This window comes from Astyanax mexicanus, chromosome 4 (genome assembly GCF_023375975.1).
Source record: "Astyanax mexicanus isolate ESR-SI-001 chromosome 4, AstMex3_surface, whole genome shotgun sequence".
Taxonomy (NCBI): Eukaryota; Metazoa; Chordata; class Actinopteri; order Characiformes; family Acestrorhamphidae; genus Astyanax; species Astyanax mexicanus.
Genome location: NC_064411.1, coordinates 1,143,007 through 1,215,095, shown reverse-complemented (window position 1 = coordinate 1,215,095; position 72,089 = coordinate 1,143,007). Strand labels below are relative to the sequence as shown.

The 72,089-nt window shown below is 34.9% G+C and overlaps 7 protein-coding genes across 7 annotated transcripts in view; 3 read left to right on the top strand and 4 right to left on the bottom strand.

Moving 5' to 3' along the window:
- Positions 1-15,973: 15,973 nt before the first annotated feature.
- LOC103046750 (SLAM family member 9) lies at positions 15,974-22,610 on the bottom strand. The gene is made up of 4 exons (XM_022665556.2): positions 20,527-22,610; positions 18,834-19,130; positions 17,240-17,503; positions 15,974-17,037 (listed from the first exon to the last, which is right to left on the bottom strand). Exons 1-4 carry the CDS (start codon positions 20,579-20,581, stop codon positions 16,892-16,894), a joined length of 762 nt encoding a protein of 253 aa, XP_022521277.2. The 5' UTR covers positions 20,582-22,610; the 3' UTR covers positions 15,974-16,891.
- A 5,585-nt stretch (positions 22,611-28,195) lies between these two features.
- Positions 28,196-28,866, top strand: LOC125801553 (tripartite motif-containing protein 16-like; the record flags this gene model as incomplete). The annotated part of the gene is made up of 1 exon (XM_049478389.1): positions 28,196-28,866. A coding segment is annotated over one exon (624 nt), but the record flags the coding sequence as incomplete, so codon positions are not given.
- Positions 28,867-31,308: 2,442 nt separating this feature from the next.
- On the bottom strand, positions 31,309-39,053 carry LOC125801289 (zinc finger protein OZF-like). Its single transcript, XM_049477758.1, has 2 exons — positions 38,950-39,053; positions 31,309-35,291 (listed from the first exon to the last, which is right to left on the bottom strand). Exon 2 carries the CDS (start codon positions 35,131-35,133, stop codon positions 34,027-34,029), a length of 1,107 nt encoding a protein of 368 aa, XP_049333715.1. The 5' UTR covers positions 35,134-35,291; positions 38,950-39,053; the 3' UTR covers positions 31,309-34,026.
- A 733-nt stretch (positions 39,054-39,786) lies between these two features.
- Positions 39,787-43,722, top strand: LOC125780415 (zinc finger protein 239-like). Its single transcript, XM_022665531.2, has 2 exons — positions 39,787-40,014; positions 41,683-43,722. Exon 2 carries the CDS (start codon positions 41,830-41,832, stop codon positions 42,859-42,861), a length of 1,032 nt encoding a protein of 343 aa, XP_022521252.2. The 5' UTR covers positions 39,787-40,014; positions 41,683-41,829; the 3' UTR covers positions 42,862-43,722.
- Positions 43,723-45,925: 2,203 nt separating this feature from the next.
- Positions 45,926-54,117, bottom strand: LOC125801559 (zinc finger protein 850-like). The gene is made up of 3 exons (XM_049478393.1): positions 53,983-54,117; positions 51,642-53,102; positions 45,926-47,576 (listed from the first exon to the last, which is right to left on the bottom strand). Exons 2-3 carry the CDS (start codon positions 52,973-52,975, stop codon positions 46,673-46,675), a joined length of 2,238 nt encoding a protein of 745 aa, XP_049334350.1. The 5' UTR covers positions 52,976-53,102; positions 53,983-54,117; the 3' UTR covers positions 45,926-46,672.
- A 3,472-nt stretch (positions 54,118-57,589) lies between these two features.
- On the bottom strand, positions 57,590-59,534 carry LOC125801163 (zinc finger protein 271-like). The gene has a single exon (XM_049477395.1). The coding sequence runs from the start codon at positions 59,478-59,480 to the stop codon at positions 57,921-57,923; it is 1,560 nt and encodes a 519-aa protein (XP_049333352.1). The 5' UTR covers positions 59,481-59,534; the 3' UTR covers positions 57,590-57,920.
- Positions 59,535-68,032: 8,498 nt separating this feature from the next.
- The window catches only part of gpr35b (G-protein coupled receptor 35 b), a 7,037-nt gene continuing 2,980 nt past the window's right edge, over positions 68,033-72,089 (top strand). The window contains exon 1 of the mRNA XM_007240871.3: positions 68,033-69,163. The gene's annotated coding sequence lies outside the window, so the exon portion shown is untranslated. The remainder of the gene's footprint in view (positions 69,164-72,089) is intronic.

Sequence of the window (72,089 nt, the reverse complement as noted above, 5' to 3'; positions counted from 1 at the left end):
GTATCTCCAGCTGAACAGAACCACCCACCGCTCTGAACACATCACTGGATCCTGCAGAGAGAAATAATAAGAGAAATATGAGAAACGCTGATGTAGAACAGATTTACAATATTAAAAACTTTATATCATTTTAATTATTACATTAAAACCTAAACATATCTGAAGCTTCATTTAAATTTTATTTCTGGAGGTTTGGAGCTGTGAGATTGTGTAAATACGAAAACAGATGAACTATGGGAGTTGTAGTGAGTGTCTGATAATAGTGGGTGCAGGTGAATTATGGGAGTTGTAGTGAGGGGCTGATAATAGTGAGTGCAGGTGAATTATGGGAGTTGTAGTGAGGGTCTGATAATAGTGGGTGCAGGTGAATTATGGGAGTTGTAGTGAGGGTCTGATAATAGTGGGTGCAGGTGAATTATGGGAGTTGTAGTGAGAGCTGATAATAGTGGGTGCAGGTGAATTATGGGAGTTGTAGTGAGGGGCTGATAATAATAGTGGGTGCAGGTGAATTATGGGAGTTGTAGTGAGGGGCTGATAATAATAGTGGGTGCAGGTGAATTATGGGAGTTGTAGTGAGGGCTGATAATAATAGTGGGTGCAGGTGAATTATGGGAGTTGTAGTGAGGGGCTGATAATAATAGTGGGTGCAGGTGAATTATGGGAGTTGTAGTGAGGGGCTGATAATAATAGTGGGTGCAGGTGAATTATGGGAGTTGTAGTGAGGGCTGATAATAATAGTGGGTGCAGGTGAATTATGGGAGTTGTAGTGAGGGCTGATAATAGTGGGTGCAGGTAAATTATGGGAGTTGTAGTGTTGTAGGGAGGTCTGATAATAGTGGGTGCAGGTGAATTATGGGAGTTGTAGTGAGAGCTGATAATAGTGAGTGCAGGTGAATTATGGGAGTTGTAGTGTAGTGAGCGCTGATAATAATAGTGGGTGCAGGTAAATTATGGGAGTTGTAGTGTTGTAGGGAGGTCTGATAATAGTGGGTGCAGGTGAATTATGGGAGTTGTATTAAGGGCTGATAATAGTGGGTGCAGGTGAATTATGGGAGTTGTAGTGAGGGCTGATAATAGTGGGTGCAGGTGAATTATGGGAGTTGTAGTCGTGAGGTCTGATAATAGTGGTTGCAGGTGAATTATGGGAGTTGTAGTCGTGAGGGCTGATAATAGTGGGTGCAGGTGAATTATGGGAGTTGTAGTCGTGAGGGCTGATAATAGTGGGTGCAGGTGAATTATGGGAGTTGTAGTCGTGAGGGCTGATAATAGTGGGTGCAGGTGAATTATGGGAGTTGTAGTCGTGAGGGCTGATAATAGTGGGTGCAGGTGAATTATGGGAATGTGAGTGCTTGATAAAGGTAGACTGATTTTAATATATTATTTTTAAATCAGATATGTGAATTAAATGAATGAATCAATAAATGAAGCAGCTCTGGTAGAAATCACATCTCGTTGCTGCTTAAATAATGACTATATGCAATTCATAAATAAAATATAGTAAAAGAAAATTCATTATTGAACTTCATTAATTTTCTTTCAACTTAAACTTGTAATTAAGTTAAATAATAATCTGAAACTAAACTTTTGCTTTATTTATAAAATGTTATTTATAGATACTGTAATATAATGCTAATTGATTTATTTTAGTGTTTTGTGTTTATAATCATTTTAAGAGAAATTTCAGTCTGAACAATAAATAAGATTCTATTGAAGATTGATAAAGCAAGAGAGAGTCTTTTCTCCTAAATTATTTTTCTAAGCTGATTATTTTTGCTATAAAACTCTAATATTGGATTGAAACTCAATCTAAATGGTCTATTCTTGAACTGCAGGAGTCACTAATTTGAATGAGAATGACAGAAGACTTGCACAGGTTTAAAAACATTTAATTAACTCAAAAACAATCCGCACTCACAAAGTTAATAAACGGTTGCTCTAAAATCTTATAGCCTGCCTTGATGCCCAGGGTCCCGAGTTTAAGAGTTCTAGTCGTAGAACTACACGAGCTGCCACCATAACAGAAAAAAAAACAGAACGGCGTGGAAAAGGACGTAAAAACAAGACAAAACAAAAAAAAAAAACATTAATCCTTTGATATTTTGCATTGAAACGTAGGTCTTAAATTACTCAAACTCAGTTTTAGACTTACAGTGCAAAATAGCTCTATATTTTAGACTTTATTAGGCCTAAAATTGAAAATGTGTAATTTTAGACTTTTTAAGACCCTGCGGACGCCCTGATAACTGATCAGATCCAGTATGTATTTATCCTCTATAATGATGAAGTTTAGAGAAGGTTTTACCTGTGATGGAGATCAGAGTGGAGAGAGTGAAGATCAGCTGCAGCTTCGTCTCCATTGCAGGGCGTTTTAGAAACTTCCTATTTCACTTAAACAGGAAGTTTTTATTAAGCTCGTTCTGAAACTCCTCCCTGCCTTAAACTTGTTTTTAGATTTTTTAATGTACACAAAAAAAAAAACATTCTCACATCTCACATTGGAGGATTTTCCAGCATAAAAGTCCTGTTTAAGATCATTCACAGCATCGCAATCAGACTTTAACTAGATCCTCCAAAACCTTCATTTACTTTATTAATATATCCAGAGACAGTGAACTTTTTGTTTGTGTGCTTTGGGTCATTGTCCTGCTGCAGAACCCAAGTATTCCTGAGCTTGAGGATCACGAACAGCAAAGCAGCCACAGACCATCACAACACTACCACCACCATGTTTAACTTCTGAAATTATGTGTTTTATAGTTTTACACCAGATGTAACAGATGGACACACACCTTCCAAAAAGCTCCACTTTTGTCTCGTCAGTCCTGTAAAGAATATTTACCTAAATTTATCCTGGAGATCATCAAGATGTTAGTTGGTAAAAATGTGAGGCGGGTCATTGTGTTCTTCTGTTTTTGGTCAGCAGTGTTTTTTATCTTGGAATTCTCCCATAGAGACCATTTTCACCCAAAGTCTCTTATTATTCTTATTATTGAATCATTAATTAACTCTGATCTTAACCGAGGCTTTAGTGAGATCCTGCAGTTCTTTAGATTAAATGTTGTTCTGGGTTCTTTTTTATGGATCTCCTGGATGAGTTCTTCATGCCCTTTTGGAGTAATTTTGTTCGGTCGGCCGGTCACTCCTGGGAAGGTTCACCAGTGTTCCATTAGTGTTTTCTCCATTAGTGAATAATAGTGAATCACTGTGGTTCTCTGGAGTCTCAAAGCTTTAGAAATATTTTTTTTTCTCATCTGTTGTTGAGTTTCTTCAGATGGTGGATTTGATAATAATTATAATAATAATGTGCTGCTTTTTGTTGAGATCTTTTATCTGCTTCATGTTGTCAGACAGCTTCTATTATATAAGTGATTTCTTTGTTCTGCAGGTCATTCTGCTTTTTATATTTACTCAGGTTATATTTGTCTGATATTAAAAGTGTGTTTGATAATCTGAAAAATGTAAGTATGACAAATAAGCAAAAATAAGTTTTTACTCGTTTGATGGACTATAAACCTAATTTAATCCTAATTGAATCATTTTAAGATACTATTTTAATGCTGTGCGACAGTTTGAGTTTGGATTGTGGTTTTTGTTTCTCTGTTCTGTTCTGCACAGTTTCCGCTTAGCTGTGGCGTCACCAACTCCGCTTTTACCACATTCACACAGTAAATGGACCAGAGGTTAAAGCAGGTTTTTAATGGTAGAGTTTTACATTTTATCACCTTTTAACTGGCCTCTTCAGTCCAACACACTATAAAAAAAGAACAATAGAGCTGATTTTATAAAAAATATAATACCTAATATTTGTAGTTTTTGCAGAACAGTAAGGACACCCCATTAAAACCTTTTAAATCTTTTATTGAAATCTGAAATCTTAAATATCTGTTGCCTTTTTGGTGTCACTAACTAACTCATTTTAAACTTTAAATATCTAACCACTTTTACCTTGTTATGTATTATAATTATTTTGTCTTTTTATTTATTTAATTTTATGTTTTATTTAATTTATTTTATTAATTTCATCCTTTTATTTGTTTTGTTACTGCCTTTACTTTTGTCCTTTTACATTTTTATTTCCTTTTTTTTATAAATGTTTTACTTATCATTATTATTTATTTTAGTTCCATCATTTACTTTTTTTTACTTTATTTATTGTGTTTATTTTAGTCCTTTATTTTTTTTAAACTGTGTTTATATTTCTTAATTCTACGTATTTATTTCTTTTTTTGTTGCTCTACATTTTAGCCTGTTTGCATTTCCTTTTATTTTTATTTATTTAATTTTTTCCTAATTAAATCTTACATTGTTCGCTTGTTTTTATAATTTAAACTATAGTTTCAATCCCTTTAATTTTATGTAAATGCTCGGCTACATTGAAAATGAGGGTTACCCTCAAGGCATCCACCAATAGAGGTTGATTGGTTGATTGATTGATTGATTGATATTTCAACTTTGTGGAAAGAGAGTAAAAGAAGAGGGGATGCTAAAGAATGGTAAACATGAACCCGTTTCATAATTTGTTTTTCAGCCATTAGGTTCTAAATGAGATAATGTTTTTTTATTAAACGATAAAATGTCTAATCTCCAGTATCTGTGTGTTTCTTTATTATATTATAAATTGAATATTTATCTATATGATTTACAAATCGTTTCATTCTCTATTTCTAGTCATTAATTTACATTTTACACAGTGTTAAAACACGTTTTTGGAATGATGGATGTAAGTTTAAAGGTTCTGGTGATTAATCAACCCTTCAGATTTCATCACAACACAAATAAAAATCACTTACAATAATAAAAAAGTTTATTTAAGATTCAAAAACTTTAACAAATATCCTCTGAAGACGCAGAATTAAAATGCAGAGATAATGATAATATTTAATATTATGGGAAGTTTTGAAATGATGATCAAAAGCTATTTTATTCTGTTCTATTTTATTATTTACACATGAAAACACTTTAAATTTACCCCACGTTAGTTTGTGCCTCAGTCTCCCCAACAGTAACCGGTATAATTACAGCCAGTAATTCTAAATACAGTAACAGTGTAAAATAATATAAGATAATAAGAGATTATATACAATAAAACATCATATTCTATATGGTTATATGAATAGTAAAAAAAAGCTGTAATAAACACTATGGGTCGTATTTTAACGATTTATAGGTGAGACATCAAACGTGCACCATGTACAGCTTGATTTAGGGCGTGTCTTTGTGTCTTTGCTATCATAACGTCGGGAAAAGTACACCTTGCGCATCTAGTTCTAGTTCTCTTCACTAATTAACCATGAAATAAACCAATCAACAAGTCACTTGCTCATCATTCCCTTTAATAGCCAGATGAGCTCTGACTTTGGCGTATTGCTATTGTAACAATACAGCGCTTCTGCACTTTTCACACATTAACACATGTTAACACATGTAACACGTCAATTACCTATATTTTGTGTTGAGGTAAGATAATGTTTAATTTTATTTTCTATTCTGGAACACGGTACGGTAGTGCAATACACTGCTAAGATAGCGATGAACGTCTGACTGTTGGTGTCTGTCTAGGTTGTATTCAGTCAGTGGAGCTCCTGTGTTTTCTGTTACCAAGATAAACAAGCAAAACTCCAGAAATGTACCTGAACACACCTCATTTCATAACCAGAACACCACGCCCATCAGTGTAGATATATTCAGAAGCACAGTTGCTATTTAAATGTAGCAGGTAGAAGGCAAGAAAATAGACTGTTGGCAGGGTGTAAGATAGCAATGAGCATCACTATGCGCCTTGTGCATTATCAGAATATAATATAAAGTATGTGAACCCTTTGGGATTATACTTGTATGTCTGCATAAATTGGTCATTAAATGTGTTCTGATCTTTATCTATGTCACAACAATAGACAAACACAGTCTGCTTAAACTAAAACCACACAAAAATATAATTATTATTCACAGTGCAGGGTGGAAAAAGTATGTAAACCCCTCAGGTAATGACTTTTCTAAGAGCTAATTGGAGGCAGGATGTGATGAGATGTGATTGGATGTGTTGGTTAAAGCTGTCCTTCTCAATAAAAAAAAGAATTGTTGACTTGCATGAAGCTGGAAAGGGTTATAAAAGATCTCTAAAAGCCTTGATGTTCATGTGTCCACGGTAAGACAGACGCTCTACAAATAAAGAAAGTTCAGCACTGTTGCTGCTACACTCCCTAGGTGTGGTAAAGTCCTGTAAAGGTGACTGTAAGAGCACAGCACATGCAGAATGAGGTGAATCAATGAGGTGAGGAAGAATCCTAGAGTGTCAGCTGAAGACTGAATACAGAAATCTCTGGCACATGCTTTTAACATTTTAGTCGACAAATCTACAATAAGGAAAACGTGAAACAAGAATGGAGTTGATGGGAGGACAAGGGAGGAAGCCACTGCTGTCCAAAAAAACATTGTTGCAGGTTTGAAACCAAAATTGAGTTGTCTGGAAGGAAAACACACAACGCTATGTGTGGAGAAAGAAAAAAGGCACAGCACACCATCATCAAAACCTCTCAATTCCAACTGTGAAACATGGTGGAGGGGGCATCATGGTTTTGCGCTGTTTTGTTTTGCTGCTTCAGGGTCTGGACAGATTTTGCCGTCATCAACGGAAAAATGAATTCCCAAGTTTACCAAGTTTACATTTTGCAGGAAAACTTAAAACTTAAGATCATCTGAACATCCAACTGAAGCTCAATAGAGGATGGATGATGCAACAGAACAACAACCCAAAACATAGAATTAAATCAACAACCGAACGACTTCAACAGAAGAAAATAAATAAATACTCCTTCTGGAGAGTCCTGACCTCCTGAACCCAACTGAGATGCTGCAGCATCATGACCTCAAGAGAGAGATTCACACCAGATATCCCATAATATTATAGCTGAACTGAAACAGTTTAGTGAAGAGGAATGATCCAGAATTCCTCCTGACCGTTCTGCAGGTCTGATCTGCAGCTACAGGAAACCATTGGTTGAGGATTTTGCTGATAAAGGAGGATCAACCAGTTATTAAATCCAAAGATTCATATACTTTTATTTACTCTCACTGTGAATATTAACATGCTGTGTTCAATAAAACCATGCAAACATTGTGGTTATTTTAATCAGACTGTGTTTGTCTATTGTTGTGACGTAGATGAGATTAGAACACATTTAATCACCAATTTATGCAGAAATACAAGTATAATCCCAAAGAGTTCACATACTTTTTTGACTTGTATAACTTTAGGATGGTTTGTTGCATCTCTCTCGAAGGTGAACGGTGATGACTGCAGACAGCAGGATGATCAGAATGATGGAATACAGTCCAGTCTTCACTAAACACACAGATACACCAGCAGATTCACCACGTGCTTCTGAAACACACATAATAAACCCAGTGTTATAGAATAAATAATGTATATTTAAGTGTGTGTGTGTGTGTGTATGTACCTATATCAGCACAGAGGGGTCTAAATATTTCCATCTCCAGCTTATCCTGCTTCCAGCTGAATGGGTTGCTATGGTTACAGATGAAGGAATGGCCCTTGATTATTTTATTTTCGATTATTTTAAATATTAGGTGATAACTGATCATTTTTGTCAAATGTATATAATTCAGACATTGCATGCATATTTTTTTCTAACAATAGTAAATGTAATGTGGAGTAATATGTTTAGATTGTAAAATCACCTTTATTATGATTATTTATGATTAAAAGTAATTTCCACAAATGTTGTTCTAGGAAACTATAGGGTGGGCTTGGGTTCATATTGGCAAATGTGTCCCCCCCAATATCAAGCCGGCTCCTACGCCCTTGGGTTAGCGCTAGTACATTCCACCCAAAGATGCTACACTGAGGATGCTTGAGTGTTTTATTAAGTCAAGCACACATAGCTTGTTTTAACACAGTAAACACGCAGGCTACAGGCAAATAATACTCACCTCTGAACGGTGAAAGAGATAGCTCTTAATGCGGTTAGCGGCTAATGCTAATACTAATACTGCTCCAGCAGTGCTAGCTGGGGTTAATAGCAGGCTACAGGCAAATAATACTCACCTCTGAACGGCGAAAGAGATAGCTCTTAGTGCGGTTAGCGGCTAATGCTAATGCTGCTTCAGCAGTGCTAGATGGGGTTAGTAGCAGGCTACAGGCCAATAATGCTCACTTATGAACAGTGAACAGTAAAAGAGCTAGCACTTAGCACGGTTAGTGGCTAATGCTAATGCTGCTGGAGAACTAAACTGAATCTCCTGTATAACTCTGTACTTCAGTGGAATGTCTTTACTGCTCCTTAATACCTGACTGGTAGAATTCATACATAAGGAGCACCAGATTATAAGGAGCTCTGATGATTTTTAGTAAAATTAAAGGATTATAAATGCACCATATAGTGAGATAATTGGGTAATACAGTATTCAGATTTTGATGTGGCGGCATCCTGGTTTTCCGCTGCATTTTAATTTGGGTTTTGCAACCAAATGAACATAAATACAGTAAATTCCAGTCCTGAATAAAGACAATAAACCTTTTACTGATGCAGGATGACTGTCTGTGTTTTACTGCAGTCAGCATTTAAGGTGGAAAAGAAATCTGAAAGAGATTATGGGGAAAAATCGAAATCAAGTTCGGCTCCTGGTTCAATTTTTTTTTAATTCCCATTTGGGTTTGGAACATTAAAATAAACTCAGAAAATACAAGCCATTAGTTGTTTTTGGTATTATAATCAAAAATGAAAAAAAAAAAATCAAAAGTATGAATGATACAGGGATTGTTTCTCTTCACTCTGACTGACTTTATTTAATACTTACCCCACACAGAGAGATTATACTGAGCAACAGTTGTATCTGTTTCACTGCTCAATATCGCTTCATACAGTCCACTATCAGTCTTCTGTAGATTCTTCAGGGTCAGACTGCAGGTTTTATTATTAATCTCTGCTCTGTCTTTAAAGGGGTCGTACTTAATCGTTTTACCGCTAGGATAATATTTTATAACATTCTTATTATTGTGTTTCCAGATAAAGGAAGAAAATGTCTGTTCTTTAATCTGAACGTCCAGCTGTACAGAACTTCCAACCGGCACAGACACATCACTGGATCCTGCAGAGAAAGGAGATAAAACATTATTTAGATAAAATATTAGCAGTCTATTAGAAACACCATATAAACCACATGAAAAACACTATAGCAACCGAATAACTCATCCCTCAGACTTTAAAACATTCCCACAATTCCAATTCCTGAATGTTTAGACAGAAGAGAGCACTTCAGTTTTTCTGATTTTGCTATTTATAGATTTATGTTTGAGTAAAATGAACATTGTTGTTTTATTCTATAAACTACAGACAACATTTCTCCCAAATTCCAAATAAAAATATTCTCATTTAGAGCATTTATTTACAGAAAATGAGAAATGACTGAAATAACAAAAAAAATGCAGAGCTTTCAGACCTCAAATAATACAAAGAAAACAAGTTCATATCCATAAAGTTTTAAGAGTTCAGAAATAATCAATATTTGGTGGAAAAATCCTGAAGGTTTTTAATCACAGTTTTAATTTCATGCATCTTGGCATCATGTTCTCCTCCACCAGTCTTACACACTGCTTTTGGATAACTTTATGCTGCTTTACTCCTGGTGTAAAAATTCAAGCAGTTCAGTTTGGTGGTTTGATCATCCATCTTCCTCTTGATTATATTCCAGAGGTTTTTAATTTGGTCAAATCAAAGAAACTCATCATTTTTGATCATCATCAAGTTCTCTAATTTTTTCAGAGCTGTATTTATACAAAACACTAGTCTAACTAATGTTTTCAATGATAATCAAAAATTAAACTGCATTCATTTAACCACTGCAGCTAATATAAAGTTACTGTTTCACACTGTAGTGAACAGAACTGTAACTATATATATATATATAGTTAATAATTTGATTATGCCTCAAATTAAACGTTTATCTTTGATTTTTCTGGTTGTGATTTATTCTCTTTTGAACTTTATTTTCTCTTTTATAGTGAACAGGAAGTACAGCAGAGATAAAAATCTGCATATTGATGAACAAGCAAGTTTAGATTAAATTAGGGATCTAAATTACAGTAAATTCTAAAATAAAAAATCCCTGGTATCACAGGTGGTTCTTTTGAAATTTTTAAGTACAATTCTTGAGATCTTTTCTGGTTGTGACTCTTTTATAGTAAACAGGAAGTACTCAGTACAGCAGAGACAAAAATCAGCATATTGACGAACAAGCAAGTTCTAATAAACAATGTATTCCTATTTAACAAAACAGAAAGCTGTTTATTGATCTACAATCATCATTAATATATTTAATTATTATTCAGTTCATTAGGAACTTTATATGAGTCATATGTAAAAGCCCTGCTGTGTTAAAATGTGTTTTATCACTGAACTCAAACCCACAGCAGTCTCCTCCACTGCATCTCTGTATCTATAACTGAAATGATGTAGACGATGCTGAATGTAGACGTGAATAAAGATGAAGAGCAGAGAGTTTTTACCTGTGAAGGAGAAGAAGAGAGAGAGAGAGAAGATCAGCAGGAACTCCATCAGCGTTACAGACTGTATGATACACCCTCACTCTGTGCAGGAGGAGCTTATTAAAGCTTCTTCTTCCTCATCTCACAACACTTCTGATCACTTTTATTTAAATAACTGCACGTCTACTAGAGACAACAGTGAAACACACGATTACTGTTTAATAGCTGAATTAAACACAGCAAGGAAAGAGTTGTGCACTTTTTCAGGCAATCATATCAGATCATATTTCACTTTATTTAATGCAGAAAATCAACAGAATGTGTCATTTACCATAAATATGGTGTAGCTTCATGATTCTGTAGCTAAGCTGACTGATCACCGTATTTTTCACACTAAAAATCACACTTAAAATCCTTCAATTATCCCAAAAAGCATCAGTGCATCTTATAATCACCAGTCAGGTATTAAGAAGCAGTAAATTCACTCTGGTGAAGTACAGAGTTATACAGGGTGATTTTCCAGTGAAGTTTCTCCAGCATTAGCATTAGCCGCTAACTGCGCTAAGCGCATTTGCCGTGTTTTTTTAAATTTTTTTATTTAGCCTATATTTAACCAGGTCGGTCCCATTGAGACACAATGATCTCTTTTTCAAGGGAAGCCTGGCCAAGACAGCAGCCTAAAACATCAGTTTCAACATCTAAAACAGACAGTTCACAGTTAAGCCATAAAACAAAGAATCAAACAATAAGGAATCAAACAGTAATGTACAATATACAGTCTGGATGGGTCAATATGGTTGAATAACAGGACCTTCACACAAAACATGAACAAAAACAATAAGAGGCTGATTCCAGGTTTCTTACAAAATTTCTAAATGTTCTAAGGGAAATAAGTTTTTTCAGTTTCAGAGTACTCTGCAATGAATTCCAGGCAGCAGGTGCAGAATGCATAAAGGAGCGTTTGCCGAATTCAGTGCGAACTTTGGGAACATTGAGGAGATAGCAATCATTTGAGCGTAAAGAATAAGTACTCTGGACTCTCGATATGTAACCACTTAAATATTGAGGGAGTTGCCCCAGGATGGCTTTATAAATAAAAATGTGCCAATGTGAGAGACGACGTACAGCCAGTGAGGGCCATTCGACCCTGCCATATAATGTGCAGTGGTGGGTGAGAGCTTTACAACCTGTGATGAACCTCAAGGCACTATGATACACAGAGTCCAACGATTGCAGACATGTTGCAGGGGCATGCATATAAATAAAATCCCCATAATCCAATACTGGAAGAAAAGTAGCAGAAACTAACTTTTTCTTGGCAGCAAATGAGAAGCATGTCCTATGACGATAAAAAAAGTGTAATTTCAGCTTTAATTTCTTGACTAGATTTTCTATATGAGATCTAAAGGAAAGTCTGTGATCAATCAAGATACCCAGATACTTATAACAAGGCACCAACTCAATTGCAGTCCCTTGTAGGGAAAACACACTAGGAGAGGGCTCAGGTATCTTCCTGCCATTTGAGAAAATCATCACTTTGGTTTTAGAAGCATTCAGAACAAGTTTTAGGTCTGTAAGCTGGTGTTCCACAAGGTTAAAGGCGGTCTGTAAATAGCCAATGGCTTTGGCAAGAGTGGAACCACAACAGTAAATAACTGTATCGTCTGCATAGAAATGGAATTTTGCATCAGGAACGTTTCTACCAAGTACGTCTACATAAATAGTGAATAAAATTGGTCCTAAAACAGATCCCTGGGGCACACCAGAATTTACATTTAGCATTTTAGAGGAGATACCTTCAAAATGTGTACACTGCATTCTGTCTGACAAATAATTAGCAAACCATCCAACAGCATGATTAGACAGACCAATATTCGACAATCGCTCTTTCAGAATGGAATGATCAACAGTATCAAAGGCCCTAGAAAGGTCAACAAAGAGAGCTGTGCAGAATTTATTATTGTCCAATGAGTCTATTAAATCATTTATAACTTTTAGGGAGGCTGTAATAGTACTATGTTGTTTCCTGAAGCTATTAAGCTGTTAAACAAGCTATGTGGGATAAACTGCTAGCTGATAGCTCCCTGGGTTACCTGAGAACACTCAGGGTTCCTCTGTGTAGCGCTATCAGAGGTTTTTATAGTCTGTCTGATTCCAGTCATTTTGTCTCTAAAATAGGCAGCAAATTCATTGCACTTATCAACCGACAGAAATTGTGGGTAATTAAGTAATTTTGGGAGGTTTTATTAGTCGATCAGTTGTCGTAAATAAAGTGCGTGAGTCGTTAAGGTCTGCCTGGCTTTTTGATCTCTGGGTTATAGATTTGGATGGAGGCTTTGTCTGTATATATCATAGTGAATCTGGAGGCCAGGATTTCCTCCATGTACGTTCTGCTTTTCTGCATTTTCTGCATCTTTCACAATGACAGGGCTGATGGATGGTGAGATTCTTGCTATTGACTATATAACTAAGTCTGCATTGTCACTGTTGTTCTTTCTACTGTTTTTAAAGTATGTACTTAAATCAACTTAATTTATAACCATTTATAAACTCCTTAATAAACCATTTATAAACCCTTTATAAAGGAGTCTTATTTGTACGTGGTTCTGAATTTTATAATATTAGAAACTGTCAAATTGCACTATGGGCTGAATTCCCAGAGCATTATATCAGACTGTTAAAATCCTGAAAAAGAACAAATATTACTGTGGATTTTTCTCACTTTTAAACGTATGTTCAGTACTTATCTTCCTGAAACAGAACTGCAGGCCATGTTCTGCAGGAGTTTGTGGTCTTTTTTCTCAGCGCATGAATGTCTGTACTTTAATGTATGCTAACTGGTTACTTTAGCTTAGCTGATGCTAACCGGCTACTCTATTTGACTGACGCTAACTGGCTACTTTAGCTCTGATTGGCTAATGCCAACTGGCTATTTTATTTTATTATTGCTTTTTGATTATTGTTCCTTGCTCTTATTATATTTGTGCTGCACTAGAATGAGCATTTACATAACTTAGTATACATAACAAGCACTATTTCACTTACAGTTTAAAAATGTATTGAAGTATATATATATATATATATATATATATACACACACATATGTATATAGTTTTTGCTCAACTACGCTAACCGACAACTTAAGCTCGGCTAATGCTAACCGGCTACTTTGGTTTGACTAACGCTAACTGGCTACTTTAGCTCAGAATGGCTAATGCTAACTGGCTTTTTATTTGATTTTATATTTTATACTCTTATTGCTTTTTGATTATTGTTCCTTGCTCTTATTATAATTATGCTGCACTTGCATAAGCATTTACATAACTAAACATACATAACAAGCACTAATTCACTTACAGTTTAAAAATGTATTAAATATATATATATATATATATATATATATATATATCTTTAGCTCAGCTAATGCTAACTGACTACTTTAGCTCTGCTAACGCTACCTGGCTGCTTTATATCAGCTCAGCTAATGCTAACAGGCTACTTTAGGTCGACTAACACTAACTGGCTGCTTTAGATCAGCTCAGCTAATGCTAACAGGCTACTTTAGCTCGGGTAACGCTAACTGGCTGCTTTAGATCAGCTCAGCTAACGCTAACAGGCTACTTTAGCTCGGCTAACGCTAACTGGCTGCTTTAGATCAGCTCAACTAACGCTAACAGGCTACTTTAGCTCGACTAACGCTAACACGTTCTGCAGCAGTTTGTGGTCTTTTTTCTCAGCGCATGTATGTCTGTATTTTAGTGTATATCTTTATACGTTTTAACTGTGTATTTATTTAAATTCTCTATAGTAGTTTTTAGTGGAGGATTAGAGAGTAAGATCTTGGACAGTGTAACTGATGAAGGGTTTTAGAAGGTTTAATATGTATTAAATGTTATTAAATGTTGTTAAATGTTGTTAATGGTCTTCGTCACTTTCACAGGTCTGTTGGTCTATTTGTGTTTTTTCACTTCCTCTTGGTCTGTCTGTTGTTTCACTTCCTGTTTCTCTGTCTTTTCATATATATATATATATGTTTACAGAAAAACTCAGTACCGGATATTTATTTCTGTTTCTTTATTTCCCAGACCACTGGAACAATAGATAATCTAGACTGTTTACACTGGAAAGAGCTACTATTTATACTAAGATAAAATTGTTGTACTTTTTATGTGTCAGTATTTTACTTTTATTCTCTGTTTGTTTTAAATAAACTGTAAAAGACAGGGTTCATACAGGTTTTAACCAAAAAACTTCCATGACTTTTCCATTGTTTTTCCACACCTTCAAGGCAAATTTTCATGACAATACGCTTGTTAAAACATGAAACAGTGCTGAACCTTTCCAGGAGTGTCTGGCAGATCAACCAAAATTACCCCAAGAGCGCAGTGAAGACTCATCTAAGAGGTCACAAAATACCCCACAACATCCAAAGAACTGCAGGCCTTACTTCTCTAAGTTAAGGTCAGTTGAGCCGATTCAGGGCGTCAATGTGTCTTTGCTATCGTAACGACGGGAAAAGTACTTAATAAAACAGTAAAATAATAAAATGTCTGTCAAAACCTAAGAGCTCCATCATGTAGGACTAAATTACTGAACAAACTCTGGTGTATTTGCTAGCTCAAAATAGCTTTTCTCTGTCGATAGATAAAAAAAAAAAACTAAGATTTGTAGAGCAAATTCCATGACTTTTCCAAAACTTTCTGGGTATTTTTATTTTTCCAAAACTTATCCAGGCCTGGAAATTGCTATATTAAAATTCCATGACTTTTCCAGGTTTTTCATGACCGTACAAACCCTGAAAAGAGATTTCACTCTTTTTTTCTTTCTTTCTCTGCACAATTTCCAAACATAAAGCTGCTTTAAAAATGCAATGTAGAAGCAATCAGTTCAAAGTAATAAACTATTTGAATAATGTAATTTTAGATCACTGGACAGAGACAATATAGACCTTAATAAAGCTAAAAAATATATATTAATTTAAATTCAGCACTTTTCTGTAAAAAAACAACAACTAATAATTAGCAACAAAGCTAAATGAAATATCAGCTATCAGCCACTTGTGCTCTCTAAATATCTCAATCATCTATTAAAAAAAACAATATCGATCGATCACTACTTAAAATTCCATACTGTCTTTATTTCTCTCAGGATTTTATAAACAACACAGTAAAACTCCTCCTATCATGATTACTGAAGTCCTCTATAACGAACTGAGCTGATCTGTCGTTTTATTGATTCGCCAGGTCATTTAATACAGTTGATCACAATATTATAATTAGTCGTCTGTAGCTTTTCTGATCAGGCCGATATGTTGCAGAATAACCCGTCTGATAGTCCCACAAGGTTCATTCCTGAGCCCTTTATTATTCACCTTTTACTGCATATAAATATCCTTCTTATAGAATATAACAAATATAACTTTACACTTTTATTATGATAATACGTAGAGAAGGTATGACATATTAAACATCCCATTTGTGTATACTTTATTTTTTTTCTAATATATCAAATACAGGCAAATGTGCAGAAGTGAACTGTGCGCTTATTCTCAATAAAATTAAAATCTCATGTAAAGTTGTATAGATATAAATAACAAATAACAGCACTGAGACACCAGGAGGCAACGTTTTAAAATAAAGAAATTTTTATACTACTAACAGTTTTTGCAATGTCACATGTTACTTTACAACATGTGTAATAATGCCCTGCTAAGTGCAGTTCAGCCACTGACCTAGTCTTAGAGTCTCTGTAAAACACCAAATCCACCGGAGATCCTATTTAAACCTACAGTTACTTACACACAGAGGTGTGCAGAGTCCAGGTCTAGAAAGTAAAACTAGTTTAACTAGTGTAAACAGAACTGTTCTAAATATACACCTACCTATCTCAATTGTACTTGGCTGGTGGTGTTTTCCTCCATAGACTAATTCTAACCATTTGTTTCTTAGCTCTGAATTACTGGGTAAAGTATAAAACACTGATGTGTTATTCGCACAAATAACACAGGAATGAACTGCATGCTGTTCCTAGCGCTGTTAGTTATCTCCTATCTGAAGAGACGGCATCACTACCCGGCTTCAGCTCTGCCTGTGGGCGGTCCCGATCCGAGGTGGGCGGGGCCATGAATACTAATTCACAGGTTGATGTAGACACGGTGCTTTTCCTGATCGACTCGTTTTTCTAAATATTTTCTTTTACTAGCTGCTGCAGAGAATGAGGAAGAGTTTGAGGAAGAGTTTCATCATGTGCAGCATCATAAACACCTCAGAGAGAACCACTGTATTTCACAAAGAACAAGAACAAGAGGATTTTAGCAGAAGGAGACCCCTGTTCCTTACTAGTGTCGCATAATGCGTCTTATAGTTACAGTGTGAAAAATACGTTAATTTAATTTGATGGTTTGTTGCGTCTCTCTCGGAGGTGAACGGTGATGACTGCAGACAGCAGGATGATCAGAGTGATGGAATACAGTCCAGTCTTCACTAAACACACAGATACACCAGCAGATTCACCAGCAGGGGGCGACACTGCATCTAAAACACACAGAATAAAGTACTTCAGAACAGCTTTCAAAACTCAGTTTTCTTCTCTTTGCTAAATAAACAAAACCTCCTGATTTATACTTTATTTGTTGTGCTTAAGGTAATAACAGTCAATGACATCTGTCATTGTGATATTAAATAAATATCACAGTAAAATCTGTTACTGGTTTAAATAGATTTGATGAAAGTTTACCTTCAGAAGGACAGAGATATCTAAATATTTCCAGCTCCACCGTGGTCTTCTTCCAGCTGATTGGGTTGCTATGGTTACAGACGATGCTGCTGTCCAGGACTGACAGGGAAAGGGCGACGCCTCCAGGTGATGTCACTTCCTTCTCCTCACAGGTTGTATTATAACAGCTGGAGCCGATGGAGAGGTCGTGACCTCTGCAGGTGAGGGTGACGTTACAGGAGTCAGGGTTCTGCTGGAAAGTCAGGAGTGGAGACTTCACTGGATCTGAGATACATATAAAATACATTTTAGAGATAGAAAACATATAAATATCATCATAATTCGCTAATTAATACATTCATACACACCCTATATGTATACTCTATATGTATAAAATATATACATAAATATATATATGTATAAAAGAAAATGTAAAGAAGTACAGTTCCCTCCAAAAGTGTTGGAACAGTAAGGTCAATCCATTTATTTCTGCTGTAGACTAAAAACATTTAGGTTTGATATTAAAATATTAATAAGAGACAAAAGATCAACATTTCAGCTTCAGTTCAGTTCAGAAGATTCAACACCTTCTGTCTGAACCCCCCGTTTTTCTTATGAGTAAAAGTATTGGATCATGTGACTTTCGGGTGTGTTTTGTTGCCCAGGTGTGTCCTGATACATTAATTAATTATTCAATCAATAAACAGCGCTGAATGTCTGAACGCTCAGATTCAGATTTGGGTTTTATCTGTTCAGACTGAGCTTGTATAGTTAGCAGAGAGCTGTGAGAGTGTAAGAGATAAGATGGAAAATCAATCAGATCCATTAGATCACAAATATTGTTCATATCTAGAATAACAGTATGGAATATCCTGAAGAAGAAAGTCGTCACTGGTGTACTAAATAAATAACAGATGCTGAACAGGTAGATCAAGGAAAACCACAGCAGTTGATGAAACAGAACCAGGCAATCAATTCACATTTACTGGTGTTCACATCCCTTGGAAAAGCTTTTAAAATCTGAACACATCTACATTATTAACTGCTGCAGACACATGTGGCTAAAACCACCAAACAACACGTTTTTCTTCTCCTCCACCTCCGAAACAAGAGCTTCAAGATTTCACTTCTTTGCGGTGCGTTCCTCTGTTATCCCACTCAGGATAAATGGGGGAATCGCATATTTTAAAAAATATTCACTGAGTGATTTGCATGGACCTTTTATGGGTAAATGTGGGCGGTACGGAGGAATGCGATACTTATTTATTTTAAATCTGCTCTACAACCTCAGTTACAACAAAATTGAGACTCTAAAAATGTTAACACATATTAATGCATGTAAATAAAAACAGAATTAAATGATTTGTAAATCTCATTAACCCCTTATTTTGGTCACAATAGAACACAGAACACATTTAGGGCTTAATAGCAGTTTTTGGAACTGAATCTGTAATTTTCTTTGCAAAAAAAATCATTAAAATATTATAAATTTTTTATGATCAGTTCTGTCTTTTTAAAAACACTGTACTGTGCTGCACTGTACACAGTTAAATAAAGAATAGAGAAGAAAGTGGAGAATCATTTACTGACTGAAATTCTATAATAGCCAACTTACCAAACACTGACAGTGTGAATCCCTTAATATATCTGGAGAAACGAAGGAATATTATCACTTCATACAGTCCACTATCATTCTTCTGTAGATTCTTCAGGGTCAGACTGTAGGTTTCCTTATCAAACTCCACTCTGTCTCTATAATTAGGAGACAGGTCAATATCATTATTTTTTTTATTATAATATAGAACATTTTTACTTCTGTTAAATATCCAGGAAAGAGTTTTAAACTCTGCTCCAGGGTTCTGCATCTCCAGCTGAACAGATTCACCCACCGCTCCGAACACATCACTGGATCCTGCAGAGAGAAATAATATGAGAAACTGTGAGAAACTGAGAAAATGAGAAAAGGTTTCTTTTAAATTCACAGGAGTTCTGGAGTTATGAGAATGTGTAAATAGCTAATCATAAATGTATAAAAATACATTTAATCATTAGTTTCACAAATGTAAAAATATTTTAATACATTTTTATTGCGTGGAGAGTAATCCGAATTTTTGATGACTTTGGGAAGAAAACGAAACATAAATATTACTGTGACCTCTAACCTCACATTCATAAATTATTCACCACCCAGGACCGATTCTGGGCTGGTCTGGGGGAGGAGCTCTTCATCACTGGTTTGTTTTCACACACAAGAACTCAATCTGAATCATGGATCGATAAAACAATTCTAATAAACTGTGTGATTATTATATAGTGAGATTAGCGCTTCTGGACGCCATCGCCGCCTCATAAACTGCCGCTCTTCAGTTTTTATTAATTTTTAATCTGTTTTATTAACTAGTAATAGTGGAGTAAGAACTGAATTACACTCCGTATTAAATGTAGGATCGTTTTGTATGATTATGGGATGGATGATTGGTTTCTGTTCTTGTTTATGGTTATTATTTTTTTGGGGGACCTCCTTTTTCTTCATTTAAGCTTTTAATGTTTATTGTTTCATTGTTTAATCCTCTCCTTTGCTCATTAGCTCAAGTTTGTTGATTTGCTAAAAACAACAGTGTGGGATAACTATTTGCTCACCCCCAGACTGTTCTGCCCGAGTCTGACCCGACCAGACCCATAAACAGTTTTTGTGACCCCAAACCCGATTTAATCAAACATTTTTTTAACAAGTAAAGCCTTAAAACTAAGCTTTTTAAAACAATTTTGGGCTTTTGAATGAGAGAAATCTGTTCAGAATGATGTTAATTAACATTGCAACACTGAAGAAGCGCAGACCTATTATTTAACAACAATCTTTATTAAGAACCGATCTCCCCGTCTACTCTAATACTCTTTTATTTTAATTTTAAACATTAAGCCACATTGTTGAACACATAAAACAGCAATAAGGCTATTCGCTGCACACTCATTAAACCAAAACAGACCAAGAACAATAACAATTTACAATACAGTATAATTTATACAATATAATCTAATATAATTAATAATGTTAAGAATATAAAACACTTTCTGAACAAACATGTTACATTTATTTTAAGCAAATAGTCTTAGTTCAGAACACATAAAACAGCTATAATAAGTGTAACCTCTGGGAGATTAAGCTGTGAGGTGTTATCTTGTGAGTGCGCTTAAACGGTGAACAGATAATATAATATATTTACAGTAAACTAAAATTGGTCTGTGGTTCAATATAAACATTTTCAGCTTAATTTACAGTATTTTGTTCAATAAAATAAAGGTTTTACCTGTGATGGAGATCAGAGTGGAGAGAGTGAAGATCAGCTGCAGCTTCGTCTCCATTGTAGGGAGTTTTAGGAACTTCCTATTTTACTTAAACAGGAAGTTTTTAAAGCTCATTCTGAAACTCCTCCCTGCTTTAAACTGTGTGTAACGTCTTATATACTGAACTTCTTACAGAGGTTTCATTGGAAACGTGACAATTTTCTACATTTAGAAGAAGTAATTTTATAAATCAGATTTTTAAGGGTTTTATTATTACTTATTTACTTATTTGTGTATTTTTATATTTATTAATGTATTTATCAGTATGCATGCAGTAGGATATCACACACTTGTTCAGAGGTTTTATTTATTTTTTTGTCAATATTAAAGCATTAACGCATGCGATTTACCCCCAAGTTGACCCCAACGTCCGTTGCCGTAATCTACCCCGCCCTCGCCCAAAACACTGATTTGTTTTCTGAAGCTGTTCGCTTGTGGTGTGAACGTGATCTGGTCTCGTTCTGGCCGAGCTATCACATACAGATCTTAATTGAGCTAAATTGAGTTAAACTGCTGATAAGGAGCAGTTTAATCTGATAAACTGATGGAGAAATACTGTCTCTGCTGCTGCTCCATGCTCTTTACACACTATGGACCCTATCGTACACCCTGCGCCCTTAAAACCCTGCGCCCTTAAAATAGCAATGGACTTCTAGAATATATTAACGGTGGTCTGGAAATTACGTGAGTTCAGGTACATTTCATTTTTGAATATCGTGAACAATATTATAACCTAAAAATATGGTGCCCTATCACCCACCCCTAATTATCACAGGGTTCTTTTTTTTTTTTTACTGTTTTTATCAAAAGAAAAATTCACACTGTTCTCATTTTCTCCATTATATATCTAGTAGAGACTGTAGATTATATCTGTTCAGTATCATTTATTTTACTTTAATCCTGGATATATGGAGATATTTGAAGTGCATTATTATTATTAGTATCATGATATTCTGGATCATTGACTTCTGATACAAATCTGATCAAATTCTTGTATTTTTTTAATATCTCAGGTAAGGGTGTGACGTAAATCGTAGGCAATGATAAAATAAAATTTTCATTTTGTTGCAGTAGTGTATTCTTAAAAAAAAAACAAATCATCAATTTATATCGCCAAGAGTATCGTTATCGCGAAAATAGCGTGAAATATCGTGATATTATTTTAGGGCCATATCGCCCACCCCTAATTTCAACAGATGCTTATTCTCACTCAAATGCTGGAGTTTTTAAAATGAAAAATGAAAAGAGAAAAGCACTTTGACTAAACAAAAATTAATTTTATTTCACTTCGCTATTATTTAACTGGTGCTGCCCATCAATAAATATAAAACTAAAACATTCAAAATACACAGAAATATAAAGCTATATTATTATTATTATAAGTACTAATGTTTCTTGGAGAGAGTATGGCTTCTTATGGATTGTAATCTGCCTTGTAAAATCTAAATAATGGAAACAAGAAGCACGATGACTGTGGATTATCTACTGATATCAAATAGAAGAGGTTTTTAAAATGTATTTGTTAAACTAAGGACTTAAAATTAGGGACTTTATTAAACTTGTACTACTGTGTACTTTTTTTTTACAGTACTTGGGAAAATGTGAATATACTGCTGCGAATTGTAAATATTAAACTAAGCCAGTAAAATAATTACACAGAATATATTTGAAATATATTATATACATATCAGATGACAATGTTTGGCAATCACACTAATATTGTATTCAGTAACAATAAAATGTGTAGTGTGTAAGTAATTGTACATTTTTATATCAATAATTCAGACTTTAGTTCATTTAAAAACCCCATTAGACTATTAGACAACCGTATGTGACTCATAATCCAAATTCATGTAAAGAAATAAAACATTACAAAACAGGTAAACAGAGTTTTGTATTCTCACTCACTCATTCCTAAATCACTGCAGTGTCTGTGTTCCACCAGCAGATGGCCTCCAAGCTCCACCAAAAAACATCTCCTCCAGAAATCTGATCAGGAGCAGATAACGGCAGCTGCTGAATAAAATCATCTCAACAAACAAACAAAAAAAAGTTAATGTAAGAATTTAATGTTTGAGTGTATATATATATATATATATATATATATATATATATATATATATATATATATATATATATATATATATATATATATATATATATGAGCAGTGTTTTAGCACAGATTCGCGAGGTCTTGTTCGTTCGTAACTTTTCCGAACGTTATTATATCTTTATCTTGTCTTTGCTGGATTTTGACCTTTTGCATTCGTTTTGACTTTGATTTTTTTTTTTGCCTGTACCTTCTTGGATTTGTTTCCTGTGTTTTTGTTAATAAATCATACCTGCACTTGGATCTTGGCTGTTCTGGTCCGGTCTTTACAAGGGGCTTGAATAGTGAATAGTTCTTACTAATTTACTAATTCCCATTTTCAAAAAAAAAAAATGTAAACAAACTTTAATGTGTGGTCCCAGTTTCCTTTCTCTCTCGGCCAATCGCGTTAAGGATATTCAAAAAACGTCACCTCCTGCCTTAGACAAACACTAAAACTTTATTCTTACAAAAAATCCTACATTAATAAAACATTATTTTAGTATCTGTAACAATGTTGTAAATCAGTGCGTAAGAAACTGTGTTGAGTGCGCACCGCATTTCCGCAGCGTGAGGCTATTTTTCTAGATTTTTTATCTTGTACACTAAGTTACTTAGGGAGCCTAATGAAGAAACACCATGTCTCCTATATACATAAATACACATTATTACACACATTATCAGCCACCAATATCAGGTTAAGAGCTGTTATTATTAAAATAAAAGCTTAAGTGAATATATTTTCCAGTTAATATAGAGTATTTTAATCTGAATATAAAATAGGGGACCTTTTTAATTCAGCAGGTCTTGTCTCTGGGGGGCACCGAAGTAAACAAAACTTTAATTTCCTGATAAAACATTTTCTTTCAAAGTCAAACGAGCGCTGGACTTTAATCTACACAGATTTCTCTACTTAAACGGATTATTTGGGTGAGTAAAGCTCTTACATTTATTTACAGTAAGCTTAGATTTCCACAATTTTGACTGAAATGGCTGAAAATAGAGGCCGCTATGCTAGCTAGCTAGCGCTTAGCTACCTAGTTACAAGCCATAGCAACCGCTCACATAGCCGAGCTCTAACACCAGTGTGGCTAAATACACTAATTACAATATAAAAAACACACACAGGGGACAGTACGAACACCTACCTGCTGTTTTACTGCTGTTTTTAGCCTCTTTAACTCTACATGCTAATCGCTAAATTAGCTTCAGTCACCTAGCTTAGCTAGCTAGCTCAGAGCAGGTAGAAAACAAGCTGCCACTCTAACTTACCTGTGTCTGGTGAACCGTGTTGTGTAGCAAAACTTTTATATTATATTATATTAAATATATATATATATATATATATATATATATATATATATATATATATATATATATATATATATATATATCGTAGCAAGGAACACATTTTTTACAAAACATAATAATAATTTGCAACAGATTTAATTTATTTTCAACTTCCAGTTATAAAGTCCTATCATTTTTTTGGGGGGGGGGGGGGGGGATTCTCTGAAAATTAAAAAAAGTTAATCCTGTGAATGCTCTGTAAGTTCATATAAATTCGCAATTTCTGAACAATATCAACACAGTTTTTGACATATTATTTTATAATTTACATATATTAGACACACTGGACCAAAACAAAAAGACCATGTCATGTCAACCACCCTTATATAAAATGCAGAACATCTCAAAGACACTAGATGGAGGCAGTGCTCCTTTCTCCCAGCATTATTATCACAGTGTACACATGTGGAGTAAAGTCACATCAGAGAACATGAAATACCAACTTTTGTTGGTATTTTTGTACTTTTTTATTTTTTTAAAAATGTGTATTTAAGAGGTAAATTAAATGATTTAGTGATTTTTGTTAGTTTGTTTCTAAATTGTTTATTATTATTATTATTATTATTATTTGTTTAATTGTCATTTACCTTTATGTAACCCTTAAATAAATAATGACAGTGAGCTCAGGCTGTTTAATGCAGTCATGGAAAACAGAATCATCATGAAAAAATCTTGAAAACGTTATAAAATGTGGGTCAGAGCATGCGCAGTGCGGGGAGGAGCACTTTTGGACGGGTAGCAGAACTCGGCAGAACACCGGTCTGAAAACTGGGGGTTTTACAGCTATGTGGGAGAAATTTGACTCATGAATATTCAAACATTCCATTCGGCCCTGTGATATGATTGGCTGACAATAGCTCCGCCCACACACACACTCACTCGCACACACATACACTACAAACAAACACTACACACTACATACAAACACACTAGATACAATCAGTACACACAAACACTACACACACCCAATACACACCCAAATACACATACACTACATACACCCAATACAAACACACTACATAAACACACATACACTGCATACAAACACTACACAAACTAAACATAACACTACACACACACACATTAAATATAACACTACACACACTAAATATAAACACTGCACACACACACACTAAATATAAACACTGCACACACACACACTAAATATAACACTACACACACTAAATATAACACTATACACACTAAATATAACACTATACACACTAAATATAACACTATACACACACTAAATATAACACTATACACACACTAAATATAACACTATACACACACTAAATATAACACTACACACACTAAATATAACACTATACACACACTAAATATAACACTATACACACACTAAATATAACACTATACACACACTAAATATAACACTATACACACTAAATATAACACTATACACACTAAATATAACACTATACACACTAAATATAACACTATACACACTAAATATAACACTACACACACTAAATATAACACTATACACACACTAAATATAACACTATACACACACTAAATATAACACTATACACACACTAAATATAACACTATACACACACTAAATATAACACTATACACACACTAAATATAACACTATACACACACTAAATATAACACTATACACACTAAATATAACACTATACACACTAAATATAACACTACACACACTAAATATAACACTATACACACACTAAATATAACACTATACACACACTAAATATAACACTATACACACACTAAATATAACACTATACACACTAAATATAACACTATACACACTAAATATAACACTATACACACACTAAATATAACACTATACACACACTAAATATAACACTATACACACACTAAATATAACACTACACACACTAAATATAACACTATACACACACTAAATATAACACTATACACACTAAATATAACACTATACACACACTAAATATAACACTATACACACACTAAATATAACACTATACACACTAAATATAACACTATACACACTAAATATAACACTATACACACACTAAATATAACACTATACACACACTAAATATAACACTATACACACACTAAATATAACACTATACACACACTAAATATAACACTATACACACACTAAATATAACACTATACACACACTAAATATAACACTATACACACACTAAATATAACACTATACACACACTAAATATAACACTACACACACTAAATATAACACTATACACACACTAAATATAACACTATACACACACTAAATATAACACTATACACACACTAAATATAACACTATACACACTAAATATAACACTATACACACTAAATATAACACTATACACACACTAAATATAACACTATACACACACTAAATATAACACTATACACACACTAAATATAACACTACACACACACTAAATATAACACCACACACTAAATATAACACTACACACACTAAATATAACACTATACACACACTAAATATAACACTATACACACACTAAATATAACACTATACACACACTAAATATAACACTATACACACACTAAATATAACACTACACACACACTAAATATAACACTATACACACTAAATATAACACTACACACACTAAATATAACACTATACACACACTAAATATAACACTATACACACACTAAATATAACACTACACACACTAAATATAACACTATACACACACTAAATATAACACTATACACACACTAAATATAACACTATACACACACTAAATATAACACTATACACACACTAAATATAACACTATACACACACTAAATATAACACTACACACACACTAAATATAACACCACACACTAAATATAACACTACACACACTAAATATAACACTATACACACACTAAATATAACACTATACACACACTAAATATAACACTATACACACACTAAATATAACACTATACACACACTAAATATAACACTATACACACACTAAATATAACACCACACACTAAATATAACACTACACACACTAAATATAACACTATACACACACTAAATATAACACTATACACACACTAAATATAACACTACACACACTAAATATAACACTATACACACACTAAATATAACACTATACACACTAAATATAACACTATACACACACTAAATATAACACTACACACACTAAATATAACACTATACACACACTAAATATAACACTACACACACACTAAATATAACACTACACACACTAAATATAACACTATACACACACTAAATATAACACTACACACACTAAATATAACACTACACACACTAAATATAACACTATACACACACTAAATATAACACTACACACACTAAATATAACAACACACCCACACTAAATATAACACTACACACACTAAATATAACACTATACACACACTAAATATAACACTACACACACTAAATATAACACTACACACACTAAATATAACACTAAATATAACACTACACACACTAAATATAACACTATACACACACTAAATATAACACTACACACACTAAATATAACACTACACACACTAAATATAACACTAAATATAACACTACACACACTAAATATAACAACACACCCACACTAAATATAACACTACACACACTAAATATAACACTATACACACACTAAATATAACACTACACACACTAAATATAACACTACACACACTAAATATAACACTAAATATAACACTACACACACTAAATATAACAACACACCCACACTAAATATAACACTACACACACTAAATATAACACTATACACACACTAAATATTACACTACACACACTAAATATAACACTACACACACTAAATATAACACTACACACACACTAAATATAACACTACACACACTAAATATAACACTATACACACACTAAATATAACACTATACACACACTAAATATAACACTACACACACACTAAATATAACACTATACACACACTAAATATAACACTACACACACTAAATATAACACTATACACACACTAAATATAACACTATACACACTAAATATAACACTATACACACACTAAATATAACACTACACACACACTAAATATAACACTATACACACACTAAATATAACACTACACACACTAAATATAACACTACACACACACTAAATATAACAACACACCCACACTAAATATAACACTATACACACTAAATACACTCTGTGTGTGTTGTTGTGTTCAGACGGCTGTGATTTCACTCTGGATCTGAACACAGCGCAGCGTCGTCTCTCTCTGAGTGAGGAGAACAGGAGGGTGGAGAGGAGAGTGGAGCTGCAGTCGTATCCTGATCATCCAGAGAGATTTAATGTGTGGCCGCAGGTTCTGAGTAGAGAGAGTGTTACTGGTGTTACTGGACGCTGTTACTGGGAGGCTGAGTGGAGCGGGGGATATGGAGCTGATGTAGCTCTGAGTTATAAAACCATCAGCAGGAAAGGAGGAGGATTAGACTGTGTGTTTGGAGGGAATATAAATTCCTGGAGTCTGAGCTGCTCTGATATCAGATACTCTGTTCTTCACAATAATAACAGAACTGATCTCTCCACTCCTCCCTCCGACTGTAGGAGAGTAGGAGTGTATGTGGACTGTCCCTCCGGCACTCTGTCCTTCTACAGAGTCTCCTCTCATACACACACACACTCACACACACCCTCACCCTCTCTCACACACTTACACACATTCTACACCACCTTCACTCAGCCCCTCTATGCAGGGTTTTGGGTTGGTCCTGGCTCCTCAGTGCATCTGTGTAAGATAGAATAACCCTGTGTGTAACAGTGATTCTGTGTGTGTGTGTGTGTGTGTGTGGGAGGTAGAATGTGTGTATAAATATACGTATGTAAATATTTTATATTTTATAGATATTTTTAATATATAAAATATTTTATATATATAAATATTTTATATATATAGAAGATTTTGATTTTTTTCCCAGAACCTTTATTTTAGTTACTGTTCTCTTTATTCACTGTTATCACTTATTCTTGTTTTATTTTATTGTAAAATAAGTTCATATTAATAAAGCTAAATAAATGAAGAAAGGTGAAGAGGAGTCTGATGTTTTTTTGTGTGTTTGGTTTGTGTGGTCAGATTACGGTGGAAGTTGGAGTCGAGCTTGGTGGTGTAATTAACATTTCTGTTTTTTGGTCTTTTGCTTGTTGTAGTTTCTTGTCTTGTCTCATCTTGTCTTGTCTTGTCCATGACAGCGTCTGTCCCTCAACAAAGCTGCAGTACAGTCCACTGAAGTCCTGCGTCATTCTGTAGTCCTTGTACGGCTTCCGTGTCTAAGCGTTTTTTTCTCTGTGAGGAGAGTGAATGAGTTTTTTTAAAAACTGTCCTCTATCACATTCTGTAGTAAATAAATGTTTAGAACCCTGTACGTTTTATTCTCTGTACATTTACCTCTTAAACATCACTGGATCCTCTGAATTATGAGATCATTAAAGAGTCGAAATGAGAAAAAATAGCTTACATTTTGTTTCTCTAAAAATTACAGAAGTTAGCTTTAAGCTAATGCTACAGCGCAGCTGCAGAGATCGGCAGGGGACTCTTTTCGGCGCGACACCAGCAAACACCGGCGTAGTTTACAGCATATTTCCTCATTGAGGAGAGCGGAAAGTGTTACAGCAGGAAATCAATAACCCAGCAGCACAGAATTACCCTAGAACCAGCTTTAAACGCTATAACACGTTTTACCATTTACTCTCTTTATTATGCAGTGAAATAAATTAGAGATGTTTGTTACTTCTGGCTCGTTGTTACGATTTGTCGATTTGTGTACGTTAAATATTTTAGACTCTATGGCTCTTTATCTAGCTGGGTTAGCTCTGTGGTTCTGGAGTAACTCTGTCCTAGTTTTCCTGCTGTATCACTCAGCGAGGGCAGATAGTTAATTGATTAGTTAGTTGTTAGTTGATTATTTAGATCAGATGTGCTGTAATTAGTCTAAATTAATGACCGTAATTAAATACTAAACACAGCGGGGAAGCGCTGCTTCTGAACTAAGAACCACTGAGCAGCTAAAGCTAATTTTCTTTTATTGTCTAACGTTTTAAAGCTCTAACACAGGCTACACTGCTCAACATCACCAGACTGAAAGTGTTTTCACCTGTTTAAATACTTCAATGATCCCCTGTGAAGAAGAAGAATAATAATCCAAAACGTGATCTGGCCGGAGTTTACTGGTGTTGTGCAGAATCGAGTCTGGTGTCATTTCCAGCCGCTGTGCTGTGACGTCAGTTAAGCATTAGCTTAAAGCTAGCATTTTTTAAATTACTACCCTTAAACGATCCCGAAATTCAGAGGATCTAGTGATATTTAGGAGGTAAATGTACACAGAATAAAACGTACAGGGTTCTGAACATATTTATTTACCACAGAATGCGACAGAGACCAGTTTTTGAAAAGCCCATTCAAATTCCCCATTCACTTAAACCGATTAGACACGGAACCCCAAATATGTGCATAAACAACATGGCGCCGACTACAAAATAACAACACAGCTTCAGTGGTCTATTACAAAGCTCCTCTCCATGAAGCTCAGCTTCATCCGGGTTATGTAGAGCCCCGCCCCCTCCCCCGCTATATCACATTATACCCCATCACCGCTAGAGGGAGCCCGCGAGGGAATCCTCAATGCATGGAGCTGAATGGCGCTAAACAGCTAAAACTCTCATTTAAAACACTGTATAACTACTTCTCTTGGGTTTTCCCTTAATTTTACAAAGTAGAACAAAGTATTTCACTAAAATAGGAAAGAAAACGTACCCCTATATTTGCATTTTCTAAAACTAATGTTTTTTATTCAGTAGATTCACTAGCATTACTGCTACTGATGCTGGAGTTACACACAGAGAGCTCATTTAAAACAATTAAAACAAAAAAAAATGAGTTCAATTTTCAGTATAAAAAATATAGAACAGTTGTTCCATATGAAGTACAGTAAAAAAAAAATAATTCTGTTAGTAAACATTCCAAAATGTAAAAATATATAATAAATAAATACTGCATTAATACATTTAAAGTCCGTTATTTAATGGTTGACATTTCAATAACAGTGTAATTATGTTACTTAGTAACTTTACTGTTATTTAAATTTTGTAAAATCTCAATAAGTAGATTTAATAAGTAAATTTGTATATTACAGCCTACATCTTTTTTTAATGGAAAGGAGAATAAGTTTACCATCTTTTACATCATGACATGCAGTGTTTTAATAACTTACTGATCCATGCATTCAGCAAGAAGATGCATTTTTTTCAGGAAGCTCTTTATTAGAAAGTTTACTATTCCCTTTCAGTACTGAAATGAGCTCAGACAGTGAAATCAGCTATATCCCGAAAAAAATCCTAAAACCCAGCCAAGGTGGATAAAACTGCTATCAACCTACATGGTGGTAATCCCTCTAACCTGAACATCTAATTAACATAACCACTCCCATTAGACAGCCCTATAGAGGCCAAAGCACTCATAAACACTCCCCCTATAGAGGCCAGAAACACTCCCACACCCCCACAATACAGTCCAGCCAAAATTGGGGAATAAATGCTTGTGAACATAACAGTGTTTAAATAAATAATAAAAAAGTGTAAAGCAGCCCTAACATTTAACTAAACAGTGAAATTGAAGCTTATAGCTGCGTTCCAATATGAAGGCAGCTGCCTAGGTAGTCGTAGCCTTCAAAGACGGCTCTCTCGTTCAGCAGCATTTTAACCAATAAGGGATCTTATGAAGCAGCTCCTTCTGGACACGTTCTGTTCTCGTGGGCTCTGTTCACACAACCAAGTTATTAACCACTTATCTCAGGGTAAATCTCAAAGCATGATGGGATTGCCTTCGCTGAAAAAGGCGACATCTCTCCCTGCCTTCAAATGGCAGGTTTAATACTAACTGCTGTTCAGCACTATGTTGTTGTTTTTTTTACTTATTTTACAGCTGCTTTGATAACCAAGATATCAGTGTACCCTTACATAATAAAAGAGGATTATGAGAAATTTTAATCTGAGCTCCTGAAAGTCACCCATTCTTTAAACTCCACTAGGTAGGATTGAGATTTTGTGCTCGTGGGCTCCCCCTACAGTTGCAGAGTGTAATAAATGTATACAGCACTGTCCCCTGGCTACTTTTTCCATCAGAAAGTAAAAAGCACACGAAAATAATTACAACCATCATCAATTTGTCTCTTTTAGCATGAAATGTTTACTTTAGTGTAATCACGACTGAAACAAGACATTTCTTCTGTGTCTAGAACTGATAAAACAGCGTGTTTTAAACAGAGTAGCACTGTTAGCCCTCACCACCAAACAAGCATAGCATGAAATAATATTAAAACTAAAACACAGTATCAGTAAAATCAGCTTTTACAAGTCCCAAACTACAATGTAGATTTCGGTTTGGGGCGATTTACTGCAAGCTAAGCTTACAAACAGCCATATTTTACACTTAACATGATATATTTACACATTTAACCCGATCGCTAATGCTAATCGCTAATGCTAATCGCTGCTAGCTTCCGCCTGCTAGCCTTTAACAGCTTTAGCAGTTAAAACAAACACTTTAACTCAACTTATACATCACATATTTACACTCTGGTTGTTTTAATAACCTTTTAACTCTCTTATTAACGTTTTACGCTCATTACAGAACAGAAATACCCACTGATTTACTTATAATCTGTATTTATCTGGTTCTATCTGAACTCACCAGAGCTTCTCAGCACAAAACACGTATCTTTTGAGCGAATCTTTTTAGTGAACTGATTCTAATGATTTAACCCCCTTAAAAATTGTACAGAGGATTCTTGTCATTTAAATCTGTGAATTTAAATGACAAGAATCCTCTGTTTTTTAACTGTACAATTTTTAAGGGGGTTACATGTTAATTTATGGGATAAAAAAGTGTAAAAACACACTCGCTGACGTATAAACACAGTCTTTGGTGTAGAAATACACATTTTGCAAGAATAATGTTCTTATTACATTCATTCTATCTAAAACAAAGGCGTACAGTACAGGCCAAACGTTTAGACACACCTTCTCTTTTTTAATGTGTTTTCTTTATTTTCATGACTACATTGTAGATTCTCACTGAAGCATCAAATCTATGAATGAACACATGTGGAGTTTTAAGTACTTAATAAAAAATGAGCTGAACCTCCACAGTCACCGGACCTGAACCCAATCCAGATGGTTTGGGGTGAGCTGGAGCACAGAGTGAAGAAGACAAAGGAGCAACAAGTGCTGATAAACACCTCTGGGAACTCCTTCTCCTTCAAGACTGTTGGAAAAACATTTCAGGTGGCCACCTCTTGAAGCTCATTGAGAGAATGATGCCAAGAGTGTGCAAAGCAGTAATCAGAGCACAGGGTGGCTATTTAAAATATATATATATATATATAATTTTTTTTTAGTTATTTCACCTCTTTTTGTTAAGTACAAAACTCAACATTCATAGTTTTTATGCCTTCAGTGAGAATCTACAATTTAAATAGTCATAAAAAAAAGAAAATGCATTGAAAAAGTGAACTTTTAGCCTGTACTGTATGTACAGTTTTAATTTAAAGCCTTTGATAAATTCCATGGTCTTTGGGCCTTTCGCGGAGACTCCAATCTTTTTATTGGTTGCGCTTATATTGGTTCATTTATCAATATCAACTGTGACCTGGCTAACTGCTTGTCCCAAAGTAAAGGTATCCGTGGATCACAGGCTCAGAAACCTACAATATGTTCTAAAAAAACATTTAATTTTTAATGTTAACCTGCAAAAAATGACAAATTAATGAATCCCTTTGAACAACATTAAACAGAGTTACACAATGCACCTTTGCATTCATAACACGAATAAGGTTCAACATATCAGAATTATGAAATATATGTTCTTAATTTATGGAGTTGGTAGTACCACGTATACACTGTTCACTATGATGACTGTTGAATAAAACACTTCCCAAAGTCTGAGCAGTAATATGGTTTCTATTTTGTGTGAATGCGCTGGTGTTTTTTTAGATTACTCTGTAGAGTAAAACACTTCCCACACTCTGAGCAGTGATACGGTTTCTCTCCTGTGTGAATGCGCTGATGCAGATTTAGATTACTCTGTTGAGTAAAACATTTCCCACAGTCTGAGCAGTAATATGGTTTAACTCCTGTGTGAATGCGCTGGTGTTTTTTGAGATCACTCTGTTTAATAAAACTCTTCCCACAGTCTGAGCAGTGATACGGTTTCTCTCCTGTGTGAACACGCTGGTGTTGTTTGAGATGACTCTGTTGAGTAAAACATTTCCCACACTCTGAGCAGTAATATGGTTTAACTCCAGTGTGAACGCTCTGATGCAGTTTGAGACTGCTCTGCCGACTAAAACTCATTCCACAGTCTGAGCAGTGATACGGTTTCTCTCCTGTGTGAATGCGCTGATGCAGTTTGAGAGTACTTTGTAGATTAAAACTCTTCCCACACTCTAAGCAGTTATATGGTTTAACTCCAGTGTGCACTCGCTGGTGATTTAGGAGATTACCCTGTTGAGCAAAAGTCTTCCCACAGTCTGAGCAGTGATACGGTTTCTCTCCTGTGTGAATGCGCTGATGATTTTGGAGATTACCCTGTTGAGCAAAACTCTTCCCACAGTCTGAGCAGTGATACGGTTTTACTCCTGTGTGAATGAGCTGGTGTTTTTTGAGACTACTCTGTGCAGTAAAACTCTTCCCACACTCTGAGCAGTGATACGGTTTCTCTCCTGTGTGAACGCGCTGGTGTTTTTTGAGATCACTCTGTTGAGCAAAACTCTTTCCACAGTCTGAGCAGTTAAACGGTTTCACTCCTGTGTGAACGCGCTGGTGTCTTTTAAAATTATTTTGTAGATTAAAACTCATCCCACAGTCTGAGCAGTGATACGGTTTCTCTCCTGTGTGAATGCGCTGATGCAGTTTGAAATGACTCGGTCGACTAAAACTCTTCCCACAGTCTGAGCACTGATGCGGTTTCTTTCCTGTGTGAACGCGCTGGTGATTTTTAAGATCACTCTGTTTTGTAAATCCCTTGACAGGGTGCTGATGTTTCTCCATGCCGGGATTTGAATTCATTTGTCTGTTGAATGTAGCAAACGATTTCTGCGTGTTCTGGAGATTCTTCAGGACGGCTTCTGCTTCACCTCTTTCAGCAGTTTAACATTGCTCGTTGTTAAATATCCTGGTTGTTGGTGATACATTTCAGGAGAAAACCTGGATTTTTTTTTTTATTACTGGAAAAAAAAAAAGATATGGGTCAATGACGTATAAGGATTTTGAACATGCCAATTTAAAAATATAAAAAAATAAAAAGTATCTGTTGCAATTGTTCAAAAATTTTAAATGTTGTGAACACAAACTCATATTAAAATTTTAGATTGAGTGATTTTAGTGTATTTTTATTTATAAGAATTGGCCTTGGTCTTACAAAATGTCATGTGGTGCGACTGTGATTAATGTTAAAATTAATACATTTCCTTAATATACTTTATTTTTCTTTTACAAATTCCCACTAATATAAAGTGCCTATAAATAAAGTATTTGCATTATTTTTTGGTTTTGTAAATAATGATCTCAATTTAGTTTTTTTAGTGTCACAATCACTGGCTTTAATGGAGTTTATAGGGTAATTTTTCCTGTAAATCCTATAAAACTGTTAAAATGTTTTCTAAAATAACATAAACTTCAGCATACAGTATCAATACTTAATATTTCAGCAACAGAAAATGGGTACTTTATTTTAAATTAAATACAGTTACTGTTATTATAGGTTGCACCACATGATGAGTGGTCGCTCCAAATTACATGAAGTATCATATCATTACTATTTAACTATTTATAGAGATCAATAAACAATAAATTCAACAAAATAAATAAATACAAAAATACAATTCCATACCAAACCAGAATTGTTTTCTATTTTTTCCCCAATTTGTTCCTAATTTACATGACCAATTACCCAACTTACTCATTCAGATTTCCCCTATTACTAGTGATGCCCCAACACCAGGAGGATGAAGACTAGCACACGCCTCCTCCGACACATGTGAAGTCAGACTCCGCCTCTTTTTGAACTTTTTGAATTTTTTGAGTAGCATCACAGCGCTAACACTCGGAGAAAAACACAGTGACTTGGTTCCTGATACATCAGCTCACAGACGCAGCCTTGTGCTGATCTACATCACCCTAGGAGTGATGAGGGGAAAAGAGCCCCATCTACTGTACCCACCCAGAGAGAGCCAGACCAGTTTTGCTCCCTCATGGCTTCAGCAGCTGATGGCAAGCTGCATGACTGGGATTCAAACTGGCAATCTCCTGATCATAATGGCAGCGTTTAAGAAAGTTGGAGAAAGTTTTCTAAAAGTTACTGGATGTTCTCAATTGTTACAATATTTTTTTTTTGCTTGTTTCCGGTTGCACTTTAACCACTAAGGGGAAATTTAAGTAAAAACAAAACAAAAAAATGTTAAAATGTTTTTAACCATTTCGTTATCATCTGTAGTTTAATGTTTTGTCAAAATCGATTTTGGGGACATATTGCCCAGCTCTACACCTCCTTATACCTAATTTGTGCAGCATCTGAAGACAAAACCTGGTGAATCTTTAAGGTGCCTCTAACAGTAGTTAATTTGACTGAAATCATTGCATCATGTTTCTGAACGTAATAGTTGACCCTGATTTTTTGGCCAGCATCTAATCTCATCTCAAGTCTAATTGCTGCGGGATTAGAATTATGACGAGCGTTTTTTTTTACTTTGCTTGACAGCGGCATCTGGTAAAATAGATTTACAGTTGTAAAGAAATACATATATTTTTTTTTATATATACATTTACTTTTTTTTTTTGCATTTTTCTAATTATATTTTACAAAGATTTGACATTTTATGTAATTTTGGCTCAAAATGACAAAAATTGCATTAAAATATTTTCCAAAAAAATACTAAAATATAGTAAAAGCACAAAAAATGATAATCAAGTCCATTTATCTAACATGGAAAACACTCTGCAATGGTCGCACCACATGACATTTGGTCGCACCACATGATGTTTTTAAGTTCAGTCAGAATTTACAGGCAGAGGATTGGCCACCTTAACAAAATAAGCTAACTTCCCACAAAAGGTCACAATGAAATTTATAATCAAAATATTTATTTTTAGAAATAACTTAACTCAATATTTTTTTAAGTCATACCACATGATATCCAAATGTGGCCACTACATACCAGCTGTTAAAAAAGTTATTTTTTTATCAAATTTAAAAGAGAGTTATAAACTTGCTTGCAGCTTCCACAGGTCCCTGGCAAACAGGTAAATGGTGCAACTTCCTATATTTAAATTGGTTTTAACATAAAGGTCCCAAAGTAGTAGTTTCTTGATGGTCGCACCACATGATATTCTATAAAATGGAGATTATCGGACAAATTTTGCTTGTATATTACGATGGAAATAAATTTACAAATGCTTTGCAATTTTGTACAGGACTAAAAAACACTTTGAAAATCATGCCAAAAAGGGCAAAAATAAATAAATAAATAATAATTTAGGTTAGGAGTAATTTCAAAGAAGTTAAAAAAATTAAGTAAATATAGGTTACAGTGCTCTCATTTTATCTTATACATATCTTTATGTTTTGTAATTTTCTGACTTGCAGTATATCTCTACCTTTCACTTCCTATATTTAAATATTAAGAATGTAACCTGGCTGCCAGAGTCACACAGTATGATTTGCTTGTTATTTACATGTTTTCTCAATAATGGTCAATTATTAGAATTTAATGACATTTAATTTAATTAGTTTTTAATATTTCAGTGAGAATGAGCACAAAAAAAGCATTTTTAATTTACATAAAATTATAAAAGTTTTTACATATATTAACCAAAGTCAGTTTCAAGCTTACAGTGATACTCACTCTTCAAGTCGAGACTTGTTGAGCCAGAGAGCAGCAGAAGCTCTACTCCTGCAGATTCAGAGCACCTCAAAGACCTGCTGCAGTTTTACTGCAACTAATGTTACCCAAAATTTCATCATCTCTAACTAAACTATATTCCACCTTCTTATAAGTTGTCCTGGAAACGTAGCTAAATATTTAGTGAATAAAGGACTGTAGATTTTAATGGGAACATCTTAACAATCTTAACTTTGTTAAACAGTGTCTTTCAGCTTGATATTTGTTTTATTATAATAAATGTTCTTTTATACAAAGTATATTATCAGGGGAGACTTATTTAATGCATCTACACAAATACAGCTCCAGAAATTACACATTTTAATTAGTTTAATCATAAAAAGATGTGTTTGTGTCTTTAAAACAAAACATAAAAACAATTAAAATGGATGGATGGCGGACAATGCAGCGTCTATGCAAAAAAATGCTGACTTGATGCCTTGCTGGCCACATTATCTCACTTAGAAGGAAGTGCAGGAAAGTTTGTATTCGAATTAAAAGAATAAAATATGTCCTGACTTGGTGAAGGTATTGGCAGCTGTGTTTAGCTGTGTTGTCTTTAGCTACCGGTTAAAAATGCTGGTAACGTTAGCCAGCTAGATAACATTATCTACCTGGTTAAAAAAAACACTGGGAACATTGGTTAGCTAGATAACATTAGATAATTGGTTAATAAAGAACTGTGAATATTATCTAGCTAGGTAATTTTAGCTACTGGGTTAAAAAAGCACTGACAACTTTAGCTAGCTAGATAAAGCTGACGACTGGTTAAAAACGCTGGTAATATTAGCTAGCTAGCTAGCTAATATCAGCTACTTTGGTCCCCTATTATGAGCCTATTAAACAGTTCTCTTCAGATCCCACTGTAAAGGAACACTTAAATATTATTCCCACATTAAAAGAGAGAGAAAGAGAGAGAGAGAGAGAGAGAGAAATTTCTTCATACCTTCAGTAGTTCAGCTGATCCTGCTCTTCCTCCGTCGCTACGGGAGATTAAACTCATCCAGCTACAGACCCCGGAAGCTCAGCCTCATCCGGGTTATGTAGATGTTTTTAATTTTAACATTTAAAACATCTAAAACTACTTCTCTGGGGGTTTTCCTTTAATTTAACAAAGTAGAACAAAGTATTTCACTAAAATAGGAAAGAAAACAAACCCCTATATTTCCATAGGATTGAGATTTTGTGCTCGTGAGCTCCCCCTACAGTTGCAGAGTGTAATAAATGTATACAGCACTGTTGTAAAGTCCCTCCCTCTGTCTCTTGGCTTATTTTTTCATCAGAAAGTAAAAAGCATAGGAAAATAATTACAACCATCATCAATTGTCTCTTTTTCCATGAAATGTTTACTTTATTGTAATCACGACTGAAACAAGACTGTGTCTAGAACTGATAAAACAGCGTGAAATGTCAACCTTTAAATAACAGATTTTAAATGTATTAATGCAGTATTTATTTATTTATTTATTTTTTTACATTTTGGAATGTTTACTAACAGAAAAACATAATTTACTGTACTTAACTCAAGTTCATATGGGGAAAAAATGTAACTCATTTTTCATTTTGCGCGGTGTTTCAGCACCGCAGAGATAATTATTAAAGCCTTTAAATTGCAGTTTTAATTGTTTTAAATGAGCTCTCTGTGTGTAACTCCAGCATCAGTAGCAGTAATGCTAGTACATCTACTAAATAAAAAACATAAGTTTTAGAAAATGGAAATATAGGGTCAGGTTTTCTTTCCTATTTTAGTGTAACACTTTGTTCTACTTTGTAAAATTAAAGGAAAACTCCAGAGAAGTAGTTATACAGTGTTTTAAATGAGAGTTTTATCTGTTTAGCTCCATTCAGCTCCATGCATTGAGGATTCCCTCGCGGGCTCCCTCTAGCGGTGATGGGGTACAATGTGATATAGCGGGGGAGGGGGCGGGGCTCTACATAACCCGGATGAGGCTGAGCTTCCGGGGTTTCTAGCTGGAGAGGAGGAAGAGCAGTATCAGCTGAATTACAGAAGGTAAGGAGAAGTCTCTCTCTTTCTCTCTCTCTCTCTCTCTCTTTTCTACACGCTGTTCTACATTCACTCCTACACCAACACCACCTTTAGCATGTGCAGCATTTACACCACCAGCACACAGGATAACAGATCCTCACCCTCCTGCCCTCCCTTCCCCACATCACTAATACACACCTGAGATTAATCTTATATAAACACGTTTTGTGGAACTTAAGTTCCTCCTTAAGTTTGTGTGATAAGTCTCTACTCATTTCTTAGTTACTCTTGTTTATTTTCAAATTTTCCTTCTACTAAATCTGGTTCTACTACCACAACAGTTGCTGGTAAGTCATGTGACTTTCCTGTCAAAATAAAAGTCAGCTTGTAAAATATTAAATGTAAGAATTACAGATTTAGTGATTTTAGTGATTATAGTGAGGAGGAGATCAGTTATAGCAGGTGAGAAGTGAAATTTCACTAAGTAACATTGATTAGCCAACTGATTTACCAGAAAACTTGCTATTTCAGTATAATAATAAACACAAATGTTAGCTAAATACAATATCTTTAGCTACGCTGTTTTTAAGAAATCTTACTTAAACCATTACTGTGGAATACAGTCTCAAGCTACTTCAACGATACTTTAATAATGAAAAATATTTGGAATATGGAGTAAAATGCATTAGAATAAGTGAATTCCTAAAAATGTGTCAGCAATATCTAAAATAAATTGTTAAATAACTCCTAACAAGACAGTATAACCTTTTACTAAATTACCAATGTTTAAAAATGTAGTAGATCATGCCAATACATTATGTTTTGAGTTTTTTAAATTTAAGGGTGAATATCTAAATTTTAGTCATCTGGTTGAAGCATTAATCATCCTTTTTACAATGTTTGTTACTGTTGTAAGCACGGTTAATTTATGTAAACTTATCGTTAATGTTCATAGATGTTTTAAACAACATGATTTAATGTTTAATAGAACTAACATTATAAAGAAAGATATTTATTTCAGCTACTGACAGCATGTTTTATACTGTACTATTTTAGATTATTTTTATTACGATTTAGATTATTCTTCTTCACAGAGTATCATTCAAATCAAATGAAAATATTGAAACAGGTGAAAACTCTTTCAGTCTGGTGATGTTGAGCAGTGTAGTCTGTGTTATGCTGTCTCTCTCTAAAGCATATAAATTCCATACCGGGCTCACTGCTCAAAATATTACATGCTCAGAAAAAAGTAAAACACTAGATGTGAAATGTTATTAAAAGTTATTATTCACTAAATGCGTAGCCACATTTCCATGACAACTAATAAGAAGTGATGATATTTAAGGTGGAATGGAAAATTAAGGGAAAATATTAATTCATTAGCTAGAGTGAGCTAATGTAAAATGACTGAAAACAAGAGACATTTGTTCAGATGGCTGGTTAATAATATAGGTTTGTGAAGCATTGATTTGAATTAATGTTTAGTGTAAAGGAAAAAGTTTCGGACATCATTGGTCACGTGATCAATGCAGAACGAATCAGGCTGAACAGTGGGCAGTACCTATAAAGGCACTAATATGAAGATGTCCCAGTAGTTTTGTCAATTTAGTGTAACTGATTTAGGTAGCTCTCTTCAGTTAATTGACCTGCTTTAATTTTAATATACAACTGCATTTTTCTTTTTTTTTTCAGAAGTGAAAATATTCTCCTGAAGTTCATCACCAACAACCAGGATATTTAACATAGAGCAATGTTAAACTGCTGAAAGAGGTGAAGCACAAGCCATCTTGAAGAATCTCCAGAACACGCAGTAATTCTTTTGCTACATTTAACAGACAAATGAAGCCAAGTCCCGACATGGAGAAACATCAGCACCCTGTCAAGAGTTTTACTAAACAGAGTGATCTCAAAGATCACCAGCGCATTCACACAGAAGAGAAACCGTATCACTGCTCAGACTGTGGGAAGAGTTTTAAGCGACAGAGTACTCTTAAAATACACCAGCGCGTTCACACAGGAGAAAAAACTCATTACTGTTCCGACTGTGGGAGAAGATTTACTAAACAGAGTGATCTTAAACTACATCAGCGCATTCACACCGGAGAGAAACCGTTTTACTGCTCAGACTGTGGGAAGAGTTTTAATCAACAGAGTAATTTCAAAATACACCAGCGCATTCACACAGGAGAGAAACCGTATCACTGCTCAGACTGTGGGAAGAGCTTTAATCAACAGAGTGATCTCAAACAGCATCATCGCATTCACACTGGAGAGAAACCGTATCACTGCTCAGACTGTGGGAAGAGTTTTACTCAACAGAGTACTCTTAAACTGCATCAACGCATTCACACAGGAGAGAAACCGTATTATTGCTCAGACTGTGGGACGAGTTTTAATCGAGGGAGTAATCTCAAAACACACCAGCGCATTCACACAGGAGAGAAACCGTATTACTGCTCCGACTGTGGGAAGAGTTGTACTACACAGAGTGATCTCAAACGACACCAGCGCATTCACACTGGAGAGAAACCGTATCACTGCTCAGACTGTGGGAAAAGTTTTACTACACAGAGTGATCTCAAACTACACCAGCGCATTCACACAGGAGAGAAACCGTATCACTGCTCAGACTGTGGGAAAAGTTTTACTACACAGAGTACTCTCAAAATACATCAGCGCATTCACACAGGAGAGAAACCGTATTACTGCTCCGACTGTGGGAAGAGTTGTACTACACAGAGTGATCTCAAACGACACCAGCGCATTCACACAGGAGAGAAACCGTATCACTGCTCAGACTGTGAGAAATGTTTTACTACACAGAGTACTCTCAAAAAACACCAGCGTGTTCACACAACATATAAACTATAAAAACTTTACTGATTTACAGGTGCACTGCATTAGATCTAATAATATTCCACTTTAAAAAGTGTGGATGGGGGAGGGGGGCTGATGGCAACACCCGCTGCTCGCTGATGACAGGTAACTGAAGAGCACATGTATTCACCTCAGAGTCGCCAAAAGTCTCCAATAACACCACAAAAACTCGCTAGATTTGTCGCTAGTCGCTTTTTTACAAAATAAAGTCGGTATTAACCGCGAGGCCCATCCATACGAAAAGTGAAGGGAAAAACACCACTTGAGACACTCTAGAGAGTGTGCTCCCAAAAGTGAGACCCAGAACCACAGAATGACGACACTGTGCTGAGAGACAGTCAGCGCGAGTGTGCTCTCTCAGTTTCTGTGCATCAGGCCACTGTCACGGTTGTATTTACCGTCCTGCTTGTGCTCTCCACATTTATGTGCGTTACATGCAAAGTATCAAAACAGGCACCAATTTTTTTTTTTATATATATATTTCCGTACTCAGTAGTGCCAAAGCATTTTTGATACCTTTCTGGTATCGAAAATCCTGATTTTAAAGCTCCACTAGGTAGAATTGAGATTTTGTGCTCGTGGGCTCCCTCTAGATTTGTAGAGTGTAATAAATGTTTCAGGCCGATTAGTTTCTCTTTCTCGTTTTCTGGCTTTCACAGACATATTCGGTCTCTTTCCAGCTTCTGCCAGAGTGTCTGTATGTTAGTTTGTAAAGCTTGTAAAGCTGTAATTTTACTTCTTTAAAAAGATTAAAAATCAAGGAAATCCTACCTAGTGCTGCTTTAACAGGAATGTCACAACAATGTCATATGAAACACAAATCATTTTATTAAATCATTTGAGTTATTAAAACAATTGGTGTGTGATTCTGTTTATTTTTTGATTTAGAAATGGCATGAAAATGTTTATTGAATAATGTTAAAAGTGTTAGCAGGCGATTAATTGCACGTTTAAATAACTATGAAAAAAAAAGAGATTTATTTAGCTTCCATTTGTAATATAAGAGAGGCTGCTTTTGCAAAGATCTAGCCAGCTAATCTAACGCTAGCTAAGTTAGCCTTGTATAGAAGGCTTGCATTGCTCTCTGAACAAAGTAAGGTAGGCTTGGGTAAAAGTAGCCGCTGAGAGAGAATGTGTGTGTGTGTGTGCCAAAAAGCTTTTTCTACGAAATGATAACTACTGCCTTGTATACTTCTAATACGAGGTAGCTGGCTAACTATCTAGTTTTCTTTCACTGAAATAAAGTAGTAAACATTAGCTAACCTAGATAGCTAAATCATTTCATAATGAAATAAGGTAGTAAACATTAGCCAACCTAGCTAAAACATTCCACACTGAATTAAAGGAGTTAACATTAGCTAACCTAGCTAGCTAAATCATTCCACACTGAAAAAAACTAGTTAACATTAGCTAAAGTAGCTAAATCATTCCATACTGAAATAAAGGAGTTAACATTAGCTAACCAAGCTAAAACATTTTACACTAAAATAATGTAGTTAACATTAGCTAATCTAGCTAAAAACATTTTATAGTTGGCTAATCTAACTAAAAACATTCTATAGTTAGATAATCTAGCTAAAACCTTCCACATTAAAATAAAGTAGTTAACATTAGCTAACCTAGCTAAAACATTCCACACTGAAATAAAGTAGTTATAGTTAGCTAACCTTGCTAGCTTAATCATCCCACATTGAAATATAGTAGTTAACATTAGCTACCCTAGCTAGCTGAAACATTCCACACTGAAATAAAGTAGTTATAGTTAGCTAACCTTGCTAGCTATAGTTAGCTAACCTTGCTAGCTTAATCATCCCACATTGAAATATAGTAGTTAACATTAGCTACCCTAGCTAGCTGAAACATTCCACACTGAAATAAAGTAGTTATAGTTAGCTAACCTTGCTAGCTTAATCATCCCACATTGAAATATAGTAGTTAACATTAGCTAACCTTGCTAGCTTAATCATCCCACATTGAAATATAGTAGTTAACATTAGCTAACCTTGCTAGCTTAATCATCCCACATTGAAATATAGTAGTTAACATTAGCTAAAGTAGCTAAATCATTCCATACTGAAATAAAGGAGTTAACATTAGCTAACCAAGCTAAAACATTTTACACTAAAATAATGTAGTTAACATTAGCTAATCTAGCTAAAAACATTTTATAGTTGGCTAATCTAGCTAAAAACATTCTATAGTTAGATAATCTAGCTAAAACATTCCACATTAAAATAAAGTAGTTAACATTAGCTAACCAAGCTAAAACATTCTACACTAAAATAATGTAGTTAACATTAGCTAATCTAGCTAAAAACTTTCTATAATTAGATAATCTATCTGAATCATTCCACATTAAAATAAAGTAGTTAACATTAGCTAACCTAGCTAAAAAATTATACACTAAAATAATGTAGTTAACATTAGCTAATCTAGCTAAAAACTTTCTATAATTAGATAATCTATCTGAATCATTCCACATTAAAATAAAGTAGTTAACATTAGCTAACCTAGCTAAAACATTCCACACTGAAATAAAGTAGTTAACATTAGCTAAGCTAGCTGAAACATTCCACACTGAAATAAAGTAGTTATAGTTAGCTAACCTTGCTAGCTTAATCATCCCACATTGAAATTTAGTAGTTAACATTAGCTAACCTTGCTAGCTGAAACATTCAACATTGAAATAAAGTAGTTAACATTAGCTAAACTAGATAGCTTAATCATTCCACATTGAAATAAAGTAGTTAACATTAGCTATTATATTAGCTATTTTATTATGAAATAAAATATTTTCTAATATTTTATTTTACTTTATTTTGCTGTGGAACATCTCAGCAAGACAGGTTATTGTTAGTCGTTAAAGGTTGTTTGTCAATTTAAAATATAGCTTGCTATTTACTCAAATGTTTTTTGATGCCAACATTTAGCCAAATGTTTTTGGACGTAGCTATATTATTTTATAAGTATGCATTCCACTATTTAGTCAAAAGTTTTTGGACTCCACACCACTTAGACCCATTTCCAAATGTTAAAACTATTATTACTATATGGAGGGTAGTTTGAAGTGACTTTTCATAACGAAATACATTTTGCTGTTTAACTTAGAAAGGTTAAAAAGGTTGTATCAATTTGGTGTAAATTCTTGAACAGTGTTAACTTGCATTGTAAAGTTTGAATATGCATGGTGACCATCACAAAGTGAAGCATTGATTATTTATTATGAGGAGTAAATGTGTGACGAATACCAGGACCTGGGGAGACAAGCGCAGATTAGTAAACAGGTTTATTCACAGGACTAGGCAAACAAAGGTAGTCAGGGACAGGCAATATACTAGATATATACTCTGCATATACTAGAAAAGAGATTAAATGCATTTAAAACCTTCTAGGCATAAGCGCTGAAGGGCTGGTCCTAAACGTTTAGTTACAAGCTAAGAATCCTACTCTACTTCTAACAACTACGACATCTAAATTTTAAAGACTAAGTTATGCTAATCTAATATCTGGTGCACTTATATCCTTGCTCGACCTCGAACGTCCTTCCCTTCTTCAGAACTGAACTCCTACCGTAAATACCCTAAAAACTGAGCTCTGTCTCACGAAGAATGTCCTGGAATATCAAACATACGAAAAAACATAACATGGAATTCAATAAACATAATTCCTGGATAATAATCATTTTGCTAAACCTGTAAAATCCATTGTTAAATTCAGTTCATGTTTGTTTCTGGTGGAACATGTCCCAAGTGACAAAGTGAAACATTTGTGTAGGATAAGGTGTTCTGTCTGAAAGATTTCCGATTCACACTTTTAATTGTCTTGGAACAGATTTGTGAGTTTTCTCTCCTGTGTGAATGCACTGGTGTTTTTTGAGTTTCCTCTGTGTAGTAAAACTCTTCTCACAGTCTGAGCAGTAATACGGTTTCACTCCTGTGTGAATGCGTTGGTGTATTTTGAGATTACTCTGTTGACTAAAACACTTCCCACAGTCTGAGCAGTGAAACGGTTTCTCTCCTGTGTGAATGCGCTGGTGCAGTTTGAGAGTCCCCAGGCGATTAAAACTCTTTTCACAGTCTGAGCAGTAATAGGATTTCTCTCCTGTGTGAATGCGTTGGTGCAGATTGAGAGTACTCTGTTGATTAAAGCTTTTCCCACAGTCTGAGCAGTGATACGGTTTCTCTCCTGTGTGAATGCGCTGATGCAGTTTGAGATTACTCTGTTGAGTAAAACACTTTCCACAGTCAGAGCAGTGAAACGGTTTCTCTCCTGTGTGAATGCGCTGATGCAGTTTGAGAGTCCCCAGGCGATTAAAACTCTTCCCACAGTCTGAGCAGTAATATGATTTCTCTCCTGTGTGAATGCGCTGGTGTAGTTTGAGAGTACTCTGTTGATTAAAACTCTTCCCACAGTCTGAGCAGTAATACGGTTTCTCTCCTGTGTGAATGCGCTGGTGCAGTTCAAGATGACTCTGTAGATTAAAACTCTTCCCACACTCTGAGCAGTAATACGGTTTCTCTCCTGTGTGAATGCGCTGGTGTATTTTGAGATTACCCCGTGTAGTGAAATTCTTCCCACAGTCTGAGCAGTGATACGGTTTCTCTCCTGTGTGAATGCGCTGGTGTATTTTGAGAGTACTTTGTTGAGTAAAACTCTTCCCACAGTCTGAGCAGTGATACGGTTTCTCTCCTGTGTGAATGCGCTGGTGTATTTTGAGATCAGTCTGTTGAGTAAAACTCTTCCCACAGTCTGAGCAGTGATGCGGTTTCTCTCCTGTGTGAATGCGCTTGTGTAGTTTGAGATGAATCTGTTGATCAAAACTCATCCCACAGTCTGAGCAGTGAAACGGTTTCTCTCCTGTGTGAATGCGCTGGTGTTTTTTAAGATCACTCTGTTTAGTAAAACTCTTGACAGGGTGCTGATGTTTCTCCATGTCGGGTCTTGGCTTCATTTGTCTGTTAAATGTATCAAACAATTTCTGCGTGTTCCGGAGATTCTTCTGGATGGCTTGTGCTTCACCTCTTTCAGTAATTTAACATTGCTCTTGGTTAAAGATCCTGATTGTTGGGGACGAATGTCTGGAAAAAAGAAAGAAAAATGCAGTTGTATATTAAAACAAAAAGCAAGTCAATTAACTGGAGCCTAAATCAGTTACAATATATTGACATCTGGGACATCTTCATATTACCACATCTGTACTTTTATCCCATTCTAAATGCATAGTGTAAGAGAAGGCTGACACCCGTTTAGTGCCTTTATAAGCACTGCCCACTGTTTAGACAGACAGCCTTGATTCTGTTCTGGTCTCACTAGAATCTAAGAATGTAAAGAGAGAAAGAAAGACGAAAAGAAAGAGTGATGTTACCCCTGAATCTGAAGCTTCGAGGCATGTGCCAAAAAAGAGACATGTATTGGTTTAAATCACTCTGCCGATGCTTGATTCGTTCTACATTGATCATGTGACCAATGATGTCCGAAGCTTTTTCCTTCACACCAATTTATAAAAGTTTTTTTTTTTTTTTTACTCCTGATAATTATTTTCCACCACATAATCTTCAGGCTAAAGGTGATTTGCATTCCTGAGTTCAAGACATGTTTTTATTTTTTTTGTATATGTAGATCAAAATCCTTTAAAAATAAAATGGTGAGAAATGTAAAGGTAATTGTGCTTTTTACACAGAAAAACTGCAGCTCCACATCAATGGCTTTACTGATTTGTTTAATAAATTGTTTAGTACCTATTTGCTTCCTCTTGGTTACATTATCCGGAAGCATGGTCTGAGCTATCACCTTTATGCAGCCGACACCCAGATTTATATTTGCACTAATTCTGATATTCCATCCACTCTGATCTCCTTAAACCACTGTTTACAAGACATCAAAAATTGGATGCACAACAATTTCCTGAAGCTTAACTCAGATAAAACAGAAGTACTTTTAATTGGGCCCAAGTCCACTATTGAGTCTGCTGGCAATATTACAGTTACTATCGATAGTTCAAATGTCTCTCCATCTGCACATGTTAAAAATCTTGGTGTTATCCTGGACACAAAATTATCTTTTGAATCATATGTCAGTAAAATCAGGCAGTCTGCATTCTTTTACCTCAGAAACATTGCACGTATTCGGTCACATCTCTCATTCACTGATGCTGAGCGCCTTATACATACATTTATCACGCCACGTCTCGATTACTGTAACGCTCTTCTAAATGGTCTACCATCACGTACCTTAAACAAACTCTTTTAAATCCTTACTCAAAACTCATCCTTTTAGGGAAGCTTACTGCTGTTAACCTATCTTTACTTGTACTTTTCTTTATTTTTTATTTTATTTTTTTTTGTTGTTGTTTTTAAATACTTGCACTGTTATGTGTAAGTGCTTGTATGCATGTTTTTTTTATGCACTATACCTTTTGTCTACGGCTGTGTTATTACGCGCTTTGAGTGACGAGGCAAAGAGCACAGAACAAGATTGGCTAACGTTCTCTCTCACAAGCGAACACGAGTGCTTGTTAATTATTTTATTATAATAAATATTCTTTAATACAAAGTACAGTATCATTGGAGACTTATTTTATGCATCTACATTCATACAGCTCAAGGCATGACACATTTTAATTAGTTTATTTATAAAAGATGTGTTTGTATCTTAAATATAAATATAAAAAAAGCAAATGGATGCATGTCGGGCAATGCAGCGTCTATTTATGTCTAAAATGCAAGAAATGCTGACTTGATGCTTTGGCTGGCCACATTATTTCACTTAGAAGGAAATGCAGGAAGGTTTGTATACAAATTCAAAGAATAAAATATGTCCTGACTTGGTGAAGGTATTGGCAGCTGTGTTTAACTGTGTTTTCTTTAGCTACCGGTTTAAATGCTGGTAACATTAGCTAGCTACATAACATTAGATACTTGGTTTAAAAGAGCACTGGGAACACTGGTTAGCTAGATAACATTAGATACGTGGTTTAAAAACCACTGGGAATATTGGCTAGCTAGATAACATCGGCTACTTTGGTCCCCTTTTATGGGCCAGTTCTGCCTATTAAACAGTACGTCAGCTCCCACTGTAGATGAACACTGTGTGGGGCACGCAGAACATTTTTAATGTACCACGAACAATGTTTTGTTTTAAAAAATACTGCAACTGGATAGAGGGGTACATTAATTTTGAAGGTAAGGTAAGGTTTTATCCACCTTTAGCTAAGCTAGCCCAGTGTTAACTAGCTGGCAATTCCAAACAATAAAATACTATTAACAGCCTGAATGTCTTAAATACATTACATTTGTGAGAAATTGTTGTTACATAGCCTAAATGGTGGATAATGTACAAGCGGTCTGTAATGGTTAATTCTTAACTTTTATAGATAAATTTTGCCGTCAGGTGTGGTATTGGTAACAACACTGGGTCATTTTACAAGCTAATTTTGCTAATGCTCTTGCTTTAAAGCTAGAAAAATCTGTAAATCTACGCTTACTGTTAATAAACAGAAGCGATTTACTCACCCAAATAAACAGTTTCTAGGGGAGAAATCTGTGTAGATTAACATCCAGCGCTGATCCTGCTCTTCCTCCGGCGCTACGGGAGAATAAACTCATCCAGCTACAGACCCCGGAAGCTCAGTCTCATCCGGGTTAAGTAGAGCCCCGCCCCTTCCTCTGCTATATCACATTATACCACATCACCGCTAGAGGGAGCGCGCCATAGGGAGTCCTCAATGCATGGAGCTGAATGTAGCTAAACAGCTCAAACTCTCATTTAAAACACTGTATAACTACTTCTCTGGGATTTTCCTTTAATTTTACAAAGTAGAACAAAGTATTTCACTAATATAGGAAAGAAAACGTACCCCTATATTTCCATTTTCTACAACTAATGTTTTTTTTCCTAAATTAAAAAAATTAAGCGCAAACAAGTCGGGGCATCACTTAAAGTTTAACATCAACAGTGAGGACCAAGTCCATCTGGTACAACATACAGTTGTACCAGCCTTTATTACATACAGTGTTAAACAGGTTGTATCAATTTGGTGTAAATTCTTGAACAGTGTTAACTTGCATGGTAAAGTTTGAATATGCATGGTGACCATCACAAAGTGAAGCATTGATTATTTATTATAAGGAGTAAATGTGTGACAAATACCAGGACATGAGGAGACAAGTGCAGATTAGTAAACAGGTATATTCACAGGACTAGGTAAACAGAGGTAGTCAGGGACAGGCAATATACTAGATATATACTCTGCATATACTAGAAAAGAGATCACATCCATTTAATACCTTCTAAGCATAAGCGCTGAAGGGTTGGTCCTAAACTTTTAGTTGCAAGCTAAGAATCCTACTCTACTCCTAAGAACTACGACATCTAAATTTTAAAGACTAAGTTACGCTAATCTTACATCTGGTGCACGCACTGGCAGTGCCCTCGCTCGACCTCGAACGGCCTTCCCTTTTTCAGAACTGAACTCCTACCGTAACTACCCTAAAAACTGAGCTCTGTCTCACTAAGAAGGTCCTGGAATATCAAACATACGAGAAAACATAACATGGAAATTCAATAAACATAATTCCTGGATGAGAATCATTTTGCTGAACCTGTAAAATCCATTGTTAAACTCAGTTCATGTTTGTTTCTGGTGGAACATGTCCCAAGTGACAAAGTGAAACATTTGTGTAGGATAAGGTGTTCTGTCTGAAAGATTTACACACTTTTAATTGCCGTGGAACAAATTTGAGATAGTTGTCTCTCCTGTGTGAATGCGCTGGTGTTTTTTGAGATTACTCTGATGATTAAAATTCTTCCCGCAGACTGAGCAGTGATACGGTTTCTCTCCTGTGTGAATGCGCTGGTGATTTTTGAGCTCACTCTGTGTAGTAAAACTCTTCTCACAGTCTGAGCACTGATACGGTTTCTCTCCTGTGTGAATGCGCTGGTGCAGTTTGAGATGACTCTGTTGAGTAAAACTCTTCCCACAGTCTGAGCAGTAATACGGTTTCTCCCCTGTGTGAATGCGCTGATGCAGTTTGAGAGTCCCCAGTTGTTTAAAACTCTTCCCACAGTCTGAGCAGTAATATGGTTTCTCTCCTGTGTGAATGCGCTGGTGCAGTTTGAGAGTACTCTGTAGATTAAAACTCTTCCCACAGTCTGAGCAGTGATACGGTTTCTCTCCTGTGTGAATGCGCTGGTGCATTTTGAGATTACCATGTGTACTGAAATTCTTCCCACAGTCTGAGCAGTAATACGGTTTCTCTCCTGTGTGAATGCGCTGGTGTTTTTTGAGAGTACTCTGTTGAGTAAAACTCTTCCCACAGTCTGAGCAGTAATACAGTTTCTCTCCTGTGTGAATGCGGCGGTGTATTTTGAGATCACTCTGTTGATTAAAACTCTTCCCACAGTCTGAGCAGTGATACGGTTTCTCTCCTGTGTGAACGCGCTGGTGTTTTTTGAGATTACTCTGTTGATTAAAACTCGTGCCACAGTCTGAGCACTGATACGGTTTCTCCCCTGTGTGAATGCGCTGATGCAGTTTGAGAGTCCCCAGTTGTTTAAAACTCTTCCCACAGTCTGAGCAGTAATATGGTTTCTCTCCTGTGTGAATGCGCTGGTGCAGTTTGAGAGTACTCTGTAGATTAAAACTCTTCCCACAGTCTGAGCAGTGATACGGTTTCTCTCCTGTGTGAATGCGCTGGTGCATTTTGAGATTACCATGTGTACTGAAATTCTTCCCACAGTCTGAGCAGTAATACGGTTTCTCTCCTGTGTGAATGCGCTGGTGTTTTTTGAGAGTACTCTGTTGAATAAAACTCTTCCCACAGTCTGAGCAGTAATACGGTTTCTCTCCTGTGTGAATGCGCTGGTGTTTTTTGAGAGTACTCTGTTGAGTAAAACTCTTCCCACAGTCTGAGCAGTAATACGGTTTCTCTCCTGTGTGAATGCGCTGGTGTTGTTTGAGAGTACTCTGTTGATTAAAACTCATTCCACAGTCTGAGCAGTGATACGGCTTCTCTCCTGTGTGAACGCGCTGGTGATTTTTGAGATCACTCTGTTTAATAAAACTCTTGACAGAGTGCTGAAGATTCTCCATGTCGGGACTTGGTTTCATTTGTCTGTTAAACGTATCAAACAGTTTCTGCGTGTTCTGGAGATTCTTCTGGATGGCTTGTGCTTCACCTCTTTCAGTAATTTCACATTGCTCTTAGTTAAATATCCTGGTTATTGGGGATGAATTTCTGGAAAAAAACAAGAAAAATGTATATTAAAACAAAAGCAAGTCAATTAACTGAAGCCTAAATCAGTTACAATATATTGACATCTGGGACATCTTCATATTACCACATCTGTACTTTTATCCCATTCTAAGTCCATAGTGTAAGGGTCCTCACTTGGTGAAGGTATTGGCAGCTGTGTTTTGCTGTGTTGTCTTTAGCTACTGGTTAAAATGCTGGTAACATTAGCCAGCTACATAACATTAGATACTTGGTTTAACAGAGCACTGGGAACATTAGCTAGCTAGATAATATCAGCTACTTTGGTCCCCTTTTATGGGCCGCTTCTGCCTATTAAACAGTTCTCTATTTCTCTCTCTGCCAGTCGCGTTAAGGAAACACGGCAGCTCCCACTGTAGATGAACACTGTGTGGAGCACGCAGCACTTTTTTTTATTGTACCACGAACAATGTTTTGTTTAAAAAATACAGCAACTAGATAGAGGGGTACATTACTTTTGTAGGTAAGGTAAGGTTTTATCCACCTTTAGCTAACCTAACCAAAGCTATCTAGATAGTTAGCTAAGCTAAACTAGCTGGCAATTCCAAACAATAAAATACTATTAGCAGCCTGAATGTCTTAAATACATTCCATTTGTGAGAAGTTGGTGTTATATAGCCTAAATGGTGGATAATGTACAAGCTGTTTGTAATGGTAATTCTTTTTTATAGATTTAATAAATTTTATAAATATTTATAAATAAATTTAGCCGTCAGGTGTGGTATTGGTAAAAACACTGGGTCATTTTACAAGCTAATTCTGCTAAGGCTAATGCTCCTGCCTCAATGCTAGAAAAGTCTGTAAATCTAAGCTTACTGTTAATAAACAGAAGCGATTTACTCACCCAAATAAACGGTTTTTATGGGAGAAATCTGTGTAGATTAACACCCAGCGCTGATCCTGCTCTTCCTCCGGCGCTACGGGAGAATAAACTCATCCAGCTACAGACACCGGAAGCTCAGTCTCATCCGGGTTATGTAGAGCCCCGCCCCCTCCCCAGCTATATCACATTTTACCCAGAGCCACAGAGAGACAGTGTGCCGGGTACTGCCGTGTGGACTGGAGGAGCATCCAGACCCAGAGAGGCCATAAAATCCTTTTTCAGAGGTTAAATAAAATACCACGGTACCCGTGGCTTGTTAAAAAGTCCTAAAATGTTTTACATTTAGTTTTACAAATTCAAAAGTGTAAGCAGGCGATTAATTGCAAGTTTAAATAACCATGAAATAAAAAAAGATTGACTGCAGAACACTAAAAAATAATCACAGGCTTTTTTGTTCTTCTACAGAGCCCCCGAAGTGGCAAGGTGTATGTAATTTTACATAATAAAGTTTTTGAACAAGTTTTGCACACCACTTAGTATGTTGTGTTTACCACTATTCACTGGTCTGTATCTGACTTCACAGACTGCTATATTGTGCTGTGCACATGCTCTGCAATCCTCCATCCTTTTATCATGGAAGGGGGGATTATGAATTTTTGGCAGTTATCAAAAGCATATTTATTTAGATGCCATTTGTGATGTAATGTAGGCTGCTTTTGCACAGATCTAGCCAGCTAACCTAACGCTAGCTAAGTTAGCCTAGCTTAGAAGGCTTGCATTGCTCTCTGAACAAAGTAAGGTAGGCTTGTGTGAAAGGAGCCAGTGTGTGTATGTGTGTGTGTGTGTGTGTGTCAAAAAGCTTTTTATACAAAATGATAACTAAGTCCTGCCTTGTATACTTCTACTACGAGGTAGCTAGCTAATTTTCTAGCTTTCTATCATGAGCTCTGGGCTTATAGCTACCTAGCTAAAACATTCCACACTAAAATAAAGTAACATTAACATTAGCTAAAGTAGCTAAATCATTCCACAATGAATCTAATCTAAGAAGCCAATGTTAGCTTACCTAGCTAGCTAAATAATTCCATACTGAAATAAAGTAGTTAACATTAGCTAACCTAGCTGGCTTAATCATTCCACACTAATATAAAGTAGTTAACATTAGCTAACCTAGCTAAATCATTCCACAATGAAAAAAGAAGCTAATGTTAGCTTACCTAGCTAGCTTAATAATTCCACACTAAAATTAAGTAGTTAACATTAGCTAAAGTAGCTAAATCATTCCACACTGGGAAAAAGAAGCTAATGTTAGCTTACCTAACTAGCTAAATAATTCCATATCGAAATAAAGTAGTTAACATTAGCTAACGTAGCTAGCTTAATCACTCCACACTAAAATAAAGTAGTTAACATTAGCTAAAGTAGCTAAAAACATTCTATAGTTAGGTAATCTAGCTAAAACATTCCACACTAAAATAAAGTAGTTATAGTTTACTAATCTAGCTAAAACATTCCACAATACAATTAAGTACTTATAGTTAGCTAACCTAGCTAGCCTAATCATTCCACACTAAAACAAAGTAGTTAACATTAGCTAATCTAGCTAAAAACATTCCTTACTAAAATAGTTATAGTTAGCTAAACTATCTAAGATATTCCACACTGAAATTAAGTTGTTAACATTAGCTAATCTAGCTAGCTAAATCATACCACACTGAGATAAAATAGTTAAAATTAGCTAACCTAGCTAGCTTAAATATTCCACAACTAAAATAAACTAGTTAACATTAGCTAACCTAGCTAGCTAAATCATACCACACTAAAATAAAGTAGTTGAAATTAGTTAACCTTTCTAGATTAAATATTCTACACTGAAATAAAGTAAATAGCATGAGCTAATCTAGCTAGCTAAATCATACCACACTTAAATAAAGTAGGTAAGATTATCCAACCTAGCTAGCTTAATCATTCCTCACTAAAATAAAGTAGTTAACATACGCTAACCTTGCTTCTTAATCATTCCACATTGAAATAAAATAGTTAACATTAGCTAACCTAGCTAAAACATTAAACACTAAAATAAATTAGTTAACATTACCTAATCTAGCTAAAAAAACATTCCACACTAAAATAGTTATAGTTAGCTAAACTACGTGAGACACTTAAATTTAGAAGTTATAATAAGTTATTCTAGCTAGATCATTTCACACTGAAATAAGAGTTAACATTAGCTAACCTAGCTAGCTGAAACATTTCATTATGAAATAAAATATTTTCAAATATTTTATTTTACTTTATTTTGCTGTGGAACATCTCAGCAAGACAGGTTATTGTTAGTCGTTAAGGTTGTCTGTCATTTTAAAATATAGCTTGCTAGCAACCATTTTCTGATTATCACCTCCACCAGTATCTGCAGGTCCCCATTAATAAGTAATTAAATTAATAAGTAAACCCAAGAAATTGCACTTCTTACTAGTTGTTTTTAAGTTGATTTCTGCTCACATTGCAGTATTTATAAATTATTAATTACTTTTTGGATACTGTCTAATAGGGGTTGCACTAAAGGCACTTCATAACACTCTTTATACTGGAAAGGCAGCAGGGCACAAAATTGATCTAGAGAGCAAAATTATTAGTGGGCACTTAATTTTTTTTCCCCACAAGAAAGGCAACGAACAATTCCAAATTGTCCTGACCAGCGATTTACACTATTTATTCTATAGTCAAACTTTAGTTCAAAGTGTAGTATAGTGTAATTCACAGTGTAATACATGTAAAACATGGTGCAAGATAACTCCAAGATACATTAAAACATTAAAAGCACTACATTCAAATGCAAATATATGAACATTAAAATAATTTGCTTACAATGTGTATTATATGTATTTTATAATAATTATTAGAAAAGCTGTGACTGTGTTTAATGAAATGATGTAATATTGAAAAATGAAAACAATTTAAATAACAAATAATAAACTCTGGCAATCAACATCTGCAAGATGCAGTAATGAGACCTGTTACATTTTAAAGTTTTTGTAATTTTTAGTAAATGTCATTTAATTTAAATGTTTTAAACATTCCAATATAATGTGACATCTTCACTGAACTTTACACAAAAACTCTGAATATAAAACAATACCACATTTCTTATGTGCTGCATGTTTAATTTTGATTCTTGCATGTTTTTGCACTTGTACTTGCAATGTAGTTATTCTTAAATCTTGGATCAAGGAACAAAGTTAATGTTCAGAAGGAGTTGAGCTGTGGTATGTGCAATAAATTAAAAATATAAAACTGTTAACACAAACATTTGTATAACACATTGTAGCAAGCAAGCAAACAATACTGAAAGCAATAAAATCACTTATAAATAATTGGACGAGCTGACTTATACTTACTGATTGCAAGATGCAACCTGAGGCCTTATATTTTATCAAGCTTTCAGATGTTTTTTTACTTGACTACTGAGCTCTAGAAATGTCATGCGGCTGCTTCTGATACTTGATCAGGAAGGAGGTTTGTGTAGTTGCATTGTAAATTTTTTGGGGGGGTTTTATGTGTTGGGCATATGCAGGACTACACACCACTCAGACCCATTTCCAAACGTAAAAACTATTACTAAGCAGGGTAGTTTGAAGTGACTTTTAATAACAAAATACATTTTGCTGTTTAACTTGTGCACATTTCTATCTCTTCTATCTCTGAGTGTCACTCTAACTGTAGCCATCTTACCTAAATTAAAAAAGTAAGCGCAAACAAGTTGGGGCATCACTTAAAGTTTACCATCAACAGTGAGGACCAAGTCCATCTGGTACAACTTTAGCCTTTATTACATACAGTGTTAAAAAGGTTGTATCAATTTGGTGTAAATTCTTGAACAGTGTTAACTTTCATGGTAAAGTGACAAAGTGAAAAAATTGTGTAGGACAAGGTGTTCTGTCCGAAAGATTTACGCACTTTTAATTGCCTTGTAACAGATTTGAGATAGTTTTCTTTCCTGTGTGAACGCGTTGGTGCAGTTTGAGACTAATCTGTTGATTAAAGCTTTTCCCACAGTCCGAGCAGTGATAAGGTTTCTCTCCTGTGTGAATGCGCTGGTGTTTTTTGAGGTTACTCTGATGATTAAAATTCTTCCCACAGTCTGAGCAGTGATGCGGTTTCTCTCCTGTGTGAATGTGCTGGTGTTTTTTGAGATTACCCTGTTCAGTAAAATTCTTCCCACAGTCTGAGCAGTGAAACGGTTTCTCTCCTGTGTGAATGTGCTGGTGCAGTTTGAGTTTCCTCTGTGTAGTAAAACTCTTCTCACAGTCTGAGCAGTAATACGGTTTTACTCCTGTGTGAATGCGCTGGTGCAGTTTAAGAGCACTCTGTTGAGTAAAACTCTTCCCACAGTCTAAGCAGTGATACGGTTTCTCTCCTGTGTGAATGCGCTGGTGATTTTTGAGCTCACTCTGTGTAGTAAAAGTCTTCTCACAGTCTGAGCAGTAATACGGTTTCACTCCTGTGTGAATGCGCTCATGCAGTTTGAGAGTCCCCGGTCGATTAAAACTCTTTTCACAGTATGAGCAGTGATATGGTTTCTCTCCTGTGTGAATGCGTTGGTGCAGTTTGAGACTACTCTGTTGATTAAAGCTTTTCCCACAGTCTGAGCAGTGATACGGTTTCTCTCCTGTGTGAATGCGCTGATGTTTTTTGAGATGACTCTGTTGATTAAAACTCTTCCCACAGTATGAGCAGTGATATGGTTTCTCTCCTGTGTGAATGCGTTGGTGCAGTTTAAGAGTACTCTGTAGATTAAAACTCTTCCCACAGTCTGAGCAGTGATACGGTTTCTCTCCTGTGTGAATGCGCTGGTGTATTTTAAGATTACCCTGTGCCGTAAAATTCTTCCCACAGTCTGAGCAGTGATACGGTTTCTCTCCTGTGTGAATGCGCTGGTGCAGTTTGAGATGATTCTGTAGATTAAAACTCTTCCCACAGTCTGAGCAGTGATACGTTTTCTCTCCTGTGTGAATGCGCTGGTGTATTTTAAGAGTACCCTGTGCAGTAAAATTCTTCCCACAGTCTGAGCAGTGATACGGTTTCTCTCCTGTGTGAACGCGCTGGTGCAGTTTGAGATGACTCTGTAGATTAAAACACTTCCCACAGTCTGAGCAGTGATACGGTTTCTCTCCTGTGTGAATGCGCTGGTGATTTTGGAGAGTACTCTGTTGAGTAAAACTCTTCCCACAGTCTGAGCAGTGATACGGTTTCTCTCCTGTGTGAATGCGCTGGTGTATTTTGAGAGTACTCTGTTGAGTAAAACTCTTCCCACAGTTTGAGCAGTGATACGGTTTCTCTCCTGTGTGAATGCGCTGGTGTGTTTTGAGAGTACTTTGTTGATTAAAACTCATCCCACAGTCTGAGCAGTGATACGGTTTCTCTTCTGTGTGAATGTGCTGGTGATTTTTGAGATCACTCTGTTTAGTAAAACTCTTGACAGAGTGCTGATGTTTCTCCATGCCGGGACTTGGCTTCATTTGTCTGTAAAAGGTATCAAACAATTTCTGCGTGTTCTGGAGATTCTTCTGGATGGCTTGTGCTTCACCTCATTTAGTAATTTAACTTTGCTCTTAGTTAAAGATCCTGATTGTTGGGGATGAATTTCAGGAGAATATTTTCATTTCTGGAAAAAAAAGGAAAAATGCAGTTGTATATTAAATCAGTTACAATATATTGACATCAGGGACATCTTCATATTACCACATCTGTGCTTTTTTTTTTTATCCCATTCTAAGTCCATAGTGTAAGGAAAGGCTGACACCCGTTTAGTGCCTTTATAAGTACTGCCCACTGTTTAGACAGACAGCCTTGATTCTGTTCTGGTCTCACTTGAATCTAAGAATGTAAAGAGAGAAAGAAAGACAGAAAGAAAGAGTGATGTTACCCCTGAATCTAAAGCTTTGAGGCATTGGTTTGAATCACTCTGCCGACGCTTGGCTCGTTCTACATTGATCACGTGAACAATAATGTTCAAAGCTTTTTCCTTCACACCTATGTATAAAAGATTCCTGATTTTTTTTTTTCGTTTTACAACTCCTGATAATTATTTTCCACCACATTATCTTCAGGCTAACGGTACGTTCACACTGCAGCGGCACGAAGCGTTTTTCGCTCCGCCTCCCGGTAGCGGCAAAAAGTTGAGATATTTTCTACTTTGTGCAAATGAAAAGCGAATCTCGCTAGGCGGTAGCCAATCAGCGCCATGCAGACATGACGTTGTCCCACACAAGCCACATGTGAACTACAGTGTGAGAAAATGTAGAAGCTGATTACCGCTATTTCGTCTCTGTATGATTACAGGGACGTATTAAAAAATAATAATGCATGGAAGAAGGTAGCTGAAATTGTTTGTGCTAATGGTGAGTTCACACTTTTATAATATTTTAAATTAATATTTAAACACGCCATTACAGGCGACACGCCCCAAAGCGGCAAGTGGGAGGCGGGGAAAGCGATTGGCCGCGATGCCGCGCCGCTGCAGTGTGAACGTACCGTAACAGTGATATGCACTCCTGAGTTCAATGCGTGTTTTTTTGTATATGTAGGTCAAAATCCTTTAAATATAAAAACACAAATGAAAATTTGGTGAGAAAAATAATTAAATCGTGCTTTTTACCCAGAAAAACTGCAGCTCCACATCAACGGCTTAACTGATTTGTTTACTAAATCAATATAACGGACACGGAGGCGTATCACAGCATCGAGTCGAAGCCCAACTTCATCTGCAGAGCCAGAGAGCAGCAGAAGCTCTACACCAGCAGATTCAGTTTTACAGAAGCTAAATGTTACCCACGATTTCATCATCTCTAAATAAATGTTAATAGTACATTAAAGTACTCTAGCTAATAAATTAGCATTTTCCTTCCATCTTAAATATTATCAATTCTTATTAGTTGTCCTGGAAATGTAGCGTTAAGGAAACACGTCAGCTCCCACTATAGACAAACACTTCAACATTATCCCCCATAAAAAAAAAAAATCACATCATAAAACATTTTACTATTGCAAACCTGTGCATAAAAAAAAAACTTTGTGGAGCACGCATCACATTTTTTTACTGGACCACGAACAATGTTTTGTTAAAAAAAAAAATACAGCAACTGTATAGAGGGGTATGGTAAGGTTTTAGCCACCTTTAGCTAAGCTAGCCAATGCTATCTAGATAGTTAGCTAAGCTAGACTAGCTGGTAATTTCAAACAATGAAATACTTTTAGCACCCTGAATGTCTTAAACACATTACATTTGTGAGAAGTTGTTGTTATATAGCCTAAATGGTGGATAATGTACAAGCTGTTTGTAATGGTTAATCCTTCCCTTTATATTTAACTTTAGCTGTTGGTGTGGTATAGGTAACAACACTGGGTCATTTTACAAGCTAATTCTGCTAATGCTAATGCTCCTGCCTCAATGCTAGAAAAATCTGTAAATCTAAGTTTACTGTTAATAAACAGAAGCGATTTACTCACCCAAATAAACGGTTTTTTATGGGAGAAAACTGTGTAGATTAACATCCAGCGCTGATCCTGCTCTTCCTCCGGCGCTACGGGAGAATAAACTCATCCAGCTACAGACCCCGGAAGCTCAGGCTCATCCGGGTTATGTAGAGCCCCGCCCCTTCCTCTGCTATATCACATTATAGCCCATCACCGCTAGAGGGAGCGCGCGAGGGAGTCCTCAATGCATGGAGCTGAATGGAGCTAAACAGCTCAAACTCTCATTTAAAACACTGTATAACTACTTCTCTGGGGTTTTCCTTTAATTTTACAAAGTAGAACAAAGTATTTCACTAAAATAGGAAAGAAAACGTACCCCTATATTTCCATTTTCTATAACTAATGTTTTTTTATTCAGTAGATTCACTAGCATTACACACACAGCTCATTTAAAAGGGATTAAATCTGCTATTTAAAAGCTTTAATTAATATCTCTGTTTAATATCTCTGAATGTTTCGTTTCATGCGTTAGCAACACCTCGTGTTCAAACTTTGAATTTTACAGTATAAAAACCTGATTAATAGCGGGACAACTTTTATTTTGTTTTTAAAATACCTCGCGGGCAACACCAAAAAAAGTAAACGGGCCGCAAATGACCCTCGGGTCGTAGTTTCGACACTAATCTTTGTTGAGTTGTTGTTTTGAGACTCCCATGTTGCAGTTCTTCAGAGAAGCTGCAAAGAGGAGAAAAACTTGCAGTTGGCACCTTAACACTTTCTCCTAATCGGATGCATCTGTATATGTAGGGCAAGGGTCAATCAGCTTACCAAACTAATTGTGTGTTCCAATAATTATTGCTAAATGTATTCCAATCAATAAAACAACAAGGGTGCCCAAATTTATGCACCTGCCTAATTTAGTTTAGAATTATTGCAGACTTTCTGTAAATCTTATAAACTTAATTTCACCTCTCAAATTTGAATCACAGTGTTCTTCTGCTATATGATATATTTAACTGAAATTGCTGATCTGAACAACTATTGGTTACCATCATATATTCACTCTCTAATCTATAGTGGGTACAGTAAGTATTCAGACCCCTTTACATTTTAACTTTATTTCATTGCAGCCGTTTGCTAAAATCAAAAAGTTATTTTTATTTCTCATTATTGTATACTCAGCACCCCATCTTGACAGAAAAAAAAAACAGGAATGTAGAATTTTGTGAAATGTATTAAAAAAGGAAAACTGAAATATAAGTATTCAGACCTTTTGCTGCGACACTCGTATTTAACTCACATGCTGTCCATTTCTTTTGACTGTCTATATAAGACCTCACAGTGCGCCAGAGCCAATGAGAATCATGAGGTTGAAGGAGAAAGTGAAATACTTTGTTCTACTTTGTAAAATTAAAGGAAAACTTCAGAGAAGTATTTATACAGTGTTTTAAATGATAGTTTTAGCTGTTTAGCTCCGTTCATGAAGCTGGAGCGCCAGAAGAACAGGATCAGCTGAACTACAGAAGGTATGGAGGAGTTTTAATTAATCTACACAAATTTCTCCACTGAAAACTGTTTATTTGGGTGTGTAAAGTGTTTCTGTTTATTTACCGTAAGCTTAGATTTACAGATTTTTCCAGCACTAAGGCAGGAGCATTAGCATTTGGCAAAATTAGCTTGTAAAATGACCCAGTGTTGTTCCCAATACCACACCTGACAGCTAAAGTTAATTATAACAGAAATGATAAACCATTACAAACAGCTTGTACATTTTCCACAATTTAGGCTATATAACAACAACCTCTCACAAATGTAATGTAATGACATTCAGGCTGCTAACAGTATTTTATTTTTTGGAATTTTTTGGAACTAGTTTAGCTTAGCTAACTATCGAGATAGCATTGGCTAGCTTAGCTAAAGGTGGCTAATACCTTACCATACCATGGAAATTAATGTACCCCTCTATCCAGTTGCTGTATTTTTTTTTTTACTTATTTGATATTGTTCTATATTGTTCAAGGTACATTTAAAAAAATGTGGTGCTTACTCCACACAGATTTTTATTCAAAGATTTACAAAAGTGTTAGTAATAGTAAAATGCTTTATGATTATTTTTTTAATAGGCAGAACTGGCCAATAATAGGGGACTAAAGTAGCTGATGTTAGCTAACTAGCTAAAGTTACCAGCACTTTTTAATCAAGTATCTAATGTTATCTAACTTCCTAATGTTCCCAGTGCTTTTTTAATCAAGTATCTAATGTTATCTAGCTAGATAATGTTCCCAGTGCTTTTTCTTCATCAAGTAGCTAATGTTATCTATCTAATTTTACAGTTCTATTATTTAATTAAAATGTATTTTTTAAGAACAGCTACAGTTATATTATTTAATAAAAAAAAATAACAGTTCTATTATTTATTTATGTTTTTTAAGAACAGCTACAGTTCTTTTATTTAATTAAAATGTTTTTTTAAGAACAGCTACAGTTCTATTATTTAATTAAAATGTTTTTTTAAGAACAGCTACAGTTCTATTATTTAATTAAAATGTTTTTTTTAAGAACAGCTACAGTTCTATTATTTAATTAAAATGTTTTTTTAAGAACAGCTACAGTTCTATTATTTAATTAAAATGTTTTTTTAGAACAGCTACAGTTCTATTATTTAATTAAAATGTTTTTTTTAAAGAACAGCTACAGTTCTATTATTTAATTAAAATGTTTTTAAGAACAGCTACAGTTATATTATTTAATTAAAATGTTTTTTTTTAAGAACAGCTACAGTTCTATTATTTAATTAAAATTTTTTTAAGAACAGCTACAGTTCTGTTATTTAATTAAAATGTTTTTTTTAAAGAACAGCTACAGTTATATTATTTAATTAAAATGTTTTTTTTAAGAACAGCTACAGTTCTTTTATTTAACTAAAATGTTTTTTTAAGAGCAGCTACAGTTCTATTATTTAATTAAAATGTTTTTAAGAACAGCTACAGTTCTATTATTTAATTAAAATGTTTTTTAAGAGCAGCTACAGTTCTATTATTTAATTAAAATGTTTTTTAAGAGCAGCTACAGTTCTATTATTTAATTAAAATGTTTTTTTTAAAGAACAGCTACATTTCTGTTATTTAATTAAAATGTTTTTTTAAGAACAGCTACAGTTCTATTATTTAATTAAAATGTTTTTTTAAGAGCAGCTACAGTTCTATTATTTAATTAAAATGTTTTTTTAAGAACAGCTAGTTCTATTATTTAATTAAAATGTTTTTTTTAAGAACAGATACAGTTCTATTATTTAATTAAAATGTTTTTTTAAAGAACAGCTACATTTCTGTTATTTAATTAAAATGTTTTTTTAAGAACTGCTACAGTTCTATTATTTAATTAAAATGTTTTTTAAGAGCAGCTACAGTTCTATTATTTAATTATAATGTTTTTTAAGAGCAGCTACAGTTCTATTATTTAATTAAAATGTTTTTTTAAGAACAGCTAGTTCTATTATTTAATTAAAATGTTTTTTTAAGAACTGCTACAGTTCTATTATTTAATTAAAATGTTTTTTAAGAGCAGCTACAGTTCTATTATTTAATTATAATGTTTTTTAAGAGCAGCTACAGTTCTATTATTTAATTAAAATGTTTTTTTTAAGAACAGCTACAGTTCTATTATTTAATTAAAATGTTTTTTTAAGAACAGCTACAGTTCTATTATTTAATTAAAATGTTTTTTTAGAACAGCTACAGTTCTATTATTTAATTAAAATGTTTTTTTAAAGAACAGCTACAGTTATATTATTTAATTAAAATGTTTTTTTAAGAACAGCTACAGTTCTATTATTTAATTAATTTTTTTTTAAGAACAGCTACAGTTCTGTTATTTAATTAAAATGTTTTTTTAAGAACAGCTACAGCTCTATTATTTAATTAAAATGTTTTTTAAGAGCAGCTACAGTTCTATTATTTAATTAAAATGTTTTTTTTAAAAGAACAGCTACAATTATATTATTTAATTAAAATGTTTTTTTTAAGAACAGCTACAGTTCTTTTATTTAACTAAAATGTTTTTTTAAGAGCAGCTACAGTTCTATTATTTAATTAAAATGTTTTTAAGAACAGCTACAGTTCTATTATTTAATTAAAATGTTTTTTAAGAGCAGCTACAGTTCTATTATTTAATTAAAATGTTTTTTTTAAAGAACAGCTACATTTCTGTTATTTAATTAAAATGTTTTTTTAAGAACAGCTACAGTTCTATTATTTAATTTAAATGTTTTTTTAAGAGCAGCTACAGTTCTATTATTTAATTAAAATGTTTTTTTTTTAAGAACAGCTAGTTCTATTATTTAATTAAAATGTTTTTTTTAGAACAGCTACAGTTCTATTATTTAATTAAAATGTTTTTTTAAAGAACAGCTACAGTTCTATTATTTAATTAAAATGTTTTTTTAAGAACAGCTACAGTTCTATTATTTAATTAAAATGTTTTTTTAAAGAACAGCTACATTTCTGTTATTTAATTAAAATGTTTTTTTAAGAACAGCTACAGTTCTATTATTTAATTAAAATGTTTTTTTAAGAGCAGCTACAGTTCTATTATTTAACTATAATGTTTTTTAAGAGCAGCTACAGTTCTATTATTTAATTAAAATGTTTTTTTAAGAACAGCTACAGCTCTATTATTTAATTAAAATGTTTTTTTTAGAACAGCTAGAGTTCTATTATTTAATTAAAATGTTTTTTTTTTAAGAACAGCTATTAACAATAATAATTGGTTCAATCAATCAATCAACATTTATTTAAACTCTGAGTACATTGAGGGTGGCCCTCATTTACAATGCAGCAGAGCAATTACATAGGGAAATGGATTGACAGAAACAACAACAACAAAAAGGTAGATCTAATAAAATAAGTAATAAAAGAATAATGTTTTTAAATGTTTGTTTTAAAATATAAAACAAATAAGGCAAAAATAATAATTTAAGAGTAGGAATCATAAAATCATAGGTAGGAATAAAAGATAATAGAACTATTAAAAATTCAACTACAGATATACCTATAAATAATAAAAGAAAAGAAAGAAACTAAAAAGAAATGTGAAAAGCTATATAAAAGTTACTTGTGATTATCACGCCTATTTTTTAGAGCCCGAGGAATGTGGTGGGAAATCTCGGGCAGAGAATCTGAGCTCTAATGACTTGTTATTAATTAATTGGATAATTGATTTAATAATTAATCTAACAACCTGGCACCCAATTAAAATATTTTTTAACATCTATTTTTTTTTTTATTTCCTAACACAGCTTCTGCTCTATCCTCTGTGCTTCTATAACTTTACACTGTGGGATTGCCCCGAAACAATAGGACAGAAGAATTCACATTTTGACCAGTAGATGGCAGCAACGTCACATTTCTTAAATTACCTGTCTTTTCTCTCTTTGTGCTGAAAATATCACATGTAATACAGATACACTGTGTTGAAATCTATAAATTGACTTTATTTAAAATACATTTGGAAAGCTCTGTTTTTCACCTTACTTTTTTAAAATAATCAATATATGATTTTTCCTGTGTTTATAACAGTATATAATTTTAGAAAGATAGAACTTTAATAAATATAAATGTAGGAAAATACTACTACAAGTTATGATGATGATGATAATAATAATAATAATGATAATAAAAAATATATAATAATAATTATTTATTAATAATAAATTATTAATAATCAATAATAGTAATAACAATATGGCGATAATAATAATAACAATAACAATAATAATTAACAATAATAATATTAATAATAATATTAACAATAATAGCTATATAAATAATGACAATAATAATAATATAATTTATTAATAATTAATTATTATTAATTAATAATCGTAATAAAAACTAATAATATTAGTACAGTGGGGACCGAAGTGGAGGAAGGAAAATTAACACTCTCTCTCTCTCTCTCTCTCTCTCTATATATATATATCGGTATAATATTACTATATTAGGGATTAATTTAATTAAACCCCAATCACTAGATTCTGTTCTCCTGAAGAAGAAGTCATTTTGTTTAGGTTTTATAAATATGATCTGTGCTTTAATATATTAACCGTTTTCCTAAATTTGGTTTAAACCAATCTCAATCTTAGGGGTGCCGAGTGGTCCAGGCGTCTAAAGCGCTGCCACTATGAGGGGTAGGTCGCAGGTTCGAATCCCGGTCATGCAGCTTTTTTCAACGAAAAACACATCACTCCTAGGGTGATGTCCGCAGCACAGGGCGTCTGTGAGCTGATGTATAGGAACCTCGAAAAGAAGCGGTGTCTGACTTCACATGTATCGGAGGAAGCATGTGTTAGTCTTCGCCCTCCTGGTGTGTTGGGGGCATTCCTAGTGATGGGGGGAGTCCTAATGAGTGGGTTGGCTAATTGGCGGTGCTAAATTGGGGAGAAAATGGAAAAACATTAGAAATAAAATTAGCGGTTGTGCTGCACTCCGCATTCTGATTGCCTTTAGACGATACTTAAATATATACACTTATTGGTTTATTGTGAAAAAAATGGAAGTGTTGTTTCAACACACTTTCCTAACTATCCCAGACTAAATACATTGTTTAACACCTTAACAACACAATGTATCTCCAGGTCAACCACACTTTTGTGAAATCAACCTGTGCAGTTAGGAAGCAACACTGATTGTGAATCAGTTTCACCTTCTGTTGTGCAAAGGGAACAAAAAACAGGTAGAAATTAGAGGCAATTAGCAAGACGACCCCTATAAAGGAGTGGTTCTGCAGGTGGGGACCACAGAGCTTTCCTCTGTTCTCATCCTTTCTGGCAGATGGTTTGGTCACTTTTGCATTTTGTCAGTTATCTCACCATAGAGGCAGCATGAGGCGAAGTCTAGAACCCACCGAAGCTGCTCAGGTAGTGCAGCTCATCCAGGATTAGCACATCAATGCGAATTGTGGCAGGAAGGTTTGCTGTTTCTATCAGCATGCATGGAGCAGATACAATGAGACACATTGCATCACAGCGCTAACGCTCGGAGGAAAGCGCAGCGACTCGGTTCTGATACCTCAGCTCACAGAAGCAGCCTTGTGCTGATCAACATCACCCTAGGAGTGATGAGGGGGGAGAGCAAGGCACACGGTGCTCTCTCAGGGTTTCAGCAGCTGAAGGCAAGCTGCATGACCAGGATTCAAACCAGTGCGAATGATCATGGTGGCAGCACCTTTGGAAAAGTGTTCATTTACCTTTAGTTTTTTTTGCTGTCCGGGCAGAATGTCTTCAAGTGTCTTATAGAGGTATCAACCATTAGAGCAACTATTAGTTTACTACTAGTATATTGCTTTATATTGCATATTTGTTTCTTAAAGTGTACATGGAAAATATACTTTGGGAATATATTTCTGTTTGTTGTAGAGATCTGTGTAGGCTTTTTAATATTTCCACACACTGTGAATGTGATTAACGTTTTTGATTTTCCACGCGTGTGAGCGTCAGTGAGTCACAGAGGCAACCTACAGATCTGAATGCAGTGAAATGACGCAGTGGGGTCTCTCAGACAGGAAATAGGCTTCTTAAAACCACAGATCTGAAACAATATGCGAGCTGAAACTGCTACAGCGCGGTGGACTGATATACCGGGCTGATCGCACGTATTTCCTGCCGAGAGCCGCGTCTGAGAGCTGCGTCTCTCAGGCTGACTGAAAAACGAACGAACAGCTGACTTGGGTAAGAAAAAGAATTTTGGTTCTAATTATTATTATTTTATTAATATTACAAAGAAAAGTATTTGAGTTTTGTGTAAAATACTGTGTACTAAAAAGGAAGTTGAGTTAACATAATACTTCTGTTTTGTCTCAACTGAATGTCTGTCAGTGTGTCTGAGGTGCATTAGTGTCAATTGCTAGTCCAAGACTAGTCTGTTGTAACTCATCGTACATTCATTATCATTCATTATACATTATATATATATATTAAATTATATCTCTACTAGAATCTAACATTACATATAAATATAAAGCAAAAGTTCAACATGTTTCCCATCCTTTTTTACCTACAGTCATGCGAAAAACAAATATTAATACAATTTTTTTCCCACTCCTTCATGCAGTATTCTCTCAGCTGTTTTAAATCAGTCGGATGGTTTTGTTCAAGGTCTGGGTTCGGTTTCTTTTGCTATTTTGGAAAATAATTAATCTGTCCAAAGATTATTGTTTCAAATATCCTGGTGATGGTCTAGGTGTTCTCTGGTGAACTAAACTTTAACTTAAACTAAAAATTAACAATATACAAAAAAATATTGTTTAAGGAATATAAGATACACAATAATTAAATACCATTTTTAAAAGAATAGTTAAGAAAAAAGCTGAAAGCCAAAGAGTCTGAAAGCGGAGAGGGTGCGCAGTTGTAGCGCAGGAAAACGGGCCAAAAGTCTGAAAGCGTTGAAAGTGCGCAGTTGTAGCGCAGAAAAAGGGCAAAAGAGTCTAAAAGTGGAGAGGGTGCGCAGTTGTAGCGCAGAAAAACGAGCCAAAGAGTCTAAAAGCGGAGAGGGTGCTCAGTCGTAGCACAGAAAAATGGGCCAAAGAGTCTAAAAGCGTAGAGAGTGCGCAGTCGTAGCGCAGAAAAACGGGCCAAAGAGGCTAAAAGCGGAGAGGGTGCTCAGCTGTAGCACAGAAAAACAGGCCAAAGAGTTTAAAAGCAGAAAGGGTGCACAGTTGTAGCACAAAAAAACGGGCCAAATAGTCTAAAAGCGGAGAGAGTGTTCAGTTGTAGCGCAGAAAAAGGGCAAAAGAGTCTAAAAGCGGAGATGGTGTGCATTTCTAGCTCAGAAAAACGGGCCAAAGAGTCTAAAAGCGGAGGGGGTGCGCATTTCTAGCGCAGAAAAACGGGCCAAAGAGTATAAAAGCGGAGAGGGTGTGTATTTCTAGCTCAGAAAAACGGGCCAAAGAGTCTAAAAGCGTTGAAAGTGCGCAGTCGTAGCGTAGAAAAACGGGCCAAAGAGTCTAAAAGCGGAGAGGGTGCGCAGTTGTAGCGCAGAAAAACGAGCCAAGGAGTCTGAAAGCGGAGAGGGTGCGCAGTCGGCGACTGGGAATCAGGTGCAGTGGCCAATTACAGCCAATGGGATCACAGAAAGAGAACCACAGGTCCAAAACTCATCTCCTGCTCTTTTACCAGAGCCATTTATGGAGAGGAACCCCAGGAGTATAAGCTTGATTCTTTTTATTAATTAAAATGTTATTTAATTACTGACAGAATAAGCACTTTAGCACTTAGTAGGATGTGTTTTGCCAAAGTTTCAAGAATCAGTGATATATCATTATTACATTTACACATAGAAAAATGTATATTTTTGTCAGTGAGTGTAGTTTAAAAAGGTAATTAAGTTACGTGAATATGTGATGTGTCCCCAAGATCACTGATCTATAAATATAATCCACTTGCTTACCCAAATCTAAACAGACAGGTTCATCAAAGGTTCACGTAACTCCTAACACCCCTACTATAACACATGAATTATTTCTAACCTCATTTCCACCTCCCCCTTATTTCCTGCTCTATCCCACAATTTCCCCTTGGCCTCCTTTTGGCTCTGTCTTAAAATTATTTTTGCGATGAACTTCTATGTCCTCTATTGATAATGTAGATCCTTATTGTACGTTGCTTTGGATAAAAGCGTCTGATAAATGTAATGTAATGTAAAATCTCAACTTTTATTTGATTGCAGACAGAATGAACCTGAAATATTTCATGTTCTGCTACTTAATGATAGTAATAAGTGGTACAAAAAAAAAAAAAAAAACGCTGCAGTAAAAGCAATTTACAACCAACTCACAGAAAATGTGATATATATATTTTTTTATCCAGTCATGTGAGTTAAGGTGTAAGATGCTGCTGTTATTATTATTAGTATCACAGTGTTAAAAAATATTCATCGGCTCAACTTAACTCAGTCAAGTCAACATTTTGCTTTGATACACACAATTTTACGTTTATTCAACTTAACTGAGTCAAAGCTAGATGATAACTTGACTGAATTAAGCAGTAAATAGTTCAGTTTAATTAGTGTATATATATGTATATATACACAGAATTACTTTTTAGAGTGCACTTACTTTTCCAGCCTTTTGTTGCCTCTGTCTTAACTGGTTTTGAAAAGTGTATCAAGGCTGAAATGCAGGAATTGATGTTTATTAATTAATGCAATATTTCAGGTTCATTCTGTGAGCAAAATTAAAATAGAGGTCAACGTAAATTTGTACATTTGAAATACTGCATTTCTGTTTTCTTTGCATTGTCCATACTGTTCCAACATTTTCAGAGTTGGTGTTGAATTATTAATAGTATTTTTCGCACTATAAGTTGCACTTAAAATCCTTTAATTTTCCCAAAAACCCATCAGAGCTCCTTATAATCTGGTGCTCCTTATGTATGAATTCTACCAGTCAGGCATTAAGGAGCAGTAATAAAGACACTCTACTGAAGTACAGAGTTATACAGGAGCACAGAGACTGTAGCAGTATTAGCATTAGCTGCTAACCGTGCCAAGCATAAGCTCTTTTGCTATTCAGAGAGGAGTATTATCGGCCTGTGGCCTGCTAATGCTAATGCTGCTGCACCCAGCCTTAGGGGAAATCTGGGAATCTAGGTTTACTGT

What these genes read in the sequence shown, in the direction of transcription:
- LOC103046750 (XM_022665556.2), bottom strand. Translation starts at nt 20,581, where the DNA reads ATGGAGACGAAGCTGCAGCTGATCTTCACTCTCTCCACTCTGATCTCC. An exon ending in ATTCACACTGTCAGTGTTTG is followed by an intron (nt 17,504 to 18,833) that starts GTAAGTTGGCTA and finishes TATGTATCTCAG; the next exon opens with ATCCAGTGAAGTCTCCACTC. An exon ending in ATATCTCTGTCCTTCTGAAG is followed by an intron (nt 17,038 to 17,239) that starts GTAAACTTTCAT and finishes TGTGTGTTTTAG; the next exon opens with ATGCAGTGTCGCCCCCTGCT.
- LOC125801289 (XM_049477758.1), bottom strand. Translation starts at nt 35,133, where the DNA reads ATGAATTCAAATCCCGGCATGGAGAAACATCAGCACCCTGTCAAGGGA.
- LOC125780415 (XM_022665531.2), top strand. Translation starts at nt 41,830, where the DNA reads ATGAAGCCAAGTCCCGACATGGAGAAACATCAGCACCCTGTCAAGAGT.
- LOC125801559 (XM_049478393.1), bottom strand. Translation starts at nt 52,975, where the DNA reads ATGAAACCAAGTCCCGACATGGAGAATCTTCAGCACTCTGTCAAGAGT. An exon ending in CATCAGAGTAATCTCAAAAA is followed by an intron (nt 47,577 to 51,641) that starts ACACCAGCGCAT and finishes TGATCTCAAAAT; the next exon opens with ACACCAGCGCATTCACACAG.
- LOC125801163 (XM_049477395.1), bottom strand. Translation starts at nt 59,480, where the DNA reads ATGAAGCCAAGTCCCGGCATGGAGAAACATCAGCACTCTGTCAAGAGT.